The sequence below is a fragment of the Bison bison genome, unplaced genomic scaffold (assembly GCF_000754665.1).
Source record: "Bison bison bison isolate TAMUID 2011002044 unplaced genomic scaffold, Bison_UMD1.0 scf7180017864307, whole genome shotgun sequence".
Classification (NCBI taxonomy): Eukaryota; Metazoa; Chordata; class Mammalia; order Artiodactyla; family Bovidae; genus Bison; species Bison bison.
This window is the reverse complement of record NW_011494879.1, coordinates 3,776,141-3,848,229: the sequence shown is the minus strand read 5'-3', so window position 1 is coordinate 3,848,229 and position 72,089 is coordinate 3,776,141.

Genomic DNA, 72,089 nt, shown 5'->3' with positions numbered 1-72,089 from the left:
AGTATTGCATAAAGACAGCATGAAATGCCATGGGAATTGAGGGACTTATCAAGATGGTGAATGTTAATAAAAATGAGGCAAGAGCAGAGGGTAGACCTCTGGGGGCACCCCAACACAGAAAGAAGAAATGAGTAAAGGAGACAGAATTGGAGAGGAAAAAGAGGAGCAGCGAGAGATAGAGCAAACAGAAGATGCTTCATGAGCAGAGGGAGGCAGGAGACAGGGCTGAGGAGCCACTGAGGCCATTCTAGGGAAAGCTTTGTTTTCAATACCAAGGAGAGGGATTTGGTTGGAGGGAAAACTAACTATGGCCTTTCAAGTACAGTAGAAGCTTCTTCCTTGTCCTCATGGGCTGCAGACACAGTCTGAAAATCCCATTTGACCAGCCTGTTCCTGACCAGGACTGAATTTCCTGATTTCAGGGGGGTTTCACAAGGCATCATGGTCCTGATGGTGACCACTCCAAGGATCTAAAGTGATGTCTGATCATCAACGTATAACTGATGAGTCAAGGCTAGGAATCATAGACTTAATTTGCCCAAAGTTGAGTTTCTGTAGGTCTCCTGGCATTCCTGTAGTCGAGCAGGACGCTATTGCAGATGGTGATCATGCATGTGTGTGTGTGGGGTGGGGGGGTGGAGATATGTGTTCCAGGGATAAACAGGTATTTTGCAGGGATCCAGTTTTCTCTTCTCTCCTCAGAAGTCCTGGCAAGGGACACCTTGAGTTCTCCAGCAGAACAGCTAAGGACTGGGGAAAGAAATGTTCTGCAAAGGACCAGCGATTCAATTTTATTCATTCTGTATCAAATTTCTACATCTCACAGTTTGGGCTCAACAGGAGGTGACACTGTTAACTGTTACTCTTTTCGCTTCCTTTTTTTCCCCTTCACTGAACATAAACATATCATTACACAGTTACACTCCACTATATTTAGAGTTGATTTTTAAGTATCTATTAAATCAAACAGGGAAGCGAGGCTGTTCTACCTGGAGCCAGTGGGGTGGGGTGGGGAGATAGACCCGGAGACGGGAGGACCCCAGCGATACCTGCATGGCCGACCACCACAGACGCCCAAGCACCTCCATCCTGCTCTTCCCTGGAGACATAAGCAGACTGCTGTCACTGGGGCAGGGCCAGCATCCTGCCCACAAACCACCCCTCACACCTCTTGTTCACCAGTGATAGAGGCTTTGGCTGCACTTCACCGTGTAGATGGAAGGAATTTCACGGGCATCTGGAGCATATATTCCAGGTGGCACACTCAGTGAAGCCCAAGATGCCAGGGATGTGACATGTTCAACAAAATGACAAGTTTTTATTGTTCAACAACTATGAAAAGTGCCTCTGTGTCTTCTTCCCTGATGCTTTCAGGGTGTATTGGAGTGAAAGGCAGTGAGGAACTCTTCATAAGAGGAACCTTCCTGAAGTTGCTCATGCCAAGACTTCCCATCCTGGTTTACGAGGAATCTTCTATGATAATGCCTGTCAACATTTATAGAATGAACGATTTTAGCACACACTTTAGAAGACATGACTACCTTTCATATCAATACAGTACTTTACAAACTACCCACCCAGTGTTATCTGTGGCACCTATCACAACACTATATGGGCAAAGCTTGGAATATTTCCTCTGTCTTACAATCGAAGAAGACAAGAAATGGAGGGGTTGAGAGGAATCCAGATCACGATAGATAAAGATGGTGAAGCTCTGAGTAAGAACGTACCTCCTGTGTGTTCTACCCGACCTTACTCCCTTTGCACAAGATGCCAAATGCTGGCAGAACAAACAAGTGAAAGCCTTTTCATGACAGTGAGGGTCAGGGGTTGGAAATGGGCTGACTAGATAGTGACAGCTGACAAGTGGGAACAGGAAAATTGGGGGCATAAAGATTTGGAGGCATGAGGGGCCTGCTACCAAGTCACCAGCTGCCACTGTCTCCATCTTTCAGTCTCCTTTATGCCCTTTGACTGATTTTAGTTAAAACATGATCAATGGCAGTACGGCCACGTGGTTAGCCTGCCCTCCCACTCAGTACCCACACCACTCACCATCAGTTGGTGGTCCAAAGTTGTCTGCCAACTTTGTCATGGGTATCTTGTTGTCTACTCTGTAGAAACATTTATTTTTTGATTTGTCATCTAATATTCTTTCCATCAACTCACACTGCCTTTAAAAGAAATGTTAGAAATCTCAAATGAAAAGTAAGATCTAAGAATGTTTTCAGAAGCAAAACACTCTTACTTACTTGTAAAGTTAAGTTTGTGCACTGGGCTTTTTGCAAAATGTTCCTAGAATGGAACTCTGTAAAGCCGGTGGACTAGGCAGTCATAGGATGCCAGATCCTTCAGGCTTTCTTCACAAAGAGAAAATGCTTCATCTGCTGTGAGTGAAGAGAAAAAAGATAATATTGAGAGTTTCTACAATATGTTAAAGCTCTGGTTTGGGGTGGTGCGAAGATTATTAAATCAAGCCACATCTCCATTTTAACTTGGTAATTTGCATGCCAAAATTTGTATGTTTTTCATAATACTATTGAAGATATCATGATTTCATTATATTACTCTACAAATATTATCTATTTTGTGCCAGGTGCTAAGGATTCAAAAATGAATTGCTTCCTTTATGTTGCTCACAGTCTGTCAAAGGAACTCGTCCTCTTCTCAATATTTAAGAATAATTAAAATACACATGTGTTCCAGTCAGTGAAACTTAACACAAAATAGTGGTCGTGCAAAAATACATGAATCCTAACTTTAACAGACTACAGTTTATCAGTAAACCTAAGCTACAGTCTATTTATTGATATAACGTGACTCTTCCAGATACTTTGTGAAAGTGTTAGTTGCTCAGTCGTGTCCGACTCTTTGTGATCCCATGGACTGTAGCCCTCCAGGCTCCTCTGTTTGTGAATTATCTAGGCAAGAATCCTGGAGTGAGTAGCCATTCCCTTCTCCAGGGGATCTTCCCAACCCAGAATCCATTAATAATGTGGGCCTCAATCTCAAGGTATTTAAATGCACTCTGGAGAAGAGCCATAAATTCATAAAAACAAAATATAGAACCATTTTTTTAAAACCTGAAATTGAATAAAATGGCAATAGACATGAGAAGAGTCACCAAAAGTTAAAATTTCCTGCACAGTGTCCCAGAAAACAAAACATAGGTTTGGTAAGAAAGAGCTTTCTTTGTTTTATTTTAGATGAGAAGTTTTCATACAACAAGAGGTTGTGCAGACTAAATGGCTTGTGATAGGAAGAGAAGAAGTGGGAGAATGGTAGGTATGCCGGGTGGTGCTCATTCACTACCAAGAGCTCCAGTCTGATCCAGATCTCCCTTATCTGCACACTCTACTCACAGGACTGCCATTCCCTTTCCTCCACTTCCAACCAGTTTCTGCTTTTGCATCATCCCTTCTTCCTGGACCATCTTCTGTCTGATGTTTTCATGAGGAACTCTCTCTTGTCAATCATATGTCAGTGATCAGAGGGGCTTTTCTCACCCAACAGTTTGAAATGGCTATTCCTTCAATGGCACTCATACTTAATCCTAACTTCTACTACTGCTTTAATTCTTTTCATAGTTCTTCTCACTGTCTGATAGTTATGCCTTATTTATTGTTTGATTGATACAAAGAAATAGAGGAAAACAATAGAATGGGAAAGACTAGAGATCTCTTCAAGAAAATTAGAGATACCAAGGGAATATTTCATGCAAAGATGGGCTCAATAAAGGACAGAAATGATATGGACCTAACAGAAGCAAAAGATATTAAGAAGAGGTGGAAAGACTACAAAGAAGAACTGTACAAAAAAGATCTTCATGACCCAGATATTCACGATAGTGTCATCACTCACCTAGAGCCAGACATCCTGGAATGAGAAGTCAAGTGGGCCTTAGGAAGAATTACTATGAACAAAGTTAGTGGAGGTGATGGAATTCCAGTTGAGTGATTTCAAATCCTAAAAGACGATGCTATGAAAGTGCTGCACTCAATATGTCAAAAAATTTGGAAAACTCACCAGTGGACACAGGACTGGAAAAGGTCTGTTTTCATTCCAATCCCAAAGAATGGCAATGCCAAAGAATTCTCAAACTACCACACAGTCGTACTCATCTCACAAGCTAGTTAAAAAAATGCTCAAAAATCTCCAAGCCAGGCTTCAGCAATACATAAACTGTGAACTTCCAGATGTTCAAGCTGGATTTAGGAAAGGCAGAGGAACCAGATATCAAATTTCCGACATCCGCTGGATCATCAAAACAGCAAGAGAGTTCGAGAAAAATATCTATTTCTGCTTTATTGACTATGCCAAAGTCTTTGACTGTGTGGATCACAATAAACTGTGGAAAATTCTTCAAGAGATGGGAATACCAGACCACCTGACCTGCCTCTTGAGAAACCTGTATGCAGGTCAGGAAGCAACAGTTAGATCTGGACATGGAACAACAGACTGGTTCCAAATCAGGAAAGGAGTATGTCAAGGCTGTATATTGTCACCCTGCTTATTTAACTTATATACAGATTACATCATGAGAAATGCTGGGCTGGAGGAAGCACAAGCTGGAATCAAGATTGCTGGGAGAAATATCAATAACCTCAGATATGCAGATGACACCACCCTTATGGCAGAAACTGAAGAAGAACTAAAGAGCCTCTTGATGAAAGTGAAAGAAGAGAGTGAAAAAGTTGGCTTAAAGCTCAACATTCAGAAAAAGAAGATCATAACATCGGGTCCCATCACTTCATGGCAAGTAGATGAGGGAAACAGTGGCTGACTTTATTTTTCTTCATTTCAAAATCACTGCAGATGGTGACTGAAGCCATGAAATTAAGATACATTTACCCCTTGGAAGGAAAGTTATGACCAACCTAGAAAGCATATTAAAAAGCAGAGACATTACTTTGCCAACAAAAGTCCGTCTAGTCGAGGCTATGGTTTATCCAGTGGTCATGTATGGATGTGACAGTTGGACTGTGAAGAAAGCTGAGTGCCGAAGAATTGATGCTTTTTAACTGTGGTGTTAGAGAAGACTCTTGAGAGTCCCTTGGACTGCAAGGAGGTCCAACCAGTCCATCCTAAAGGATATCAGTCCTGGGTGTTCATTGGAAGGGCTGATGCTGAAGCTGAAACTCCAATACTTTGGCTACCTGATGTGAAGAGCTGACTCATTTGAAAAGACCCTGATCCTGGAAACGATTGAGGGCAGGAGGAGAAGGGGATGACAGAGAATGAGATGGTTGGATGGCATTACTGACTCAATGGACATGAGTTTGAGTAAACTCCGGGAGTTGGTGATGGACAGGGAGGCCTGGAATTCTGCAGTTCATGGGGTCACAAAGAGTTGGACACAACTGAGCGTCTGAACTGAACTGATTCTTTGATTGAATATCTGTTCCCTCCCTGCAGAACTGGATTTGCCCATACAGTGAACATTAGACAAACCTGACTATTAGAGTTAAATTCAGATTAATTAGAGTGAAAAAGTACAATTTCTGGACCTCAGTCACAATAGCCAGATGTCCTGCACTCAAAAGTCACATGTATTTAGTAGTTGCAATACTACAAAATGGAGATATAAAACACTCTGTCATTGTAGGAACCTCTCTTTTTGAGTGTAAGTTCTATTAATATGTGATCTAGGGACTTTTGGTCACTATACCATCATACCTCCAATACACTAAAGTAAAACTTGAGAATAGACATTTATTGATTGAATAAATGGACTAGTTTTCAAGAGCAAATGGATCACATAGAGTAGATAAAAGAGAGGAGGCTGACTCTATAATTTGATCCAAATGTTGAAACAACTCGCTTAAATAAAGAGTTTATCCCCATAGCTTAAAGGTCAAACAGGAATCACTGAAAGTTTTGAGATAAGGAATGAGGTGATCAAATATAGTTTAAATGATCCTTTCAGCAACAAGAGCAGGATGATTTGGAACAGGAGTGAATGATAGCAGGAAGATGATGATCGCGGTAAAAACAAGATGTAAAGTGACCGGACTTTGAGAAGGAAGAGAGTCAGGGCCCATGTTGGACAGGCGAGGCTATCTCATATGGAAGTCACAACAACTTCAACATCTCAGGGGGTTTATACTAAAAAACATAAACCAGCTTTATTCTTGGAGAAGGAAATAATCCACTCCCGTATTCTGGCCTGGGACATCCCATGGACAGAGGAGCCTAGTGGGCTACAGCCCATGGGGTTGCAAAAGAGTCAGGCACAACTTAGCAACTTAACCACAAAACTTTGTTCTTGGTTTACATGACATTCCCTGTGGACTAGCAGATGGTTCTGCTCCACACAGTCACCCAGATACCCAGATGGTTGGAGGTCTTCCTTAATCATAATCACAGGGGGAGAAGCTGGCCATCACACATGGCTTTGAAGTCCCTCACTGCAGAAATGAGACCTGCTATTTCTATGAAATATTACTAGTCAAAATTAATCACACGGCTCTATCTGCAAACGCTTAGGAAATGTAGATGAGCCAAGAGTTGTATCCATGTATTTATTTTGTGAATCATTCTGTCCACCATATTGATAACAAGATGAGGAAATAACGAGAGTGAGATGAGTCACATACATCTCTGAACTCTATTCATATAGAATTTATAGCTGTACACTTAGGAATTCACAGAGATAGTTGACAATCCAAAGAAAGGCTATCCACAATAATAGTAAGTGGGGCTGAGCAGAGCATCCTAGCAGATGACAGATAATGAAATGATGAATAATATACGGGTAGCGCCAATTATGTGTGAAGCACCAGGAAAACTGCTGTGTGTGAGGCACACGTTATCCCTGCCTCAACAAGCCTTACATTCTAGTATATAAAATGTATAACAACTAATCCCATACTTTGCTACTTATAATTTTTTATGCTACAAACAGAACGTATAGTGTTATACCATAAGAATAGTCTATTATTAGTAGTGCTAGTTAATAATCATTTTTGTCACTTCTGTTTTTGTTCTCTCAATGTTTTCTTAATTCATATTCTCTATGAAATTAAAACATTCATCGATTGAAAGTAATAAGGGAATTAATGATATGGTAGGGACTTCAGTGGACAACTCAAACAATCTACTCGCTTATCAAAAATGATTCAGTAATACCTTACCACTGACTTTGGTTAAATTGCTCAGTTTTTATTCACTTAAGTATCTACCCATTTTGTTGGGATCAATACGTTTCCTTTTATTGATAATGCTTACTGTAATGTTGATATTCCAAAGTAGCTTACAGACTGAGGCTGGATACATCATAAAGGATATGATAAGGAAAGAAATCTAAAGATACCATATGAGCTCAGAATTTACATGCCTACCATCTCATCACCTCGTGGTGCTTTGTAAGTGCCCAGTGCTTTGTTACTGAATGAATGTTGTTGTCTAGAAGTAATTGCCAACTACAAGTTCACTCTAAGAATTTGGCAATGATGCTTCTTCATGATTCTGAAGCAAGTTATTCTTCCATGGTGAGAGTCCTCACTAAAAAGATCCCCTGGGGCATGGTTAATGCTGGAATGATGATGTTTCAATAATTTTTCTGTTATGTTATTTGAGAACTAAGGATACTCGGATGGTATCACCAGTCCAAAAATGTCCCCTCTTTCTGTGACTCAGCATGTTTTCTATTTTCTTCTTTTCCTTTTAAGTGAAGATATTTTCTGATCAGCCCATTTCTGACTGGTGTCGTTGGCTCCCAAGAAGAATCTTACCCCATTCAGCAAGTACATGATGAAGAGGGCTGGTATGCCACTTACTTCCAAAAGAGTAGGAAACTAGATTGTATTCCCAACTCGGTGAATGTTTTCCTAGTAAGATGCAATGTCCTCAGTGACCCCAATCCCTTTCTTCAAGCCCAGGGCCTTCTGCATTCTCCCCTGTGCTGAGCTGGAAAATTCCTCAGCCTTGTGTGACCCAGAGCGATTGGAAGGGCATCATATGTACATTTCTGTCCTGTAACTGCAGAGGGAAATGGCCCCTCACAGCAGCATTGGCATTCCTGTTTCCCATTCAGCATTGTCTCCCTTCCAGAACAGACACATTCAAACTCTGTGCTGGATTCGACTTTCAAACGTTCATAAAAGGGTGCAGTGCAGCCAACACGATGCTGAAGCTGCAACACCAGTTTGATGATGCATAATGCATTACACAGCAGTGGGGCCATGTTTTGCTTTGACGAAAGTGCCAGTGACTCAGAGATGAGTTTCCCCCACCCCTCTATTTTAAAGACATAAAGTATTGTGGATATAACATTTTCTGGCCAGGCTGTAACTGAAGCTTCCCCACCAGCTATTGCCCACATGATAATGGAACTCTGCAATAATATTAGGGGTGTGGGGGAAATCTATGGCCAATTTAGTCACTCAAGCAGTGCTCAGAATCTCTGGGTTAGGGCTGCAGTGGGAGATGACTTGCCATAAGATGAGCTGCCTGGAACTCTGCAAAATGCATGCCTCAGTGCTTCCTGGAACAATCCGGCGCTGTGCGTGCACTCGCAGGGGAGAAGGAAACGGGCATCGCAGATGCCAGGAGCCACAGATTTTTGGTTTTCAGTGTAATGACTGATTTGATGGCTCTTTTACTTATTTTTCAAAGGTAATTTGGATCCTGTGCTCTCAAAATGTCAAAACCAAATACTCCTTTCATATGGTAGAAAGCCGTTCTTGGCTCAGCTGTGTCAAAGAATCCGTGTCTATTTTGCCACAGAGAAGTTAAAATGTAGAATACTGAATCTTTTTTTTTCCAATTGGGGGCTTGACATCTGAGCAGGCACACATCCTCGGCAATAGTACTTTGATTCTCAGGGGTCACCGGGGACAGCCAGTGTGGAGCTGCTGTGTAATGCATGGTTTCTGGCATTAAATTTGCATATGGGGACAACTGGAGTTTGTGTAAATGAACCTGTGTTCCCTGGTCAGCAAGCAAACCGGCCATCCAATTATCAAGGCAAGTCTATACAATACAGCCACTAACCAGCAAAAAACAAAACTCACAGGTTTTTAGTCCTCAAGATCAAACATGTGAATTATCTAAAATCCTCACACAGCATCGATCCTATTGTTTGCTTCATATGACAGAGAGTTGCAGAACTTTAATCTGTGTGATTAAAAACAGCAGCTTGGCTGCCCACACCAGTAGTCTTGCCTGGAGAATCCCATGGACAGAGGAGCCTGGTGGGCTGTGGTCCATAGGGTGGCAAAGGATCAGACACGACTTAAGTGATTAAGCACACACACACACACACACACACACACATATTTGTATACACAGTCAGAGTTCTCAAATCACTCTAAATCGGGGGTCCCCAACCTCTGGGGTCTCACGCCTGATGATCTGAGGTGGGCCTGTTGTAACAATAATAGAAACAAAGTGCACAGTAAATGTGACATGCTGGAATCATCGGGAAGCCGGCCCCCGGCCCCAGTCCATGGAAAAATTGTCTTCCATGAAACTGGTCCCTGCTGCCAAAAAAGACTCAGGACTGCTACAGAGCATTCTTTCCTTCCTTTCTTCCTTCCTTCATTAAAGACACGCAAATCAATACTTTATCTACCTGTAATAGTAAAGGAGACACGTGTGTTCTCCTCTCAGGAAGCATGTGATTTAAGGCAAAAGCCAAAGAAGTCCTGACAATCCGTGTGATGAATGGTGTGTTTGGGGACATATGTGGAGCTCTGGGGTCACATGACCGGCACACTTTACACATCTTGGGGGCAGGGCTGAAATGTGAGCAGAGTCACAGGCAAAGAGTGCTCCCGGAAAAGGGAGCTGAATGGGGCTCCTCATCTCCGCTGCGTCAGGTGCAGATGAGTGTGAGCCGTGGGTAAAGCCAGTGGCTTCTCTCCGGAGCTGCTTTCATAGCCATCCATCCTTCAGGGTCCAGGGGGGAGCAGGAAACCTGGAGGAAATGGCCCCCCAGGGGGCATGCTGAAGCCCACTGGCTCCGGGGTGATCCCTCGCAGCAAAGGAAGGAAGGACTAATCCCCTTCCCCACCACGTGGCAAGCCCACCCCAGGCTGCTCTGAGTCCCCGTGTGAAAATCAGGTGGTGGGAATGCCTGTCCTGCGACTCAGGGAGGAGGACTCTGTCCTCCCTGGCCCTTACCCATCTAGCTGGGTGCTGTCGCGTGTGGACAGGCCCGAGGAAGCCGGGACCCTGGGCTGTGACCATGAATTCTCTCCTGGTGGTGGTCTGTCCTGCGTAGCTGCCCTGTCTGCCACGAGGGAAGACAGCCCACTGATTTTTTGGAGTGGAAGTTAGACTCCATCTTTGGAGATGATTCATTTTTAATATTAGAGGGAGTTTTCCTTCGAGAAAAATGTCCACATCTAATTTAACCATTTTTAGCCAAAGCTTTATGCTGACATTAGGTATTTTATGGAAATGAATTTATCCCGCTTGTATGGTCTAACTATACTTAGAAACTGCTGCTTCCAAATCTCCCCTCAGACTCCCCGGGTTCCTGAACACAATTCCCAGTGCACTCTCGGGGCAGAAGCAGGGCCACCTGCTCTGCAGCAGGTGATGGGCAGGGGTTCGGAGGACTGGGGAGGAAACCTCTACGAAAAGCACCTGCCCCCTACCAGATCCTTCCCACCACAAAGAGCACAGACAAAAAAGCCCAATAGAGCACGGTCCTTGCCAGAATTGGGACTTGGTTCACATGGCTGATGCTAACTGCAGAACAGGAGAGAAGCAAAGACAGTGATGGAGACCACAGCCCGGGGTCCAACCAGGGAGAGCAAATTACGCTGTTTATGGAAAAAAAAAAAAAAAAACAGAAAGGCAGTCAGCACATACTAAGGGCATATAACTGATTTGTGTTTTGGGGTGATCTCTTTTCATCTGAGTTGTATAGATATTTAGGAAGGTTTTTATTCTCATTTTGCAGATGAAAAACTGAGGATGGGGTGGAGGGCAAATGTCCAGCCAAGATCGCAGAACGAAAGAGTGAAAGCCGCAAGGTAAAACCAGGTTTTCTCATCCCCAGGCCCCTGCTGGCATTCCATCAGCTTCACACACTTAAAGTCAAACCAAGGGCATCACTTCCAACTCATAAACCTTTAATAACATATTTTAAAAGTGCTTTATCAAGAGTGCCAGTTCCTCAGCCTATTAATAATGGTTACATCCTATAATAAAATGATACATTTTCCCCCTTTGGTGACAGTGCTGTCTTTTGTTTGTTTGTTTAGGGGGAAATAGGTTAGCTACTTTTCACTCTTTTTCTACATTAAGTAATTTTTTTTTAAATTTTAAAAGTCAGAATAATATACTAGACTACAGAGTATTAGATAAAATCCAAGACTGAGACTTGAATCTTTTTTTCTCTTTTGAAGTTTGATCATAAAAGTAACTCATAGTAAAGAGTTAATAGACATTCCTTTTTGGAGTAACTTTATTTTCTTGAGGAAAAATCAGTTAAATTTAAAATTCGGTGGAGAAAATTCACTTATTATGGAAAGAAGAAATCTGCTGAACCACCCAAAAATAACTCAGGCGGTGAACATTCCCCAGCCTGCCTACACTATTGATACTTTTCGTTTACTACTTTGATTCCATCTGCCAGAGATACCTGGTTTCAGATGGGGTGGTATTTGCTAGCTGAATTAATGAAGACTACAGAATCCTTAGAAAAAAATACCACATGGATGCACTATTTAGTCCAGGTTATCCTATATATCAACGTGTCCTTAATGTTGCTCCCAGTTATAAAATACATAATTAAGTATGTGAATTAAGACAGAGCTTTTAGCACAGATTAATCCCACATTTCCTGACCTGATGTGATGAAACAAGATATGAATTTCTGAGGATTATTTCTTTCACAAGCTAAACAAAATTCTAGGGTGACACACTTGGACTTGATGAACACAGAATAATTTGCTAGTGAATAGGCTAGACATTTATTCTGTTACCTGCAGAAGATGGTTATAAGAAAGAGCCATAGAGAAGGCAATGGCACCCCACTCCAGTACTCTTGCCTGGAAAATCCCATGGATGGACAAGCCTGGTAGGCTTCAGTCCATGGGGTCGCTAAGAGTCAGACACGACTGAGCGACTTCACTTTCACTTTTCACTTTCATGCATTGGAGAAGGAAATGGCAACCCACTCCAGTGTTCTTGCCTGGAGAATCCCAGAGACGGGGGAGCCTGGTGGGCTGCCGTCTATGGGGTCGCACAGAGTCGGACATGACTGAAGCGACTTAGCGGCAGCATACTCTTGAGCTTTTACAGTTTTTACAAGCTTTTCCCCCGCAAAATCTCTGTGAGGCCTTTAGATTGTTGTCTTAATCCTCTCAGGACACACCTGCTTAGAGGATGTCTGCCTGCAATGCAGGAGACTTGGGTTTGATCTCTGGGTCAGGAAGATCCCCTGGAGAAGGGAATGGCAACCTACTCCAGTATTCTTGCCTGGAGAATCCCATGGACAGAGGAGCCTGGCGGGCTACAGTCCGTGGGGTCAGAAACAGACACAACTGAGCAACTGACACTTTCACTTTTATCTTTGGTGGAAGAAGATGAGGACTGAGCTTAGCACTGGGAAACTGAGCTCAAGCCTGAGCTGTTGGAGACCCTGGGTGTGTGATGTGTTCATATACTGTTGTCTGTAAACTGGAGATGACCACACCCACCTCTTAGGGACACAGCCAGAGTTATTTAGCTAAATATATACAACATTCCTGTCATATTTTCCTCTCTCCAAGAGTGACCCATAAAAATGTATTAATACACAGAGTGGGTAGCTGACGCTTTCTGGGCAGCAACCCATTGCGAGAGGGATTGTCTTCAATTTTCCCAAATGTACATACTCTGTTTTTTATTCCATGCGGGTATGGGTGGGGGAGGCCTTGTGACTGGGGGTCCCTGAACCCAAAATTTTACAACATAGTAATAGGACTGTCTTTATACAAATTCACATTTCTTTTGGATATTCCCGCAGCCGCAGATCAGTTAAATTAGTTTAGTGTCACCACTTTGGACATTTTGATGGCAAAAGGATGAAATAAGTTTGAAGCGAGCAGCACTGATTCGTGGAGTTTATGTGGAAGCAAGAGGGGTGGAAGCAACTTGAACTTGATGGGAGAGAACTCTGAGATTGGGAGCATAATGTGAAGGAAGATCACGAAGCAGTTGGTAACCTTAAAAATGTGTAAGATCTCACATGACATGGTTGGTGCCAAGACTGAACTCGAATGCTTCAAAGGCAGGAAAAAGTATCTGCCTTTCCTCCTCGCCCACAGGGTGTAGGAATCAGCGATTATAGCAGGAGGAACTGGGAGTGAAAATCTTATTTACACTGACTGTCACCGAATAACAGTATGAACGCTAATGGCTTTGTGAAAGTGCGTTAGATCACACCAACGGGGAAAGTGGAGACGGACAGAGGAGAGTTGACTCTGAAAGGCCGTCGCCGGGAGGAGAACGGAATGTGATGCTCACATCATCTGTAAACAAAGGGCAGAAGCTGGTCCTTGTGTGCACTTTCGTGTGCAGCACATTCTAATACATTGGGGTACTTAGGAGACACTTGAGTCCCAGCCCAGATCTCGAGCGCTGTAATCTGCCTACCTTGTCAACCTGACAAAGTGGCTAAGGCTGCTGAGAGAATCCATAGTGGGGACAGACGTAAAGCCTTGTGTTAACTGTAATGCTCCTCAAACAGAAGCTAGTACTTTGCCTCTTTGGGTTCAACCAAAATAAACTGAATCAGCAGAAACGACAGGGCGTGGAAATGGAGAACTGCTCCTGGGTTGATTCACGTATCTCTTGCTTTATTCATTTTTCTTCAATAAATATCTCCTGAGTGCATACTTTTTGGTTTGCAAGCTGGGCCCTGGACACAAAGATCAAGGAAAGACTGAAGGAAGGTGGGCGGGTGGCAGGATTAATAAGCCAAGGAGATTATGCACAAGATAATAATGGGGAAGCTGAAAGGTGAGTAGACCTTCTCACCCTCTGCCAGAATCTTAAGTTTATAGAGAGGCCTTAGCTGGGTTCTGGGGCAGAAGTTCTGTCACTTCTGGCACGAGAAGTGGTTTCTCAGGGCTTGGGATGGGTCTCAGTGTGGGAGTGCTGGGTTGATTGCTGGTTGACTCCGGGACGGGCAGGGAGTGAGGAGCTCCCTTGCCAGGGACCAGCTTGTGTGTCACCTAGACGTTCAGCCCTGAGGGTGACCTCCTCCGACAGTCCTAGCTGCCTGTGTTCTTGATGCTGAGACACTCCAGTGAATCAGAGAGACCGTTACTGCCCTCCTGGACTTGTGTCTTAGTGGAGGAGGCAGCCTGTGACCCAGGAGGAGAGTGCATGCTGTCAGCTGGGGACGAGGTTCAGAAGACACTTCCGAGAGACACTGGAGAGGAGACCTAATAGAAGGGAGAACAGGCCATGCAGATTCTCAGGCACAGCATGGTCAAGTCTTGGGGGCAGGACTGCCCTGGGTTTGTTTGAGGGTCAGCAAGTGAGCCCCCAGGACTTCTAGGAGAAATCGTGGGGGCTGAGGTTGGAGTCTGGGGCTCAGCCACAGCAGGGCCTCCCAGTGCTGAAAGCTGGTAGTGCTCTGAACGGTTCAGTGAGGGGTGGACGAGTCTTGGATCTAGTTACATGACATGAGGCTCCATCTGGCTGCTGGGGGACTGTTCATGGAAGGCAGACCAGGACGGCTGGAGCAGAGAGGTCAGCGTGGTGCTCCTGATCACCCTCCATCAGCCTCATGGGACTGGAAGTGGGATGCATCGGGCCCTTCTCTTTCTCTGTCTCTGCCACGTTTCTCCCCCCTCCTCGCCTCTTCCTCCCAATCTGTCCTCGAACATAAAATGGAATAATATCCCTGAACCAGCCATGCAGGGAAGATGAAGTAAATCTATCCCGCAAACACGAAGAGTTGCTGCTCAGAAGAAAGCCTGTATAAATACTGGCTCTAATTATAACATTAATATGGCTGGGATCATGAAGGCAGAGACAACCGACATATGGCAAAAGTTGCAGGCCCCAGAACTGCAGATGAGAGAGGCTTTCTGAAAGAGAGAGCAGGTTGCCTAGGGAAACAAGGCCCCTGCAAAGCCCGCATCCAGCGAGTCCCCTCCTTGTTGCAGGGCGCCGGCTCCCCAAGAATGTGATCCGGACAACTCTCCTAGGGGGACGGTGCAGCCTCGGGGGGACTCTGAGCCCGCCATCCCTGTTCAAGGATGCACCACACCCTTGAAGCCGAATCAGGCCTCTGTACCCCAACAGTGAATTACATCTCAGAGACAGAACTTTGGGTGAAGCAGAAAATAATAGCTGTGTTGCTTTGCCAGGCAAAGGGGGCCACAGTAGTCTCATGCGTTCAAGGCTGCATGTCCAGGGTTTCCCTGTTGGCTCAGTGGTAAAGAATCTGCCTGCCAGTGCAGGAGACATGGGTTCAATCCCTGATCTAGGAGGATCCCACATGCTGTGGAGCAACTAAACTTGTGGACCACAGTACTGAGTTTGTGCTCTAGATCCAGGAGCTGCAGCTACTGAGCTCATGTGCTGCAAGTACTGAAGCCAACACGCCCTAGAGTCCAGGCTCCACGACAAGCGAATCTCGAGCACGGCACCTGGAGAGTAGCCCCTTCTTGCCACAACTAGAGAAAACCCCACACAGCAGCAAAGACCCAGCACAGTCAAAAGTAAATTAAATTGTTTCAAAAAAAAAAAAAAGGTGTGTCCAGTCATGGAGAGGGTAGTGGAGAGTTTTTTGGTAATGGCTCACCGAGGGCATGATCAGCTCATGGACAGTCTCCCGACAAGTTGGTAGTGAGGTAAGTGGCAGTCAGCATCGCTGACATTCTTGTTCCAACTGGTCCGGGATCTCCATGCTCGTGGGCAGCACACAGTGAACTTCTTCCCCCATTATCTGTGTGTGTGTTTAAGTCACTCAGTTCTATCTGACTCTTTGCAACCCCATGGATTGTAGCCCAACCCGACTCCTCTGTCCATGGGATTCTCCAGGCAAGAATACTGGAGTGGGTTGCCATTCCCTTCTCCAGGGAATCTTCCCGACCCGGGGATAGAACCTGTGTCTCTTGCATGGCAGGCAGATTCTTTACCCTCTGAGCCACCAGGGAAGCTTCAAAAACACTGTTAGGTGTATCCCTTGAGGAGGAACCAAGATCTTGCCCCGAGGCTGCACTATTGTTTCTTTTGACTGCATGCCCCTAGTCTCTGCATCCCTTCCCTAATTAACAACTCTTTGAAACTGAACCTGCTCCTTGGAACTCAGAGAAGGTCCTGCAGGGCTGCTCTTGGGAGGGGAGGGGGACCCATCTGGCTCTTCCTTGCCTCTGGCCCCGAGGCTCTGATTGGCACCAATGAGCAGGCTCATTTAGTCCTTCCCTGGGCATTTACGGAAAACGACTGTGTCCAGTCATTTATTGTGCCTGGGCTTTCCTGTCTAAAATCAAGACCTGTTAACAGGGCATGGACCGCGCCCACCTTGATCATTTCCGCCAGGAAATAACAACCCACCTTCATGTTACCTATTCATTTGGCTCACTTTCTCGAAAGCTAGAGCCACCTCTGGGGCAAGTTTCTGGAGGGCTGCTCACACCCCATACACTGTGAGAAGTCTCCCTCAGCTACCTGCCTACCCTCCCCTGCACCCCACCCCGACACACACAAACATACACACACACACACACACACACACACACACACACACACACACATACATGCAGACTCAGAGGCGTCCTGAGCTGAAGGGCTCTCTGGCTAAGCTCCCTCAGCCATCAGCTGCTGTTTATTTCTTTGCCTCCTCATTTGGCTCCTGGGACGATGTTTCAGCAGACTTTTTAGAGAAAGAGAAAAAAATACAATAGCTCATTAAGCTAATGACCCTTCGCCAGGCTGGCTGTGAGCGATTGGAGGCAAGGATCATTGTGAATCTTCCCACTGCATGATTTCCTACACAAGTGTTCTTTTCTCTCTCCTTTATTCCTCTGACTCTGGTACCTGGAGGAGGCTGCTGCTACCTGCCTTCCGGGGAGAAGTTTTAGGCTCAGCTTGTCTCCAGATGAGAAGGGACCACCCTCTGGAAGACAACCTCTGTAAAGAAATTGAAATAATAATGACAGCTCGAACACAGGGATGCTTTTGAGTTGGAAACCATATCTATACCCTGGATGCACTCAGTCCTCCATCATCCTTTGGATGCTGCTGCTGCTGCTTTGTTTGTGCCAGTTGTGTCTGATTCTTTGTGACCCCATGGACTGTAGCCCGCCAGGCTCCTCTGTCCATGGAATTTTCCAGGCAAGAATACTGGAGTGGGTTGCCATTTCCTTCTCTAGGGGATCTTCCCAACCCAGGGACTGAATGTGGCTCTCCAACTCTCCTGTATTGGCAGGTGATTCTTTACCACTGAACCACCTGGGAAGAATAAATGGAGAGATTGGATGAAGGTCTGAGTGCCATTAAGATTTAGTTTAATACCAAGGGCTGAATTTTTACCAAATGCATTCCCCCGACACCTCCTCAATCTAATCCTGGGACTTTCCCACGAGAATTTCCTTACAGTCTATTTTTATGTAAGTTTGTAAACTTGCCTCTAGAGAGATACGATATCATCTCCTCTGCTGTCCACTGGTGTCCCCACTGTCTTGCCCAACTGATCCTTGGTCTCTGGTCACCCTTTTCTCATCCAATCAGAGTTGCTATGGCCCCACAGGAAGATATCGCTTTTAAGCATGAATCAGGTGTTGTGTATCCAAAGGCATTCCTCCGGTGCCTTGGCTGGGATCTCCTTGTTCACTCACAAAGTGAGCAAAAAGTGGTGATTTGGCTACCAAGCCTTCATTTTAGGGCACTTCCAGCACAGATACACACACACACACACACACACTCACACACACATTCTCTGTTTCAATCTTCTTTCTTCAAAATGACTGACATGATCTGATAAGAATTTATAGCAGAAAATGAAAAGTAAAAAAGCTAAGTAAAATGAGCAAAGTCTTAGAAAATGCAAAGTGAAAGGGAAATCTACCACATAAATATTCAGACTGTGAAGCCTGTACAATCGTTTCTATTGGACTGTAAGTTTAGTTCTGAGTTTCCTCTCAGCCAAACCAAAAATAAGAAATATGTCCATTACATGAATCACTTTCTGTGTAATGACTATGGCTATTTACTGAATGCTTGCTCCAAGAGACGTTCTGTTCTGAGCAATTCACTAGTCCTAACTCACTCAATCCTCAACAATACCCGATTTAAAGACACTGTTAGTGATGCTGTTGTACCTGTGAGAACCTGGGGTACAACAGGAGGCAGGAAGCTGTTCTCAGACACACAGCAAGGACCAGCTGGTGGCATCCGAACTCATGCCCTCAGATGCCAAAGATGAACACTTATTTCTGAGCAAAACATTCTAAAGAGAACAAAAAGACCACTTCTTCAGGAAAATGGCACATTTTATGGCATAGGAATTTGGGGGGAAAAATCTAACTTGCTTCTTTATGTAGAGCAAACAAAATTGTACGATGGTCTCTCTGGTCCTGTAGTTTCTTCCTAGCATCCTTGATTGAGAGCTGAGGACATAATTTTACTCTGTGGGCAAAATTTGACATACCCACTCATTTCAAATATTGTTAGATATGAAGGCTAAACTGCAAACTCACCAGGAACAAATAGACTTTAAAAATTTCATCAAATTACACAGTGATCTCATTCCCTAAATTGGAATGCGGTGTCTGAAGTCTTTAGAAATGCAGGTGGAGCAGAAGGGTTTTTGAAGGAAGAAGGACTCCATTTGCCCATGTACTGTCCTTATCGATGGACTGTGCTTACAAGACACTGCTGCTCAGATGTTCATGCCTCACAGAGAAAGCTTTGTATCAAGACTGGATATTACACCTCACCTGTCAAAGTCATAAATGGAACTCACCACACTGTCCTAAAAAGAAATGATCTAGATGAATCAAATTTCTAAACTATTTACCATCTGCTTTGGCCATGGGAAAGTCAAGAATGCCTACTTCTTGGGAGACATGGCACCAACACCGCTATCAGTAAGTACTGAGAGTTGATAGCAACTTTGAACTCTATATAATCCGGATAGCTCCTAGATGGTCCCTCTCAAATATTTCCAATAGGCATTTTCTAATATAGAATATTTTCTGTATTTAGGAACATTTAGAAATGGAGAAGCTGTTTATTTATTTATTTAGAAAGGAGAGTCACTAATATGTTTTATGTGTAGAATTTCCTATGCTCATCTCCTGAACCAACCACTGGAGTCAGCTGTATGTCCATGGCTTTTCATGTGGGACCTTTTCTACAACATAAAGGGGGACACGCCAGCCTTCTCTGGGCACAGCTTAGCTTCCTACATGATCTCTGCTGGTGGCTATCTTCCTGATAGAGCATGTCATTTCTCAGTGGGGACTCAAACCCTGGCCCCAATTCCTCTGCATATTCGCTGAGCCCTGACATTCTGTACTCAGCAGCCCTATCACTGCTTCTTTCTTTGTGCTTAAAAACATTACAGAACAAAAAGACAACCTACCAAATGGAAGAAAATATTTGCAAACTTAAGGGATGGCCTTCCAAATGGGAGAAGATATTTGAAAATCATGTATTTACTTAGCCGTTAATCTCCAAAATATATAAGGAACTCATACAACTCAATAATAACAACAAAAAAGAACAGATAACTTGATTAAAAATGGGTAGAGGATCTGAACAGACATTTTCCGAAAGACATACAGATGGCCAATAGTCACATGAAAATATGTTCAACATAATTCATTATTAGGGAAAAGCAAATTAAAACTACAGAGAAACATCACTTCATGACAGAATGGCTACGATCAAAAAGGCAAGAAATAACAAGTATTGAGGAAGATGTGGAGAAAAGTGAACCCTCATACACTGTTGGTGGGAATGTTAATTGGTACAGTCTTTATGGATAACAGTGTAAGGTATAGTTCAGGCCGAGGCAGAAAGAGGAAAGATGACCTCAACAGAAGTAGGTTACCTTTATTCAGGCAAGGAGGGGCGACAGTCGGCCTAACAACCAGGCTGAGCGTGGAGAGAGATCAGGGAGGCTCCATATTTGTACTGAGTCTTGTGGAAGCAATAGTGAGTGAGTGAAGTGAGCTCGCTCAGTCGTGTCCGACTCTTTGCGACCCATGGACTGTAGCCCAAGAGGCCCTTCCATCCATGGGATTCTCCAGGCAAGAATACTGGAGTGGGTTGCCATTTATAAGGGCAACGTTAATCGGCGTGATGTTTTGGGTATTTTTTAGTTGAGATGGCATTTGTAGTTGGGCAGGGGGTGATAAATCTTCTGGGCAGGTGTAGGGGTTGGAAGGTTTCCAGACATGGGGTGATAAGTCTTCTGGGCAGATGTAGGGGGTAGAAGGTTTCTGGACAGGGGGTGATAAGTCCCAGATGGATGCAACAGGCCTGGAGCATCAGGGAGGGACCTAAAGTTCTGTTTTGTTTTCTCCGAAGTTAGATGATTCAGGAAGGGCCTTTGAGACTGTTGTTTTCTTTTCTAGGTCCAAAAGACTCCTTCAAACAGTATGGTGATTCTTTAAAAAATTAAGAGTAAAACTACCAAATGATCAAGGTATTCTACTTCTGGATATGTAACCAAAGAATGCAAAAGCACCTCTTTGAAAAATTGTATGTATCCCTATGCTCATCAAAAAATTATTTACAACAGCCAAGGCACAAAAACAACTTAAGTGCATACTGATGGATGAAAATGGTGCATGTATGCATATATGTTCACACTAGAATATTAGCCAAAAACAGTAAAATCTTGCCATTTGTGACAATGTAGATAAAACTTGATAATGCTAAGTGAAATAAATTAGATGGAAAAAGGCCAAAGCTAGGTGTACTCAGGCCTCCCTGGTGGATCACACAGTAAAGAATCTACCTGCAATGCAGGAGACCTGAGTTTGACCCTTGGGTTGGTAAGGTCCCATGGAGAAGCTCATGGAAACCCACTCCAGTATTCTTGCCTGGAGAATTTCATGGACAGAGGAGCCTGGCTGGCTACAGTCCACTGGGTTGCAAAGAGTCAGACATGACTGAGTGACTCTCATTCACTAGGTGTACTTGGTTATGTCCAATTCTTTGCGATGCTACGGACTGTAGCCCACCAGGTTCCTCTGTCCACTGAAATTTTCAGGCAAGAATACTGGAGTGGGTTGCCATTTTCTCCTCCAGGGGTTCTTCCTGAGTTAAGGATCGAAACTGCATCTATTATGTCTCCTGCATTGGCAGATTGATTATTTATCACTCTGTTCAGTTCAGTCACTCAGTTGTGTTCCACTCCTTGTGACCCCATGGACTGCAGCACACCAGGCTTCCCTGTCCGTCACTAACTCCCAGAGCGTGCTCAAACTCATGTTCATCAAGTCGGCAATGCCATCCAACCATCTCGTCCTCTGTTGTTCCCGTCTCCTTCCACCTTCAATCGTTCACAGGATCAATTCTTCACATCAGGTGACCAAAATATTGGAGATTCAGCTTCAGCATCAGTCCTTCCAATGAGTATTCAGGACTGATTTCTTTTAGGATTGACTGGTTGGATCTCCTTGCAGTTCAAGGGACTCTCAAGAGTCTTTTCCAACACCACAGTCCAAAAGCATCAGTTCTTCGGGGCTCAACTTTCTTTAAAATCCAATTCTCATATCCATACAGGACTACTGGAAAAACCATAGCTTTGACTAGATGGACCGCTTTTTAATATGCTGTCGAGGTTGTTCATAGCTTTTCTTCCAAGGAGCAAGCATCTTTTAATCTCATGGTTGCAGTCACCATCTGTAGTGATTTGTGAGTCCAAAAAAATAAAATCTCTCACTGTTTCCTTTGTTTCTCCATCTATTTTCCATGAAGTGATGGGACCAGATGCCATGATCTTAGTTTTCCAAATGTTGAGTTTTAAGCCAGCTTTTTCACTCTCCTCTTTCACTTTCATCAAGAGACTCTTTAGTTCTTCTTCACTTTCTGCCATAAGGGTGGTGTCATCTGCATATCTGAGGTTATTGATATTTCTCCTGGCGATTTTGATTCCAGCTTGTGCTTTATCCAGCCCAAGGTTTCGCATGATGTCCTCCGTATATAAGTTAAATAAGTAGGGTGAAAATATACAGCCTTGACATACTTTTCCAATATGGAACCAGTCTGTTGTTCCAGTCCAATTCTAGTGGTTACTTTTTGACTTTCATACAGTTTTCTCAGGAGGCAGGTCGGGTGGTCTAGTATTCCCATCTCTTGAAGAATTTTCCACAGTTTGTTGTGATTCACACAGTCAAAGACTTTGGTGTAGTAAATTAAGCAGAAGTAGATGTTTTTCTGGAATTCATTTGCTTTTTCAATGATCCAAAGGATGTTGGCAATTAGATCTTCGGTTCCTCTGCATTTTCTAAATCCAGCTTGAGCATCTAAAAGTTCACATATTGCTGAAGCCTGGCTTGGAGAATTTTGAGCATTACTTTACTAGCGTGTGAGATGAGTGCAATTGTGCGGTAGTTTGAGCACTCTTTGGCATTGCCTTTCTTTGGGATTGGAATGAAAACTGACCTTTTCCAGTCCTGTGGCCACTGCTGAGTTTTCCAAATTTGCTGGCATATTGAGTGCAGCACTTTCACAGCATCACTTTTAGGATTTGAAGTAGGTCAGCTGGAATTCCATCATGTCCACTAGCTTTGTTCATAGTGATGCTTCCTAAGGCCCACTTGACTTCACATTCCAAGAAGTCTGGCTGTAAGTGAGTGATCACACCATTGTGGTTATCTGAGTCATGAAGATTTTTTTTGTATGGTTCTTCTGTGTATTCTTGCCACCTCTTCTTAATACCTTCTGCTTCTGTTAGCTCCATAACTTTTCTGTCCTTAATGGCCAATCTTTGCATGAAATGTTCCCTTGGTATCTCTAATTTTCTTGAAGAAGTCTCTAATCTTTTCCATTCTATTGTCTCCCTAATTTCCTTGCATTGATCAAAGAGGAAGGCTTTCTTATCTCTCCTTACTATCCTTTGGAACTCTGCATTCAAATGGGTATATCTTTCCTTTTCTCCTTTGCCTTTAGCTTCTCTTTGTTTCTCAGCAATTTGTAAGGCCTCCTCAGAAAACCATTATACCTTTTTGGATTTCTTTTTCTTGGGGATGATCTTGATTACTGCCTCCTATACAATGTCATGAAAGAAAGTGAAGTCGCTCAGTCGTGTCCAACTCTTTGCAACCCCTTCGACTGTGGCCTACCAGACTTCTCCGTACATAGGATTTTCCAGGCAAGAGTACTGGAGTGGGTTGCTATCACCTTCTCCAGGGGACCTTCCCGACCCAGGGATCGAACCCTGGTCTTCTGCATTGTAGGCAGATGCTTTTTCCATGTGAGCCATCAGGGAAGTCCTAAATCTCTGCCCATAGTTCTTCAGGGACTCTCTCTATCCGGTCTAATCCCTTGAATCTATTTGTCATTTCCACTGCATAATCAAGAGATTTGGTTTAGGCATACCTGAATGGTCTAGTGGTTATAGCTACTTTCTTCAATTTAAGTCTGAATTTTGCAATAAGGAGTTCATGATCTGAGCCACAGTCAGCTCCTGGTCTTGTTTTTGCTGAGTATATGGAGCTTCTCCTCCTTTGGCTGCAAAGAATATAATCAACTGATTTCAGTATTGACCATCTGGTAATGTCCATGTGTAGAGTCTTCTCTTGTGTTGTTGAAAAAGGGCATTTGCTATAATCAGTGCATGCTGTTGGCAAAACTCTGTTAGCCTTTGCCCTGCTTCATTTTGTAATCCAAGGCCAAGTTTGCCTGTTACTCCAGGTATTTCTTGACTTCCACTTTTGCATTCCAGTCCCCTGAATAATTAAAAGGACATCTTTTTTTTGGGTATGTGTGTTAATCTAGGTCTTGTAGGTCTTCATAGAACTGTTCAACTTCAGCTTCTTCAGCATTATTGGCCGGGCATAGACTTGGATTACTGTGATATTGAATAGTTTGCACTGGAAACAAAAAGAGATCATTCTGTCATTTTTTAAATTGCACCCAAGTATTGCATTTTGGACTCTTTTGTTGACAATGATGGCTACTCCATTTCTTCTAAGGGATTCTTGCCACAGTATATATATTGGTCATCTGAGTTAAATTCACCCATCCCAGTTCATTTTAGTTCACTGATTACTACAATGTTGATGTTCAGTCTTGCCATCTCCTGTTTGACCACTTTCAATTTACCTTGATTCATGGACCTAACATTTCAGGTTCCAATGCAATATTGTTCTTACAGCATTGAACTTTACTTCTATCACCAGTCATATAAACAACTGGGAATTGTTTTTGCCTTGGCTCTGTCTCTTCATTCTTTGTAGAGTTATTTCTCCACTCTTCTCCAATAGCATTTTGGGTACCTACTGACCTGGAGAGTTCATCTTTCAGTGTCATATATTTTTGCCTTTTCATACTGTTCATGGGATCTCAAGGCAAGAACACTGAAGTGGTTTGCCATTCCGGTCTCCAGTGGACCATGTTTTGATAGAACTCTCCACCATGACCCATCCATCTTGGGTGGCCCTACATGGCATGGCTCACAGTTTCTTTAAGTTAGACCAGGCTGTGATCCATGTGATCAGTTTGGTTAGCTTTCTGTGACTATGGTTTTTATTCTATCTGCCCTCTGATGGATAAGGATAAGAGGCTTATGGAAGCTTCCTGATGGGATAGACTGACTACTGGGGAAACTGGAAAAGTGATCTTTACCACTAGTGCCAAATAAATAAATGAAAGTGAAAGTTGCTCAGTCATATCCAACTCTTTGCAACCCCATGGACTGTACGGTCTATGGAATTCTCCAGGCCAGGACACTGGAATGGGTAGTTATTCCCTTCTCCCTGGGATCTTCCAAAACCAGGGATTAAATCCAAGTCTCCTGCATGGCAGGCAGATTCTTTACTGTCTGAGCCACCAGGTATGGCAAATAAATAAATAAACCAAGTCAAATTAAAATAAAGGAAAACAACACCTGTAGGTTCAGAGAACAGATTCCTGGTTAATAGAGGGAAAGAAGGTGTGTGGAAGGTAAATGGGCAAAGAAAACCAACTGTGTGGTGACAAATAGAAGCTGAACTTTGGGTGGTGAGCAGGCTATAATGTATATAGAAGCCAAAATATATATGTTGCACATGTGAAGATTACGTAATGCTAAAAACAATATTACCTTGCATTTTAAAAAATAATTATGTAAGATACTCCAGTACTCTTGCCTGGAAAATCCCACGGCCTGAGGAGCCTGGTGGGCTGCAGTCCACGGGGTCGCTACGAGTCGGACACGACTGAGCGACGTCACTCTCACTTTTCACTTTCATGCACTGGAGAAGGAAATGGCAACCCACTCCAGTGTTCTTGCCTGGAGAATCCCAGGGACAGGGGAGCCTGGTGGGCTGCCGTCTATGGGGTCACACAGAGTCGGACACGACTGAAGCGACTTAGTAGCAAGATACTATAACAAAGTACTATACACAGAAATAATAGACATTAACTTTTGGTTCAGATTATTTTAATTACCTTGCCAACAAAGGTCCATCTAGTCAAAGCTATGGTTCTTCCAGTAGTCATGTATAGATGTGAGAGTTGGACGGTGAAGAAAGCTGAGCACCGAAGAATTGATGTTTTTGAACTGTTGTGTTGGAGAAGACTCTTGAGAGTCCCTTGGACTGCAAGGAGATCCAACCAGTCCATCCAAAGGGAAATCAGTCCTGAATATTCATTGGAAGGACTGATGTTGAATCTGAAAATCTAATACTTTGGCTACCTAATGTGAATAACTGACTCATTTGAAAAGCCCCTGATGCTGCAAAAGATTGAAGGTGGGAGGAGAAGGGGACGACAGAGGATGAGATGGTTGGATGGCATCACCGATTCAATGGACATGAGAAAAACGTATGAATAAACTCCCAGAGTTGGTGACAGACAGGGAGGCTTGGTGTGCTGCAGTCCATGGGGTCGCAGAGTCAGATATGACTTAATGACTAAACTGAACTGATTTTAATCAAAAATATAATTTTACACGTAAGTTGAAATACTTTTGTAGTTCAAATAAGTCTTCCAGTTACTTACTACCTTCCCTCCCGGAAACAGCTTCTGTTACAGATTTAATGTATCTCTTCACCTCATGTTTCAGACTTGTTCACATCTTTTTTTGTTGTTAAGAGCAATAGTAATAGTAGTAGTAGCAATGGTTTGCCTGTTTTTAGATTTTGCATACATGGATTCATGCCGCATGCATCACTTTGTTATTATAATAAGTATTTCTTCTCTATCAGTTCAGTTCAGTCACTCAGTTGTGTCCAACTCTTTGTGACCCCATTAACCTCAGCACGCCAGGCCTCTCTGTCCACCACCAAATCCCAGAGTTTACCCAAACCCATGTCCATCGAGCCAGCAATACCATCCAACCATCTCATCCTCTGTCGTCCCCTTCTCTTCCTGCCATCAATCTTTCCCAGCATCAGGGTCTTTTCAAATGTGTCAGCTCTTCTCATCAGGTGGCCAAAATTTTGGAGTTTCAGCTTCAAAATCAGTCCTTCCAATGAACACCCAGACTGATCTCCTTTAGGATGGACTGGTTGGACCTCCTTGCAGTCCAAGGGACTCTCAAGAGTCTTCTCCAACACAGCAGTTCAAAAGCATCAATTCTTCAGTGCTCAGCTTTCTTTATACTCCAGCTCTCACATCCATTCATGACCACTGGAGAAACCATAGCCTTGACTAGATGGACCTTTGTTGGCAAAGTAATGTCTCTGCTTTTTAATATGCTGTCTAGGTTGGTCATAACTTTCCTTCCAAGGAGTAAGCATCATTTAATTTCATGGCTGCAATCACTGTCTGCAGTGATTTTGGAGCCCAGAGGAATAAATTCAGCCACTGTTTCCACTGTTTCCCCATCTATTTCCCATGAAGTGATGGACCAGATGCCATGATCTTAGTTCTCTGAATGTTGAGCTTTAGGCCAACTTTTTCACTCTCTTTCACTTTCATCAAGAGACTCTTCAGTTCTTCACTTTCTGCCATAAGGGTGGTGTCATCTGCATATCTGAGGTTATTGGTATTTCTCCCGGCAATCTTGATTCCAGCTTGTGCTTCCACCAGCCCAGCGTTTCTCATGATGTACTCTGCATCTAAATTAAATAAGCAGGGTGCCAATATATAGCTTTGACTTACTCCTTTTCCGATTTGGAACCAGTCTGTTGTTCCATGTCCAGTTCTAACTGTTGCTTCCTGACCTGCATACAGGTTTCTCAAGAGGCAGGTCAGGTGGTCTGGTATTCCCATCTCTTTCAGAATTTTCCCTACTTTACTGTGATCCACACAGTCAAAGGCTTTGGCATAGTCAATAAAGCAGAAATAGATGTTTTTTTGGAACTCTCTTGCTTTTTCAATGATCCAGCAGATGTTGGCAATTTGATCTCTGGTTCCTCTGCCTTTTCTAAAACCAGCTTGAACACCTGCAAGTTCACGGTTCACATGTTGCTGAAGCCTGACTTGGAGAATTTTGAGCATTACTTTACTAGCGTGTGAGATGAGTGCAATTGTGCGGTAGTTTGAGCATTCTTTGCATTGCCTTTCTTTGGGATTGGAATGAAAACTGACCTTTTCCAGTCCTGTGGCCACTGCTGAGTTTTCCAAATTTGCTGTCATATTGAATGCAGCAATTTCACAGCATTCATCTTTCAGGATTTGAAATAGCTCAACTGGAATTCCATCACCTCCACTAGCTTTGTTCATAATGATGCTTTCTAAGGCCCACTTGACTTCACATTCCAGGATGTCTGGCTCTAGGTGAGTGATCACACCATCGTGATTATCTGGGTCTTGAAGATCTTTTTTGTACAGTTCTTCTGTGTATTCTTGCCACCTCTTCTTAATATCTTTTGCTTCTGTTAGGTCCATACCATTTCTATCGTTTATCGTGCCCATATTTGCATGAAACGTTCCCTTGGAATCTCTAATTTTCTTGAGAGATCTTTAATCTTTCCCATTTTATTGTTTTCCTCTATTTTTTTGCATTGATCGCGGAGGAAGGCTTTCTTATCTCTCCTATCTATTCTTTGGAACTCTGCATTCAAATGGGTATATCTTTCCTTTTCTCCTTTGTTTTTCACTTCCGTTTTTTTCACAGCTATTTGTAAGGTCTCCTCAGACAGCCATTTTGCTTTTTCGATTTGTTTTTCTTGGGGATGTTCTTGATTCCTGTCTCCTGTACAGTGTCACGAACCTCCATCCATAGTTCATCAGGCACTCTCTCAGATCTAGTCCCTTAAATCTATTTCTCACTTCCACTGTATAGTCATAAGGATTTGATTTAGATCATACCTAAATCTCTATAATAACTTACAATTAGTTATGAATTGTGAATTAAAACACTGGTTTTAGAAATTGCCTGTATCCTATATTGACTATATCACCCAATATCCTACTGTATTCTATATTTTAGTTGTCATAGTCTGTAAATTTTATTGGACTTCTTATGTAGAAAATAATTTTGTCTGTGGATTAGTATAATTTTTTCTCTTCTAATAGCTCTTTTTGCATTTTCTGGTTTTATTTCATTGGCTATGACTACTGAATTTTAGTGATGAAATCAGAACTTTCTTTTGATCTTGATTTAAATAAGAATGCTTTTAAAATTTTATCAGTATGTGTAAGATTTGACACATATTTTGAGTTGTTATGCTTTATCAGATTAAGGAGATTATCTTCTACTTTTGGGCTTCTATCAATACTTCTTTACATAAATTATGATTTTCCCCAAATGGTTTTACTTCTTCTGTAAGGTGACCGTATTGCCTTTGTCATTTAATCTATAATATTATAAAATATAATAAACCACAATGGTGGTTATTCTTAAGTTGAATGATAATTGTATTTATAGGAAAATTACTTCTTGGTTAAGAAAATCTTTGTGCATGCATGCATGCTAAATCACCTCAGTCATGTCCAACTCTCTGTGACCCCATGTATTGTAGCCCACCAAGCTCCTCTGTCCATGGGGATTCTCCAGATAAGAATTTGGAGTGGGTTGCCACTTCCTCCTCCAGGGGATCTTCCTGACCCAAGGATTGAACCCACATGTCCTGTGTCTCCTGCACTGCAGGCAGATTCTTTACCACTAGCACCACCTGGGAAGTCCAAGAAGATGTTTATGTATACTACTTAATCCGTCCAGGCTGCTGTGATAAAAATATAATAGAATGGGTGATTCAAGCTTCAAAAGTTACTTCTCACAGTTCTGAAGGCTGGAAAGTCCAAGGTCAAAGCATCTGCAAATTTTGTGTTTACATAGGACTCACATTCTGGTTTGCAGATGACCATCTTCTTCTTGCATTTTCACACAGTAGAAAGCAGAGAAATAAAGAGAAAGCAAGAGAGATCCCTTATCTCCTCATTTTTTAATGAGAGAATTAACTTACTCATTAGCTTTATTCTCATAACCTAATACCTCCCAAAGGTTCCAACTCTAAACGTCATCACATTGTTGGTTAGGCTTCAATGCATGAACTTTAGAGGAAAACAAAAATGTAGTCCATAGCACTAACCAATAATACTTCCTAGGACTTTATATAACACTCTCTTTTATTCATTAATTCAATCATTTATCCATCCATTATTCAGCATCCAACTAACTAACCAACACTGTGAATATAGTGGTAGGAAAGATGCCATCCACTGAGTTACATTCTAGTACAAACATAGATATGTGAAAAGAAAAATACAAAATAATGAGAGGTATGCACTGTTAGAGTAATGTATAAAGGGGTATATATACACATATGTATGATCTTTACAATATAAGTTATGTATATATACATATAGAGATAGATAAATGAGAAATTTCACATCTCCCTCCATTCTTTCCAAATATTAAATTTTGGAAAACTCTGGTGCTCTTTCCTAAACTATTTTCCCTTTTGTCTAATAGTTTCTGTCACATTCTTTGCAGATGTCATCTTACATATTTCTTGGGTTTCATGCACCAGATATGGAACTAGTGACATCAATTGATATTTTCTACATTTATACTTATAAAGCTTGGCTTCCCTGGTGGCTCAATTGGTAAAGAATCTGCCTGTAATGCAGAAGACCTGGGTTCAATCCCTGGGTTGGGAAGATCCCCTGGAGAAGGGAAAGGCTAACCACTCCAGTATTCTGGCCTAGAGAATTCCATGGCCTATGTTGTCCATGGGGTCGCGAGGAGTAGGACTTTCACTCTCTCATAGTTATAAAGCCAACTGCCTCCTTGATATTTTATCTTGGGTGTCCTAAAGATATCTCAAACTTTTTCACCATTTAGAGAGTTGCTCAAGATACAAACTTAGGAGTGATTCCCTGAGCCGTCAGAACTGTCCACATGTCCTAGAGAATCGACCTCCAAAATATTTCCTAAATTTGTCCACACTTCTCTGTTTTCTCTGACACTGTTAAAACTGAATAATAGTAAAACACTCCAGTACTCTTGCCTGGAGAATCCCATGGACGGAGGAGCCTGGTGGGCTGCAGTCCATGCGGTCACGAAGAGTCAGACACGACTAAGTGACTTCGCTTTCACTTTTCACTTTCAAGCATTGGAGAAGGAAATGGCAACCCACTCCAGTGTTCTTGCCTGGAGAATCCCAGGGACGGGGGAGCCTGGTGGGCTGCTGTCTATGGGGTCACACAGAGTTGGACACGACTAAAGTGACTTAGCAGTAGCAGCCCATTATAACCAGATGATAGACAAAGTACCCTTTGTTCCCCAAATTATGTTATATCATTGTCAGTTGCTTGTCAAACAACACACATTAAATAGAAATAAGAAATTTTCCCTTTATTATCCAAGAAGCCAAATTATTTCTTGAGGGGGAACTTTCCCATACAAAAAACCTACAGAAGAAACCTAAAACCAACTATTTTAAGTATCATGAAATGTTAAAGTAAATGAAAAATACATACAGAAATCCAGTGTAAATCCTCAAAACTACTTGGAAAACATGATGAAAAATTTTGAAAGTTCATGAGAATGGGTAGGGAGGTGGGAGGGTGGTTCAGGATGGGGGGACACATGTACAGCCATGGTTGATTCATGTGAATGTATGGCAAAAACCACTACAATATTGTAAAGTAATTAGCTTCCAATTAAAATAAATAAATTAATTTACAAACAAAAGATACCTTCATGAGAGTAGCAAAATTTTATAATGTTTCACACATACACAATGTCAATTATATACATGTATCTTGATGCCTTGTATATGGTAGATTTCAGTAAACATATGCTTAATTGAAAGGATAAAGAAATTAATTATTTTATTAGTATAAAATGAACTCAACCTCCATGCTAGTCCAATGGGGACTGTTAAACATTTTTAATGGCTACATACACAGTATTTTACCATACAGATTTGGATGTTTGTGCTCTTTAATTTTTTTTGATCATTTAGTAGCATGACAAAAATTTATGTGCAGTAAGTATTATTTAGTTTTTTGTATTCTATAATTAGGCTGAGTCCTGAGACCCAAATTACTGGCTCAGAAAGGAGGGAAATATTTTAAGGACTGCTGATACAGTCATGGTTCTCCCATCCCATCGCTCATGCAGAACAGGCCAAGCCTTCCGTGTCCCATTTGTGTTCATCTAAGGCTGCTCTGACCATAGTCATCAGCAAATATCTGGACACAGGGAGATCAGCAACAGTGTTGGCCAAAATGACCCCATTTCCTTTTTCTGGACCATTTTAAGCATGGACTATGCTTCAAAAGAACCCTTAATATGGTAAGTTACCAAATGTAAAGAGATGTAGCAGAAATGCACACTCATTGGCAGTCTGTGGACTAGCAGATCGCTGGTGGTTATGTGTATCCATGGACCATCTATTCCATTAAATACTCTTCATCTTTCCTTTGTGGGAAAAAAGTAAATATAATCCCCCTCCTTGCTTTAAAAAAAATGAATTATAAGCCGATTAGTCAAAACATGCCCTTGAATAAGTTATCATTAACCACCTCCACCATTTTCCATTCTGGCAAATTAGAATCGACCCGAGTTGAGTATGCCCACCGCCCACCGTAGACTGTTAGCTGAGCACCAAATGTGTTTGTTCACCAAATGCCTTGCTCATTAAGGATGCCAGCCATTCTGGCTAGCTGGGCTGCCAAGGAAGGCTGCATGGTGGCGGTGTGACTTGACTTCGATCTTGAAAGACATTTAAATTGAACTGGATATGGGAGAGACAATTATACATAACAGGCAAAAAGAATGGCAGGAACAAAAGTAGGTCAGAGAGATAAGAGCAGATGTTGCTCTAGGCGGGAGGGCTGGAAAAGGGATGACTTCAAACTAAGTGAACTGAGAAAAAAATGAGAAAAATCAGTGTGGGGCACGACTTCACTGGAAACGGTGGAGCTTTCAAACTGGTGGCCCATGGCCCCCTTCAGACCTATAAACATGTTTGTTTATCTCTCATGATCATTTTTCATTTGAGGCAACTTCTAAAAATTGGGAGTTTTCACATTAGAAAGTCCAATCCGCCAACACTGGGCCCAGGTTTTCATGTGGCAATGATTGGTTGGCACTTGCTTTAGGTAGACAGGCACTCCCAACCTCCGCCCGACCCACTCGTGACATGCTCAGTGCTGTCACTGGCCTGCTCTTGGAAGCAACTGTGTGACTGGTCACTGTCAGCGCAGCCTCTGCTGGCAGGGATGGCATGATGGACAGGTGTTCCGAGCTGCACTTTCCCACTCAGTGACCTTGGAGAACTTCTCTCCCAGTCTAGTCTCCAGGATGGCTGTGGAAACACTAAGATTCTTTGATTTCAACTGGAGTTGAAATCCCACCTGTAACTTGCATTCATGGTGAATAGGGCTGGTCCCAAAAGGCATGGGCACCAGAGGTCAGTGGGAGAACCATAGAGATAGCGATGCGCCCTTAGACTGCTGGGAAAACTGGACAGACAGCTACATGTAAAAGAATGAAATCAGAACACTTACTAACACCATGCTGCTTCTGCTGCTGCTAAGTCGCTTCAGTTGTATCCGACTCTGTGCAACCCCATAGTCGGCAGCCCACCAGGCGCCCCCATCCCTGGGATTCTCCAGGCAAGAACACTGGAGTGGGTTGCCATTTCCTTCTCCAACGCATGAAAGTGAAAAGTGAAAGTGAAGTCGCTCAGTTGTGTCCGACTCACAGCGACCCCATGGACTGCAGCCTATCAGGCTCCTCCACCCATGGGATTTTCCAGGCAAGAGTACTGGAGTGGAGTGCCACTGCCTTCTCTGTACTAACATCATACACAAAGACAAACTCAAAATGTATTAAAGACTTAAATGTAAGACTAGAAACCATAAAACACCTAGAGGAAAACATAGACAGAACCTTGAAGGACAAATCAAAGTAAGATCCTCTATGACCCACCTCCTAGAGTAGCAGAAATGAAAACAAAAGTAAACAAGTGGGACCTGATTAAACTTAAAAGCTTTTGCCCAGCAAAGGAAACTATAAGCAAGGTGAAAAGACAACCCTAAGAATGGGAGAAAATAATAGCAAATGAAACAACTGACAAAGGATTAATTTCCAAAATATACAAGCAGCTCATACAACTCAATACCAGAAAAACTAACAACCCAATCAAAAAGTGGAGAAAAGACCTAAACAGACATTTCTCCACAGAAGACGTGCAGATGGCTAACAAACACATGAAAACATGCTCAACATCACTCATTATTCAGTTCAGTTCAGTCACTCAGTCGTGTCTGACTCTTTGCAACCCCACAGACTGCCGAACACCAGGCCTCCCTGTCCATCACCAACTCCCAGAACCTACTCAAACTCATGTCCATTGTGTTGGTGATGCCATCCAACCATCTCATCCTCTGTCATCCCCTTGTCCTCCTGCCTTCAGTCTTTCTCAGCATCAGGGTCTTTTGCAATGAGTCAGTTCCTTGCATCATTATTAGAGAAATGCAAATCAAAACTACAATGAGATTATCACCTCACATCAGTCAGAATGGCCATCATCAAAATGTCTACAAACAGTAAATGCTGGAGAGGATGTGGAGAAAAGGGAACCCTCTTGCACTGTCAGTGAGAATGTAAACTGATACAGCCACTATGGAAGACAGTATGGAGATTCCTTAAAAAACTAGTAATAAAACCACCATATGACCCAGGAATCCCACTCCTATGCATATACCCCAAGGAAACCAAAATTGAAAAAGACACACGTATTCCATTGTTCATTGCAGCACTATTTACAACAGCTAGAACACGGAAGCAAACTAGATGTCCATCAACAGATGAATAGACAAAGAATTTGTAAAGATAAAGATATAGAATTTATAAAGATAAAGATATAGAATTTATAAAGATAAAGAATTTACTCAGCCATAAAAAGGAACACTCAGTTCTAATGAGGTGGATGAACCTAGAACCTATTATACAGAGTGAAGAAAGTCAGAAAGAAAGATAAATATCATATTCTAACTCATATGTATGGAATCTAGAAAAATGGTACTGAAGAATTTATTTACAGGGCAACAATGGAGAAACAGACACAGAGAATAGACCTATGGACATGGGGAGAGGGGAGGAGAGGCTGAGATGTATGGAAAGAGTAACATGAAAACTTACATTGCCATATGTAAAATAGATCGCCAATGGGAATTTGCTGTATGTCTCAGGGAACTCAAGCAGGGGCTCTGTATCAACCTAGAGGGATGGGATGGGGAGGGAGATGGGAGAGAGGTTCAAAAGGGAGGGGATATATGTACACCTATGGTTGATTCATGTTGAGGTTTGACAGAGTAGAACAAAAGTCTTTAAAGCAATTATCTTCAGTAAAAAATTAATTAAAAAGGCCGCCTTCGGATCAATGTACAGCTGCATAAAGGCATCCTTTGGTCTCTAACAGGACTGAAAGAGCCACTGATCTCACCCAACTACACCACACAAAGCAACCAGCTTCTAAGGATCCTCTGGAGAAGGATCCAGTTTTCTGGATCTTCTTGCCTGGGAAATCCCATGGAAAGAAGAGTCCATAGGTTGCAAAGAGTTGGGCATGACTTAGAGATGAAACCAAGGATCCTGTAGATGACTTGAAGGGGTGTGACTCTAAAGAGTTTTCATGATCTACATATTCTGAAAAGAACCTGTAAGTCACATGTGCTTGGGAACAACTGTCCCAGACACCCCTCTCTCCTACCCTGTTGTACTGTTTGGTGTGTGAAGAGCTCAGAAGAGCAACAAAAGGGGCTGCTGGCTTCCAGGCATGAATGAGCCCACAGGATTGCAATGGTGTGTGATTTTGTAAAGCAAAGAAGCAGACAAATCATTAGCAAGCATAACTACCAAAAGTTCCCTAAAAATAAAGTCACTGATGAGCACCTACCAAAGTTCTCTGTGGAATCACAAGAAAGACTGAAAAACCCAGCTGACTACTTTACCAGGAAGAAAGCTCAAGTAGAGAAGTGCCACCAGCTCAAAGTAGGTTTAATTATCCTTGCTTCATGCTAGGATCCTCAAACGTGAGGCCCAGAGATTTGCATCTCTAAAAAATTCCCAGGTGTTGTTGATGTTGCTTATCCAAGAATTGCACTTTGAGGACCACTGCCTTGTACGGGGAGAAGACAATGGCACCCCACTCCAGTCCTCTTGCCTGGAAAATCCCATGGACGGAGGAGCCTGGTAGGCTGCAGTCCATGGGGTTGCTAAGAGTCGGACACAACTGAGTGACTTCACTTTCACTTTTCACTTTCATGCATTGGAGAAGGAAATGGCAACCCACTCCAGTGTTCTTGCCTGGAGAATCCCAAGGACAGAGGAGCCTGGTGGGCTGCCATCTATGGGGTTGCACAGAGTCGGACATGACTGAAATGACTTAGCAGCAGCAGCAGCAGCCTTGTACAATGTGAATTAAACCAAACTCTGCACAGCAAGGAATCTGGTGGGTCTAGTCCACAGTGGACCTCAAGCTACCCCCTGAGTCTAGCTTCCCTCATAGCTCAGTTGGTAAAGAATCTGCCTGCAATGCAGGGGACCCCAGTTTGATTCCTGGGTCGGGAAAATCTGCTGGAGAAGGGATAGGCTACCCATTCTTGAAGCTCAGTATTCTTGAGCTTCCCTTGTGGCTCAGTTGGTAAAGAATCTGCCTGCAATGTGGGAGACCTGGGTTTGATCCCTGGGTTGGGAGGATCCTCTGGAGAAGGGAAAGGCTACTCACTCCAGTATTCTGGCCTGGAGAATTCCACGGACTGTATAGTCCATGGGGTTGCAAAGAACTGGACACAACTGAATAACTTTCACTTTCATTTCCCCTGAATCTATTTGGTGCTTCCAGCCATGAGCAGTTAAAAGTCATGAACATGGCCATCTCAAGGGATCTTGAAATTCAGACAAGAAGATATAACAACTATGAGCTTTTGCTTGTATTTTTCTGTTAACCTGCAATTCCAAAATTATCCAGCGTGCATATCTCAAGTAAAATGGTGCTTTGCCAAGGGAAGACTTCCCAAAATGCCACCAGTTTCATAAGAAACTTTCCAATCCTCCAATAGAAAAGAATCTTTCCTTCCCTGGAATTCCTAAGCCTGAACCTGCTTTTCTCAGTGGCCATCTCTTTTTATCTTGGAATCTTGGTACATGTGCACATACATTATATACATTATATTTTTCATCTTATGCACCCTAAAAGATGCTGGGTAATCAAGCCTGAGAGAGTAACCAGCATGTATCTTCTACAAAAACAGAAAACAACCTCTGATTTAAGTGCCTGAAAAAAGAAAAACCTCATTAACCTATGGCTGAGTATTGACATTACACTCTCAAAACCACATATACACAGGCATGTATACACACACACACACACACACACACACACACACACACACATCTAAATGAAAAAATATGCTTTCCCAAAGGACCCCATCCTAAGAGACAATCTGAGAGGGAAAAAAGTAGGTAATTGGAAGCTTAATGTACAAAGCTGTTTTTGGAGGAATGTGGATCTCAAAACAGAGAAAGTCTTTAATTTTCTCCTCTGCTTCTGCATCACAACCTTCTATATAACATCTATGTGTATTTTTGTACCTAGATGAGGCTTGAGGAGTGTGTGTGTGTGTGTGTGTGTGTGTGTATGTTCCTCTCTTTGGCTGTAAATTCTGCTTTGTATTATGTTCATCTGCATTAAGTCTGTTTGGTGTGATTCTTACAGATGGCATGAAAGGGTATTATTGAAATGACGTTTCTAATAGTCTGGACATCTTCCAGCACATAGAATCATAGTACCGAATTCTTTCATCTAATTAAGTTTGAAGATAATTTAGCTGATTGATAGTTAGGGTAGAAAGAACTTCTCTAGACTAGGGAGCCAAAAATGGCACATGCTATAAGTATCTCACCTCCTGCCACTTTTAGAAGTTATCATAAATTAATTCTGCTGATATCGTTCCTGAAATATTCTTGAATTATCTGCAGCAGAAACTTCATTGGAAAATTTATCCCATCACCTCTAGTATGCTTACTATGAATGCAAACCTACATAACCACTGTATTTCTTTTTCTATTTCCATGTCTTTTTGAGTAAACAATTTGCAAATTTCAGGGACAGCGATGAACAATGAAACATTTTTATAAGCAGTTCTGATTTCAAATTTTATTAGTGCCTCAATTAACTAATGCAAAGCCATACAACCCATTTAATAAATAATGATTGATGATTAGACTCACCTGCATACTATTACAAGCAATTCACTGCTTACTCTTTTTTTTTTTACAAACGAGATTGGTGACCACAGGGGAACAATAGGGAACTACATGGATACTGACCAGGTTGATTGCTGAACAAACTACTCAAGTTTTGTACCAAATTGAGATATGTTTGTAATAGCATCTTGATAACATGGAGGAAATGACTCCAGTTACTTCCCACTAATCCAGGAAGCCCTTCCTACTTAGAACTACTTCCCATGCCTCTTGTAACCTCAGTTCTTCCACCTAATATGCACTAAACATGTGTTTATGGGGATGAACGCAAAACCCACACTGATCCTAAACTTCTACTTTAGTATTTATGAAAATAAAAATGATGTAACCTTCTGTGTATTATAATCTCATAGAATTTGAATTTTTACTTTATTTTATTTACTTAACCACTTAGATTTGTGGGTTCTCAAAACATTTGAATAGAGGAAAGCCTAGGAATGTCTGTTACTAGAGAAAAATAAAATCTTTCTTTTCAAACTATGGATATCTTAACATACTCAGATATCTTTGATTATCCAGATAATGCCATATTTGCTAAATGCAAGAGGAAAACTCAAGTAAGACAAGGAATCTCTCTACTCAAAATGTGTTCTTAAGATTCAATTGTATTACAGAATGTACTCCATCCCCAAAATATAGTTGACAGTATTTTTCAGGCAAATCCTTTATTTCTACACCAAAGCCATTCCATTTTTATTATGAAGTATTTTAAAAGCAATTATCTTTTAATATGATTCCAAAATTATTCTTAAAGCTAAAGTTAATGCTGGTTGCTTTAGATATTTGATTTCTGAGTATGATTATTTAACTAATAGCTGTAAAGCCATAAGTTAATAGGAACTGGATAAAAATGGATGAAAAAGCGTTATCAAAGCTATTTTTCCTTAGTTTTAGTTGCTTATACAGGACCATATTAACTGTGTTGATGATCTAAAGACAGAAACACAAAAAATGTTTTACCGAATCTTTGTCTTACAACTTTAACTCCAGGTTTAATGTATTGAACCATTTATTCTACAACTAACACTTCTGTGATGGATGTCATTCAAATGGCAGAAGCTTACTGGGTAGTTAAAAGGATAAAATCAAGTAGTCATTCTACTAATCCCTTTACAAGGAAACAGCTTTCTGCATAAAAAGTGGAACTTATGTGGCCATTAGCAGATGCTACATCAAGCGACCAAAAATATACACATTTAAATTCTTAAGCACAATCTATGAACACTACACAGATGGTCTCCAAGAAACTGTACCTAAATTGATTACGATAAAAATGATCTGCTGCAATTGTTTCTGTCAAAAGGGAGAACAGAATTTGTCCCAGTGTGTCGCTCTGCCCACTCATGCAGAGAACCCAGCTGCTCGGACAGATGTTGCTCTAAGCACTTTATTTTAGGGTCATTAAAATGGTTACAGGGGTTAGTCATTCACTGTTTTATAAATCGTGCTTACTAGCTGAGCTCAACAGATGCTGGAAAACTTCTTTGTAGTTGATCAGAAACAAAGTTTCCCATCAGATCCCGTGTACCCTGTGTTTATAGGCAGAAATTAGGAACAAATGGAAATGAATAGTTAAACAAAGAAGTGCGTACATAGCGTGGTACACGTGATCCAGGAAGATATCTTTACCCAGCTCTGTTCATAAAGCTGAAGCTCGCCTGTAGCCTCCTCTAGCTGGCAGGGAAAAGCTGTTTTCAAGGTATGCATGTGTTTGTTTTATTTAAGAAATCTGGGGTCTTATATTAATATTGTATACTTATATTTTAAAAAAATCAACCCAGGTCTGTGATATTGACCTTAGAAATGTGTCACACAAAATGTGTCCAACAACAATAGATCTTCTTCATCCTTCTGAGAACACTCTTCTTTAGAAGATTGTTTCCAAGTCTGAGAATGTTGTTTTGACTCTCCCCAGGTGCTTCCCTGGTGGTTCAGACAGTAAAGAATCTGCCTGCAATGTAGGAGACACGTCTTCAATCCCTTGGTTGGAAAGATCCCCTGGAGAAGGGAATGGCTACCTACTCCAGTATTCTTGCCTGGAGAATTCCATGGACAGAGGAGCCTGGTGGGCTACAGTCCATGGGGTTTCAAAAAGTTGGACACAGCTGAGCAACTTTCATTTTTCATTAGAGATGCTGGTATTTTCGTTAAGCTCTGATTTTACATCATGATGTATTAAGATGGCACATCTTAATACAGAAAAAGCAGGAATGTCAGCAGAACCCAGGAATATTTAACAAAACCCCAGGAATATTAGCAGAACCCATATGAACCATCAGTGCAGATGGTGATTGCAGCCATGAAATTAAAAGACACTTACTCCTTGTAAGGAACATTATGACCAACCTAGATAGCATATTCAAAAGCAGAGACATTACTTTGCCAACAAAGGTCCATCTAGTCAAGGCTGTGGTTTTTCCTGTGGTCATGTATGGATGTGAGAGTTGGACTGTGAAGAAAGCTGATCGCCGAAGAATTGATGCTTTTGAACTGTGGTGTTGGAGAAGACTCTTGAGAGTCCCTTGGACTGCAAGGAGATCCAACCAGTCCATTCTAAAGGAGATCAGTCCTGGGTATTCTTTGTAAGGAATGATGCTAAAGCTGAAACTCCAGTACTTTGGCTACCTCATGCAAAGAGTTGACTTATTGGAAAAGACTCTGATGCTGGGAGGGATTGGGGGCGGAGGAGAAGGGGACGACAGAGGATGAGATAGCTGGATGGCATCACTGACTTGATGATGGATGTGAGTTTGAGTGAACTCAGGGAGTTGGTGATGGACAGGGAGGCCTGGCGTGCTGCAATTCATGGGGTCGCAAAGAGTCGGACACGACTGAGAGACTGAACTGAACTGAACTGAAGGCTGTGTTTAAGTATCATCAGGATACCAAAAGAGAGAATAACTTAGGTGCAGGATTGATGTTTCATGATCAGTTTTAGAGAAGAGTTTGTCCCTTACTGGGTACCTTGTTCAAACTTTTGATTCTATAGAAAAAAAAAAAAAAAGAGAGAGATCAAATGCAATAGTTTACCACAACTGAAATCTTGAGATAGTACAACTATCTCCACCAAAATAATGCATTTTATTGGAATAAGGTTGCCACAATTCAGGGGCTTTGTCTTAAACTTACACTTGCTTTAAATTAGGACCTACTGCTATCTGTCTTGTCCACATTTCTCAGCAACATATTGAGACCCTGCAGGAAATTCATTACAAATGGTGCATGTTAGAGTTGGTGACACAATGTTGAAATCTTTCTTCTAGGCATCTACTTTCTATTCGCATGAAAGATCTGCATTTCTCTGGTTTACAAACCCTGCAAGGGCTGAAATAGCATTAAATAAGCCTTCTTTTATAAGATGAAAATAACAGCAAAAAAAAAAAAAGAAGCCCAAATATAAAGTATCAATAGTGTCTTTGCCACTCTGACTCTGGGGAAGCTGTTTCCTTATACTGCTTGCTTTTGGTTCCCTTGGCTTTAATTAGTTTTTCTGTGCATTATGATCCCATTGAATCACACAGTAGATTTGGCTCCTCACAGTTTATGCTCCACCTCGGTGTACAGTAAATCACTGTACTTCCACAATGTTTTAAAAATAAATTTGGAGGTGGGAAGAAGCAAAAACTGTTGGTAAATTTGATACGTTAAGGGAAATATTCTTTAACTAGTTTCCTGGTATTCTTTGGTCATACAGGACTGAATTTAAACTCCTTGACTTTGAGTTTCTTTACACAATAAAGAAGCTGGATTCACTAAGGAGCTTGTACTGAGCAGCTATTATTATGGTCTTTTTTAGAAGATGAAACTTTCCTATGATGGATATCTCAAGTAAACTTTTAGATAGGGGACATATGCTGAGCTATTTCTGAAACACTAGTAAAGAAACATGAAAAAAATGTATGGAAATATGTCATTAGTGAGATTAAAATCTGTGATCAATATGATGTCTTAGAGTTACCAGCTCCTGTTCATAGCTACCTTAGAAGTGGTTATTCTTTCTCTGAGCACCAATAGGCATAACATGCATGTGGCACTTAGGTATGCCCCACGTCCTCACTGAATTGTGAATTCCCTAAAGTCAGGGACTTTACTTATCTCTGTGTCTCCTATAGATACAACAGTTTCTCTTACAGAGTAGGTGCTCAATCAACAACAAAGTGTAAACAGAAAAGGTTAGTGCAACTTTTACTTTAGAGGGAACCATGGGGCCATGATGGTCACTGGAAAAAAAAAAAAATAACATACAGAGGTAAAGCTCAGCTTAAGTGAGTGAGTGAGTTAAGTGTTGTTCAGTCGTGTCTGTCTTTTTGTGACCCCATAGACTGTAGCTCACTAGTCTCCCTTGTCCATGGAATTCTCTATTCAAGGATACTGGAGTGGGTAGCCACTCCCTTCTGCAGGAGATCTTCTTGACCCAGGGACTGAACTCGGGTCTCTTGCATTGCAGGCAGTCTGAGCCACCAGGGAAGCCCCGAGTGGAAATTTGGTGGTACAAGGGCAAGCATTTGGACGGTACAACTGAAACTGTGTAAAACAACCTGAGGCATGGGGTGGAGAGGAAGCTGGGAGGGGGCTTCAGGATGTAGGGGACACATGTACATCTATGGCAGATTCATGTTGATGATTGGTAAAAACCATCACAATACTGCAAAGTGATTGTCCTTGGATTTAAAGGAATTAATTAATTAAAAATAAAATTTTTAAATGAGTTAGAAAATTTGAAGGTGAAGAGATGACATTCAGATAAAATTCCCATCATATGCTGTGGGGACAGAATCACCAAGACTGATTATTAAGATGAGTGTCAGTCTCAGTCATCTCAGACTGCTGGTTCACCAGCTGTTTATCTTTGGGAAGGCTTACCTGAAATCTGGAGGTGATTCTGTTGCCCCTAACCTTGTGGTCCTTCAGCTTATTAAGATGGTGGGAAAATGGTTCCTCTGGTCTTCTTTGAAGATGAGGATGATGTCTTTTGGTGCCGAAAAGATTTTTTAACCTCCTGTAGAGTTGATAAGTGAAGTGATTTGGGGGATCCAGCAGTTTTGGAAAAATCAAACTATACAGATGATTGAACAGATTAGAAAATTAAAAAAAAAAAAAAGGATCTGTCTTTATTTCTAGGATAATTTATTTCACTTCAGTTCAGTCGCTCAGTCGTGTCTAACTCTTTGCAACCCCATGAACTGCAGCACGCCAGGCCTTCCTGTCCATCACCAACTCCCAGAGCTTGTGCAAACTCATGTCCACTGAGTCGGTGATGGCATCCAGCCATCTCATCCTCTGTCGTCCCCTTCTCCTCCTGTCTTCAATCTTTCCCAGCATCAGGGTCTTTCAAATGAGTCAGTTCTTTGCATCAGGTGGCCAAAGTATTGAAATTTCCGCTTCAGCATCAGTCCTTCCAATGAATATTCAGGACTAATTTCCTTTAGGATGGACTGGTTGGATCTCCTTGCAGACCAAGGGACTGTCAAGAGTCTTCTCCAACACCACAGTTCAAAAGCATAATGATTTATTGTGTGCCTTATATTTCAGATTGGAGACCAAAAGAATAGGCTATGAATTCATCAGTGCTTGAAGCGTCCTTATCATTGGTTGCACCATGCAACTTCTTTTCTGCTCTATTCTCATCTTTTTTCTTTCCTTTTGTTTCTTCCTTTCTTCCCTACCTTTGCTTTTCTTTCTTTCTCTCTCCTCTTTTTATACCATGAGTTCTCTATGTCTTTCTCTTTTGCTCTTTCTTTTCTTGGAAATCTGTTTAGAGGATTTAGAATTTTCAACGAGAACAGAGGAAAATTTAATTCAAATATGTAGCTTTACTGAGCTTATGAAAATTCTGCTCAGAGGTCATTTTCCTATGATGCAAGAGTGGCGGTGGTGGTGGTGGTTTAGTCGCTAAGTAGTGTTCGACTCTTGCGATCCTGTGGACTGTAGCCTGCCAGGTTCCTCTGTCCATGGGATTCTCCAGGCCGGAATACTGGAGTGGGTTGCCATTTCCTTCTCCAGAGGATCTTCCCAACTCAGGAATTGAACGTGGGTTTTTGCATTGCAGGCAAATTCTTTACCAATGGAACTATGAAGGAAGCCCCACAATAGTAGTAGAAATCAAAACTACTGGGAGAAAATGCTTTAGATTTTTTTTTTATATAAAACAAAACAAAAAATTGAAAAGGGAAAGTAACAAATTCACTGAAATAGGGACAAACATGAAAGATTAGATTTACCTTACAATCAGGTTGAATCACATAGTATTCTAAGTGTATATTTTTGGAGTACTGTCCAATGTTTCTTAGAAAGTCAATTATGCATTTCTTGAAGATAGAAAGTATATTTTTATATTTTCATACAGGACAGGTTATAGAATTATTGTCAATGTTAGTTTTAAATTGCATATTGTAACAACCTATGTGTCATAGTGTCTAAACCACGTGCTTTTTCGTCTCAGCCACAAGCCTCATAACATACAGCAACCCGGCAATGTTCCTGTGCACAGCAGAGAAGAAAATGGTCCCCTTAACATCACTTCATTGTTCATGGATACAAAGTATTCTGAAATACTGGTTGGCAAACCAGCTTCTCTTTTATGGCATATTTACTTTACAGATCTTTTAACACAGTGAAAACAGACCTGCGACAATGTCCCCAACAACGTCAGAAATTTCAATAATACTGTGGATGGTACTAAGCTTGCCCAGAGTCAAGTCATATAATTTTTTAATGATATTTTGAAGTAAAATCATGAAGACAAAGTTTCAAAGTGATAAGTGAATGTACATGTGATAAGTAATAAAATAAATGGGACAGAAATAAAATGAAGAGGACAGAAACTGTACGGTATTCATAGCTTAAAACAGATTTTAATTTTTTCTAAGCAGATAGAGAAAACAATTTACAAAGCCCCTCACCAGAGGCTTGCCATTGTTAATATTACATTGTATTTTTCTCTGCTTTTACAAACCCTGTGTCAGGAGACACATTAGCATAAGACTCAGAACGAAGCAGCCCATTTCTCTGATCCCTAAAGAGTTTAGGGATTGACAACTCGAGACAGATGGCCTGTTGTAAAGGCTCCAATCTGAGACCAGAACCTCTATGTGGGTGAAGACTCTCCTTGCCAAACTTCATCTTGCTTTCCCAAGATGCACCTGGACAGTCTCTCCACTGGAGGAGGTTGGATAGCAGCTCCTGGGGGTTATGGGTGGAGGACAGACATGAGCCTGGCATAGTGACCTTGAGTGAGACCTGGGGACAGACTTGGATAGGACGCTAATATTCCAGTGGGCTGAGTGTTGGCTGCGTCTGGTAGGCATGGCTGGGGGCACTGCAGCTTCTGTTTCTTTGGCACAAACACACGCTAGTCTTGTTCTCTGCTTCAGTGTTTCTTTTCCCATTAATCACAAAAGATCTGAGAAGTCTTATTTGCTTTTTTTTTATTTTCATTTTTTAAATTTGATGGCTAATAACATAAAGAGGGGACCGTGATATGAGATATAAAAATGACTAGCAGAGTCAAGTCAAAAATATGGTCAAATTCAATGATTTATGTAATTCTCTCTTCATAATATAAAGTAAGAATCTCAGAAATTTCTGTATATCTACCTACCTATACATCTATATATCTATCTATATGCTGCTGCTGCTAAGTTGCTTCAGTCGTGTCTGACTCTGTGCAACCCCATAGATGGAAGCCCACCAGGCTCCCCCATCCCTGGGATTCTGCAGGCAAGAGTACTGGCGTGGGTTGCCATTTCCTTCTCCAATGCATAGAAGTGAAAAGTGAAAGTGAAGTCACTCAGTTGTGTCTGACTCTTAGAGACCCCATGGACTACAGCCTACCAGGTTCCTCCATCCATGGGATTTTCCAAGCAAGAGTACTGGAGTGAGGTGCCATTGTCTTCTCTGATATATCTATATAGAGAAATACAAAAAAGCGTCTCATGTCTTTTAAGGAAACTGTAATAAAGACTTGTTGGGAATTGGCATCAGTCTCTAGACTTTCTTAGGGGATGGTTGAGGTAAGTAGATGATTAAGCAATAACCTAGAAATAAGGGTGATTCCTGTGCTTAAACAAGGTGATGTATGTGAATCAGTTACGACAGTGCTCAGCCATTATAAACTCTCAATAACTGGCTGAATAACCACACACTCCACTTCAACATGAAGAAATGACCAGGCAATACTGTGTGTCTGTACATCCGTGTTTGCTGTTTGCTGTGCTCAGAATGTCCCTCTCTTCTACTAGCCACTTAACACCCACACTTATTCAGAGAAAGTCATTCCCGACTCTCCAAGTCCCAGTCTTCAATATACACAAACCTTCACAACTTAAATCTTTCTCTTGATTCTAGTGGTCAAAGCATTGTATTCACTGTGGTTTTTAGTTCTTTTTTAGCCAGTTATACTTAAGTTTGTATTCGGTTCAAGATAGAATTGAATTTTCCCCCCATATTTCCAGCTGTTTCAGCACCATTTGTTAAAATACATTTTATTGTACAAATAATGCATTTATTCTAGCAAAACATGGAAGAAAAAAATGATGTGTGGATATCCATCAGTCTATGTTATTTACTATTTTATTTGGGTTTCTTTTATATTTACAAATATATCTTTCTTATTTTCACGTTTTCTATTTCATAATACTCCAATTTCTTTGATTATAACAAAAGGCAGCTTAACATTTGTGAAATAAGAATGCATCTCAAAATAGTTTTAACTAATTTTAATAATTGTTTTAAATAAATAATCAGCAAAATCTTTTTGAAGTCCACACAGAACAAGCTGTGGTTTATTCTGGCTGGACCACTGGACCACATGAATTTAGCCATGTATAAGGACATTACCAAATATACTACAGAAGGTAAAAAATGATACAGAATTAGTATGAACAATTTATGTCAAATTAACAAATTCAATAAAATGCAAAAAATTCCTTCAAGGAATTTTTTAAAAAGTAACCTAAGTAGAAATAGAAAAACTAAGTAGACTTTTATTAATTGAAGAAATTGTATTCATAATTAAAAATCTGCTGAAAAAGAAAAATGCTTGACCAGATGGCATCTTGGTGAATTCTATCCAAAATTTAAGGAAGAAATTATTGCTGTGCAACAAAAATTCTTTCATTATAAAAAAGGAGGAGGAAACACTTCCCAACTAATTTTAAAGCCAGAATTATCTTGTATAAAAACTAGACTAAGGCACTACAAAAACCAAAAAATTCATTTTGTACAGATACCACAGATTTAATGAAATATTGCCAAATTAAGTATAGAAACTCACAATGTCATGGGTAAATGAGATTTATCAAAGAAATGCAAGGTTGGTTTAACATCAAGAAATCAGTCAGCACTATGCAACATGTTAGTAGAATAAAGAAGAATGTGATCATTTCAATAGATACAAAAATGTGTTTGACACAGTTCAGCACCAAGGGAAACCTACAAACAAATCAGCAATGAAATCAACTCTGTAAGGTGGGTTCTGCAGTAACAAAGGGAGAGGCAGAAATTAGACAACAGAATGGAAAAGTAGGTGAAACATGGAAGGTGAGAGAGTCAGGGACAAGGAAAGGAATGTAGTGAAAGTGAAAGAGAAATCAGAGTTGAGCAAGTGACAAGGAAAAACTAGAGAGATAAAATGTGAGAGTGAGAGAGAAATGAGAGAAAATAATGCTGAAGGAGTATAAGAGGCACACAAGTAATCTGAAGACTCTGAGTAGGATATTCATGTTGTTGCTGTTGTTTAGTTGCTCAGTCGTGTCTGACTCTTTGGGAACCCATGGGCTGCAGCCTGCCAGGCTCCTCTGTCCACGGGAATTCCTAGGCAAGGATACTGGAATGGGCTGCCATTACCTCCTCCAGGGGATCTTCCCTACCCAAGGATCAAACTTGCTTCTCCTGCATTGGCAGATAGTTTTTTTTTTTAACCACTGAGCCAACCAGGGAATCCTATGAATATTCATAGGATTTTTCATTTTCACTTCATAAAAAGTGCATTTCATAGTATGCCATTTATCCATCACTGTAATTGGAAAGTAAGGTGCTGACTGTTTATGTTTTCTGCTATATAATTTCCTAGATGCCACTATCCCGCTAAAACTCCCTGGCTGATACATCCTAGTGCAGTGTTTCTCAAAGTGTGGCCTCCAGACATTTGCAGCAGAATCACTTGGTTGCAGTGGTTACAGGGCCAGGTCTTCATGCCCTACCCCATATATCCTGACTCAGAATCCCTGAGCTGAACCTAGAGATTTAAATTTTAACATGCACCCCATGTGATTCCAATGCACACCATCTAAAGAAGCAATTTAAATGATCTCCTTCAAGGATTTCTGCAGTCTGAACTACTTGTTGTTGTTCGGTTGCTAACTGTGTCCGACTCTTTGCAACCCCATGGACTGTAGCACACCAGGCTTCTCTGTCCTCCACTATCTCCTTCTGTTTGCTCAAATTCATGTCCATTGAGTCAGTGATGCCATCCAACCATCTCATCTTCTGCTGCCCCTTCTGCTTTTGCCTTTAATTCTTTCCAGCATCAGGGTCTTTTCCAATGAGTTGGCTCTTTGCATCAGGCATCCAAAGTATTGGAGCTTCAACTTCAGCAACAGTCCTTCCAATGAATATTCAGGGTTTATTTTCTTTAGGTTTGACTGATTTCATCCCCTTGCAGTCCAAGGGACTGTCAAGAGTTTTCTCCAGCAACACAGTTCAAAAGCATCAATTCATCTATTCTTCAGCACTCAGCCTTCTTGACGGTCCAACTCTCACATCTGTACATGACTACTGGAAAACCCACAGCTTTGACTATAAGTTACTTAACTTGTAAATTACACAAAGATTCCACATGGAAGTTAGACTCCAGGCATTAATCCATGAGCAGGTTGACTGCAGGACTGTCTCTATGCCTGTTTGGATATCCTCCTGTCTTCTAAGGTGCTTCTTCAGCATCATATGCTGCACAAATCCAGTCCAGAAAAGTCATTTCTCCTCTGATCTGTGATATTGTTGCTGCTGAAAATATTGTTATAATATTTTATAAGATTATTATATAATTAAAATTATACTGTGTTGTGCTTAGTCACTCAGGCTTCTCTGTCCTTGGGGATTCTCCAGGGAAGAACACTGGAGTGGGTTGCCATGCCCTCCTCCAGGAGATCTTCCCAACCCAGGGACAGTACCCAGGTCTCCCACTTTGCAGGCATATTTTTTACCATCTGAGCCACTAGGGAAGCCCTATAATTATATTATACATTATATAATATATATATAATATTGTAATATAATGATATTGCTGATGATGATATTATTAGTGTTGCTCTCCAACTCCATTGTAGACATGGGTCAGATCTGCTTACAGTGTTCTTTGTGTTGATTTGCTCTCTCCTAATACACAGAAGAACTGTACAAAAAAGATCTTCAAGACCAAGATAATCACGATGATGTGATCACTCACCTAGAGCCAGACATCTGGAATGTTAAGTCAAGTGGGCCTTAGAAAGCACCACTACGAACAAAGCCAGGTGAGGGAATTCCAGTTGAGCTATTTCAAATCCTGAAAGATGATGCTGTAAAAGTGCTGCACTCAATATACCAGTGAATTTGGAAAACTCAGCAGTGGCTACAGGACTGGAAAAGGTCAGTTTTCATTCCAATCCCAAAGAAAGGCAATGCCAGAGAATGCTCAAACTACCGCACAATTGCATTCATCTCACACGCTAGTAAAGTAATGCTCAAAATTCTCCAAGCCAGGCTTCAGTAATACATGAACTGTGAACTTCCTGATGTTCAAGCTGGTTGTAGAAAAGGCAGAGGAACCAGAGATCAAATTGCCAACATCTGCTGAATCATCGAAAAAGCAAGAGAGTTCCAGAAAAACATCTATTTCTGCTTTATTGACTATGCCAAAGTCTTTGACTGTGGATCACAATAAACTATGGAAAATTCTGAAAGAGACGGGAATACCAGACCACCTGACCTGCCTCTTGAGAAACCTGTATGCAGGTCAGGAAGCAACAGTTAGAACTGGCCATGGAACAACAGACTGGTTCCAAATAGGAAAAAAGTACATCAAGGCTGTATATTGTCACCCTGCTTATTAACTTATATGCAGAGTACATCATGAGAAATGCTGGGCTGGAAGAAGCACAAACTGAAATCAAGATTGCCGGGAGAAATATCAGTAACCTCAGATATGGAGATGACACCACCCTTATGGCAGAAAGTGAAGAGGAACTCAAAAGCCTCTTGATGAAAGTAAAAGAGGAGAGTGAAAAAGTTGGCTTAAAGCTCAACATTCAGGAAACTAAGATCACGGCATCTGGTCCCATCACTTCATGGGAAATAGATGTGGAAACAGAGGAAACAGTGTCAGACTTTATTTTTTTGGGCTCCAAAATCAGTGCAAATGGTGATTGCAGCCATGAAATTAAAAGATGCTTACTGCTTGGAAGAAAAGTTATGACCAACCTAGATAGCATATTAAAAAGCCGAGACATTACTTTGCCAACAAAGGTCTGTCTAGTCAAGGCTATGGTTTTTCCAGTGGTCATGTATAGATGTGAGAGTTGGACTGTGAAGAAAGCTGAGCACCGAAGAATTGATGCTTTTAAACTGTTGTGTTGGAGATGACTCTTGAGAGTCCCTTGGACTGCAAGGAGATCCAACCAGTTCATGCTAAAGGAGATCAGTCCTGGGTGTTCATTGGAAGGACTGATGCTAAAGCCGAAACCCCAATACTTTGGCCACCTCATGCAAAGTGTTGACTCATTGGAAAAGACCCTAATGCTTGGAGGGATCGTGGGCAGGAGGAGAAGGGTGGATGTGAAGGCTGGATGGCATCACCAACTCGATGGACATGAGTTTGGGTAAACTCCAGGAGTTGGTGATGGACAGGCAGGCCTGGCATGCTGCAATTCATGGGGTCGTAAAGAGTCGGACACAACTGAGTGACTGAACCGAACTGAACTGAAGCTCTCTGGAGGATCCTGCAACACAGGAAATTAGCCCTGCTGATCTGTGTGTGCTCACCTCCCTGTAGAACATCAGTAGTTGGAAACAGCTTATTGATGGTGACAAACAGCAGATCATCAGTGGGAGTTGTTAGCTCTTCTGTTTTTAGCATTTTGGTTATACTTGAGTTAGTTCACCAAGGCTCTCCACCCAGACACTTGGCATTGCTTCTTTGCCTTAATCATGTAGATTTTAAATTCTGAAATGTCTTGCAAAGCCATCCTCAACATGTCATCTCCATGCAGTTGCCTCTCTTCAGCCCTCATTATCTCTCATTAGAATTGCAAGATTCTACCTCCTCTCAGCCTCCAATCCCTCTGAGCTCCTTCCAGCTAATTCGATCTGTGCAATAGTCACAAAAGGTATCTTTCAAAAATATTTGTAGGGTGAAGTCCTTCCTCTGTTTAAAGCTCTAGATATACTCCCACCTCTCTCTGTCTTACAGATGACTGGCTCCTGCTTAATACTGAAGATTTTTGTCCTGATTCCACAGTTCCAGTTTACTTACCATACCCTGGCATTATGACATTAGGAGCTCATCTCTGGGATGAAAAGGGAAACTGAGTTCGAGTTGTGCCTCCATTTTTCTTTAGCTATTTGACTTGAATAAGATATTTAGTTCTCAAACCTCAGTTTTATTGCATACAATGTGGGGAAAACAACTCTACTTGTCTCATGGGGTTTTCACAAGGAATATTTGAAATAGTGCCTGTAAAGTGTTCAGCCTGGCACCTGGTGTGTAACTAGTGCTGAATAGATACTAGATACTGGTTATTACTATTATTCTTGCCTTTGTGTCTGAATGAAATTCCTTCTGGGCGTCCCCAGTGACTCTGTGGTAAAGCATCTGCCTGCAATGCAGGAGACACAGGAGATGTAGGTTAGATCCTTGGGTCAGGAAGATCCCCTGAAGAAGGAAACGGCAATATGCTCCAGTATTGTTGCCTGGAAAATTCCATGGATAGAGGAGTCTGGCCGGCCACAGTCTATGGGGTCGCAAAGAATTGGACACAACTGATCACTCACAAGGGCAATTCCTTCTCATTAGAAAAAGCAAGAGATGTCCAGAAAAGCATCTACTTTTGCTTTATTGATTACACCAAAGCCTTTGACTGTTTGAATCACAACAAATTGTGGAAAATTCTTAAGGAGATGGGAATACCAGAGCACCTGACCTGCCTTCTGAGAAATCTGTCTGCAAGAAGCATACAAGCAACAAGAAGCATACAAGCTGTTGTCAAGAAGCAACAGTTAGAACTGGACATGGAACAACAGACTGGTTCCAAACTGGGAAAGGAATATGTCAAGGCTGTATATTGTCACCCTGCTTATTTAACTTATATGCAGAGTACACCATGCAAAATGTTGGGCTGGATGAAGCACAAGCCAGAATCAAGATTGCCAGGGGAAATATCAATAACTTCAGATACGCAGATGACACCACCCTTATGGCAGAAAGTGAAGAACTAAAGAGCCTCTTGATGAAAGTGAAAGGGGAAAGTGACAAAGTTGGCTTAAAACTCAACATTCAGAAAACTAAGATCATGGCATCTCATCCCATCACTTCATGGCAAATAGATGGGAAACAATGGAAACAGTGAGAGACTATTGTTTTGTGCTCCAAAATCAGTGCAGATGGTGACTGTAGCCATGAAATTAAGACACTTGCTTCTTGAAAGAAAAGCTATGAGCAACCTAGACAGCATATTAAAAAGCAGAGACATTACCAACAAAGGTCTGTCTAGTCAAAGCTATGATTTTTCCAGTAGTCATGTATGGATGTGAGAGTTGGGCTATAAAGAAAGCTGAAGAATAGATGCTTTTGAACTCAGTGTTGGAGGGAACTCTTGAGAATCCTTTGGACTGCAAGGAGATCCAACCAGTCCATCCTAAAGGAAATCATTCCTGATTATTCATTGGAAGGACTGAAGTTGAAGCTTAAACTCCAATATTCTGGCCACCTGATGCAAAGAACTGACTCATTGGAAAAGACCCTGATGCTGGGAAATATTAAAGGTGGGAGGAGAAAGCGACGATGGAGGATGAGATGGTTGGATGGCATCACTGATGCAATGGACATGAGTTTGAGTAAGCTCTGGGAGTTGGTGATGGACAGGGAAGCCTGGCATGCTGCAGTCCATGGGGTCGCAAAGAGTCGGACATGACTGAGCGACTGCACTATATAGAATGACCTGTCTATCCTTGTGTAGCCTGAAAACTTCCACTTTTTCTCTGTATTCAGCTTCTACCCACTGGACTCCTACTTTCTCTGGGACACTTATTGCTCAGTCAGTCTAAGCTGCCTGAATCTCAGCTGTTTATCTTTAGTGGTCAATTACCTAACTCAGTATGTATAACTGAGTTAAAATATATGCATCTCCTGATAAACAGCAAGGGAAGGGCCCCACTGTGCTTACTTCTTTATGTACAGAGACTACAGTGTCATGATCTTCCATCATCAGTCAGTTGGTTGAAAAGGTGAATGAATCATCATGGAATTTCACTTTATAGTTATCAAGCATCATTTCTATCTCTTTAAATATATTTACAGTAACTTTAAAACATAGGGGGTTTTCAGAGCAGAGGAAAAGTAATCATTTACTTCTTTCAAAATACAACTTAACTGGAGGGATGGATAAGCAGAGAGACAATAATCAGAGTGAAATTCTGCATATTCTCTAGTCCCTGTAGATTCCAAGCACAACCTCCATTGGGCCCCGAACTGTTGAGTACTATATCCCCAAGTATGTTGTGGTGAAGATATACTTACCCCAAGGATACAAGTGAGAATCATACCACAATTCCAGATCAGAGGGACCTGCTATCCAGCTTGTGAAAGAGGCTCTTCCATAAGGCTCATCTGTGCAATTGGAACACAGAAAACTGTGCTAAGCTTTTCTTATTGTAGGTTTTCTAGTATGTTGGACCATGAAAATTTTTGGAACTGTGTTTACCACCCAGTTTGGGGCAATGTGTTAGGTTAAAAGACCTATTGTTTGTGACTTGGAAGCCTGGGTTTCCCAGGCCTCTGAAAGCAGGCAATCCTCTGAAAACAGCTTTTGTCTACTGCCATACAGTAATCACTTGCCTCATTGTTGAAATTCAGTTTGAGAAGGAAAAAAAAAAAAAGAAAGAAAGAAAGAAAAGGAATTGTCATCTGCAGCTGCAGACTCCAAAACCTTCTGGGGCTCAAGATGCATTGGAGTTGATGAAGCTGTTATAAGAATCTTTGCTCATTGTTATTGGGGTTTTTCACCTTCGGTTCACTTCTTAAGTCTTCTTAGAACCCATGGGCATTATGCACTTTGTGGTCCAAACCACACCACAGGATCCATTATTTGAAGCCACAAAGCAGATTTTAAAAAATAAATCCAGCCCAAGTTTATCAAGTGACTGCTTGCTTCCTTATAAATGGTTTCACATTTTAGCAAATAACTGGATTTCATACGGATTTCGGAAGACTATTCATGGATATCTCAGCAAAATAAGCACCAGCCAAAATACTTTAATTGTACATCAGATCCTTCTCCTCACTGTCACATTAATTGTAGATTTCCCTAATTGAGAATCTGTGGGTGGGTGTCTGCCCCGGAAGCCTCATATGTGTCAAGACATCTGGTTTGCCAACCATCACGCTGCCTTTCAGAGGCAACTAACTGCAAACACCACTTCTCCCTGGGACCTTCCACTCGAAGCAGGGTTGCTTAGATCTGGAGTTGGCTGGCTACGATGTCAGGAAAATGTGCAAAGAAGAGGTGTTAAGCCGAAGGTTCTAATGTTCGTAATACATTTTGGCTGTTGCAGGCCAAATACATGTTACTTATATTATATTATATGTGTTATGCTCTACCACATGCAATCTATGCCAATACGTTTGGTAACTTTTTAAAATAATAATGTCAAAGAATGGAGTGCTTCGTTGTATAGAATATGCCCGTCGAGTTCCAGAAAAACGGGAGTGTTTGGACCTTGTTTAAAGGCACGCCGGGTCTCACCATGTCCTCCATGTTGGGGAGTTGGCCAGGATGCCTGCAAACTTTAGGACACATGAGGACAATATTCAGGGAAGAGAAATTTATTTTTTAAGAGACATTTATTTTATTATTGAGTTAAAAATAAAATTTCAGACACTTAAAGCTGTACTAATTTTCTGTTGCTCCATATGTATGACATTGGGCAAGTTATTTAATATTCTTTCTCCTCATTTCTTTCACCTGAAATGACCACTCTCTGTGAGGATAATCCTAAAAAATAATTTAAAGGGAAATTGCTATGAGATAAACTTCAATAGAGCCACCGGAATTGTGAATGCTCACCAAAAAAGTAGAATTCCCAACGGGTAAGCCCAGTACCCTAAAAGAATGCAGAGCCCCACCAGATAGAGACATTAAAAAAAATGTCAGTGAAAGCACTGAACAAGTAGGCTTTCCTGGTCTCTGTGGGTGTTCTAGGAAACCACTCTGGTACAGCTCTGCAGAGTACAGCTCTGCAGAGAGAAATTTAAACAGTGGATCACAGAGTGAGACGGATGACCTGCGGAATCTGATGCCAAAGCCAGCTAAAGCCTCGGTGTCATGCACACTGTTGCATATAGCTTTTTTCTTCTGGTTCTGTAATTTTGACAATAAGTTCCATGCAGCTGCATTTTTCCTAGCCAATTCTTCTAAAAAAAAAATGAACCTCAAGAAATGAATAAAAAATGTGATCAAATAGTATTCAGCAGTTAAAATTAATAAAGTGCTATATGCATCAGTAGCAATAATCTCTAAGCATGTTGCTTTAACTGTACACACACACACACATATATAGGAAGAAAATGCATATGCCATGTGATATCATCTCTTAAAATTTTTCAAACCTACAAAAATATTTTGAAAATTTGCATGATAGATAGTAACCCTTTAAACACTTGCCTAGAAGCATAAACACCAAATGCATGCTAGTGAACACTTCTAAGGGAGAATCAGGAAAACCTGCAGTGCATAGGCACCTCACTAGCTATGTAATGTTTATGAACACAAACACACATAAATCCTCTGTAGCAAATAAGACAGAGGGTGTTTGTTTAATAAATTTGGAGTGATATATAGGTGCTCACTATTTTATTCCATGTTTGTCAAAATGTTTATAATAATTCATAAAGTTGATTGAGTAGTTTTTTAAGAAATGAAAAAAAATCAAGTTTCACTTTAATTGCTAAAAGAAGTATGAAAAATTATTTTCCGGTCCATACTCTTTGTTACCAGCTGCCCTGTGATTGCAACACCCTGATCCATGGGTGCACTGACTTGAGGCTGCCCCTTGTACCTAGAGAGCATCTTACCCACTCAGAGGAAACTAGGTAAGTGTTTCTGTTGGATTCAAAGCCATAGTTTAGTATGGCAGTCAAGATGCTTTGAGATCTAGTTCAAATCTCTTTGGACACCAAGCCTGTCAATTGTCAACACCTTTGACCTGCTCAGTCTCATGAAACCTGTCTCTGCCATCACAGACTCTCATGGATACCTCTGTGCCTTAGTCTGAAATACCAAGTCTTTTATTTTTGTTTCCTGAGCCACCTATTCAATGGCAGGACCACACTGTGCATTAGCCCTTCAGAAGAGACAAGGAAGGTGAGCTTTTCCACTGTGGTGCCTCCTTACTGTACAAACACATGCAGGGTACTTAGCTCAGTACACTCCAGCTATCTGTTTACTCACGCATCTGCTCATCTACTCTCTCTGCTGTGAGGGTTTCTTCAACAGGGCCCTTATTTATCCATTTGGTCATGGGCTGGCTTTATAATAATAGGTGATTATAAAATGCTGAGCAAAGTAATGTTTACATAAGATACTGATCAAGTTTTGTTACCTATTTAAAAGGTGATGATGCTGGAGATTTACCATTTTATACATCACCAACAGGTTTCCATTGGGAAAAAAAAGTGCATTTGAATGAGTTTAAGTGCCAAGAACAACAGCGGGTACATCACATATGTGGTGATGCGGAAATGCTAGTGCTATTGGTCAGTCAGAGCCATGTTGTAATTTGCACAAATCTGATTTTGCAATGCTTATCTAGAGCCCTGGTAAGCTTTAGAAGTCACTGCTCTTCCTTGCCGCACTTGAGTGTCCTGCTTAGCCATGGTTGTGTGAGAAGCAGGGATTCCAAGAACAAGCTTTGGAGGCAAAACTGGGTGAGGCTGGAAAATTCTGACCCTCCCCCAACTAAGCCTCAACCAGTCCAGCTGTGATGCTAACACTAAACTCCAAGAGTTATTTTGAAGAAGATAGGGAGTATGCAGGCAAAGGTCCTAGAATCAATGTCACACTAAGTAGAGGATAAGGTAGCCAGACCCTGGATCACTGAGTCCACCAGCAGCTGGTGAAGAGAACATTTTGCAGCTGTGGTTACCTCAGGTGTGGACAAGTTGCCGTCAGGTGTGTTACCTCAGCTGTGGACAAGCTGACCTCAGGTGTGCGACCTCAGGTGTGTGACCTCAGGTGTGTGACCTCAGCTGTGGACAAGCTGACCTCAGGTGTGCGACCTCAGGTGTGTTACCTCAGCTATGGACAAGCTGACCTCAGGTGTGCGACCTCAGGTGTGTGACCTCAGGTGTGTTACCTCAGCTGTGGACAAGCTGACCTCAGGGGTGTTACCTCAGCTGTGGACAAGCTGACCTCAGGTGTGTTACCTCAGGTGTGGACAAGCTGACCTCAGGTGTATTAACTCATGTTAACTCAGCTGTGGACAAGCTGACCTCAGGTGTGTTACCACAGGTGTGTTACCTCAGCTGTGAACAAGCTGACCTCAGGTGTGTTACCTCAGCTGTGGAGAAGCTGACCTCAGCCGTGTTACCTCAGCTGTGGACAAGTTGACGTTTCTCCTGATTAGGCAACTATGGCCCCAGGGAACTGTACTGACCTTACACTTAGTGGTCTGGGTTCAAATTTCAGTTCTAACAAAAATGAAGAGCCTTTTGTAGAGTCACTTAAACTCTCTTAGCCCCAGTTTTGTTCATTGTTAAATGAATGTAAGGAGATCTGTTGGTTTGGCTAAAAAAGTTTAAGTTTTTCCATGAGCCTTCTGGAAAAACCTGATCAAAGTGAGTGTGAGGCTTAAAATTAAAAATATATGTAAAGTACTCATATTCTTTTCCCTACTTTCATTTAATTCTTAAAGTAAATTTATAAATAAACATTTCCTCATTTCTATGGTAAGGAGACAGAAATCTGAAAACATTAAGCAAGACACAGACAAGACAACATGTTACAAAGCCTATCAGTGTGCCTTGAGCATTGTAGTTGTCTGTTGCTAAGTCGTGTCAGACTCTTTGCAACCTCATGAACTGTGGCACACTAGGCTCCCTGTTCACTATCTCTCGGAGTTTGCTCAAACTCGTGTCCATTGAGTCAGTGATGCCATCCAGCCAGCTCATCCTCTCTCACTCCCTTCTCCTCCTGCCCTCAGTCTTTCCAGTATCAGGGTCTTTTCCAACGAGTCAGCTCTTCACAGCAGCCTTGACCATAGGTTGACCATAGCTTGACCATAACAGGCACAAAATAAAATAGATGTCAAAATATGTAAAGAGAATTCAGAAACAAATAAGAAAATCTGCCAGAGTTTTGTAAAAAGTAACTATTAAGGGTTTCCCCAAATCTGACACTAGGCATCACTGTCCATTTCACTCATTTATTATTTCTTGGACATGAGAGTACTTTAGTCAGGAAGGTAAAAATTTATTTTCTAAACCTAAATGAGTAAATGCTCGGAATAACACTAAGTAATGGGTTCCTTGTCCAGATTAGTATAAGAGTTGCAAGTCTTTGTTCCAGCACCCAGAGCTCATAAATGTAACCCCTCAGACCTCAAACCAGCTTTTTGTGTACACCCCGGACCTCTCCAGCGCTTGGCTTGCTAAGCCCAGGGGGGTATGCATTTGGCAAATGAAGTCAGGGTTACTCAGCATGCGTAGTGCTTTTGGTCAGTGCTTTGGGGCGGAGGTGGGGGCTCAGAAAGTTCTAGGTTGGGAAGGACACTGCCATTCGGAGGTAGGGGGCAGAGAAAAGTGCAGTCTTGGCGTCTGAGCTGTCAGCTGAGGGAGATCCGTCTGTTACCCTCCCACCATGAGAGGAGAGCTCTGAACTGCTGGTCCTTGCGAGCCCCTTGTCAGCCGGGAGGAGCCGCCAGCCTGCACCTCTCTGGTTGCCCCGCGTTCGGCTGCACCTGGAACTGTGTAGGTGTGTTTTTCTCTTCTTGTTGATTTGGTTACCGAAAAGGGCTTTTGATGGAGACCACATCCTTTTACCGAGTATCAGGAAAGTTTATTAAAAGTGGCTCCGAGAACACAATAAAACCCCCAACTATCTGATTCAAGGCTCGCCTCACTTTCCTTTCTCTGTCACTGAGGTATAAACACACCTTCTGCCATCAGCTGTACTTTCCAGCTTGAAAGCAGATTTCAGAAAGAGAGATAAGATAAACAGGCAATGGCAGACAATAAATCAGAACATATATAGGATCCTTTTTAAAGATATGTTGAATTCTCACTCAAAGTATACGAAAGCATACTCTACTGGCTTATAAATACTGATATGGTTTAACCCATTCAGTGATAACTACCAAGGATATACTCTCGAAGGGGGCAAAGCACTTTCAAAGAGTCCCCTTCGGTTCAGATGCTGCTGTCTGCTGGAGCGGGGGCAGGACTTTCGCTCTCTCTCTTTTCACTTTACCGCCCTCATCTCCCCTCTGAGATGTCAGTTTGGGTGTCCCTTCCTGCTGGAAGGTTTCCTAATGACTCTGTCTGGGGGAGGGACGGCACTCTGGTCCTCAGGGAGCCTCTCTGTCGCCTACCTTTGCCATGACCCCTGTTGCAACTGCCCAGACTCTTGTTTGCAATGCCTGGTGGGTCAGCCCGGTGAAGACAGAGACCAGTTCACTTCTATCAGTGTGTTCCCAACACCAGGCATGTCACATGGCACAAGGCAGGTTCTCAGTGAGTGTTTATTAAATGAACACTGTGCAAATAAAGCTGTTACAGGAAGGGAGACTGCTTCCAGGGCCCCAGAGTGGACTCTTGTCTGACAGTTGGAAACAAATTGTCCAAAAAGACACACGTGCTGACAAAGAAAGAGACTTTATTGGGAAGGGGCGCCTAGGCAGAGAGCAGGAGGGTAAGGGAACCCAGGAGAACTACTCCTCCACGTGGCTCACAGTCTTGGGTTTTATGGGGATGGTTTTAGTACCCAGGTTTTCTCTGATCAATCATTATGACTCAGAGTCCTTCCTGGTGGCTCCTACATTGCTCAGCCAATTCTGAGAGGTGGTAGGACACGTGGCATCTCCTTTTCGATCTTTCTCAAAACTCCTCCAGTTGGTAGTGGCTTGCTAGTTCTGTGTTCCTTAGCTACCTCCTGCCCTAATAGAACTCATGTAAGTGGTCACTATGATGCCTGGCCAGAGTGGGCAGTTTCAGTCAGTGTGCTTCCCTGGACAAACCCATGAAGAAAGTCTCCTCGACCTAGAGAACTTAGCCTTGAGGTGATGTCAACTACAAATTGGCGCCTGCCAAGGGCATTTGCCATCTATCTCTGCAGAGACTGAATCCTGGGTTGCTGCAGCTGTTGACCTTAGACATGACCTGAAGGCAATTCAGTGTGGAAAATGAGGCATTTGGTGATTCAGGAAAATTATCGGAATAGGTCTTTAGATAGTTACATATTTTCAGGAACTAGTTTCATCATCCCAATCTTTGTATCTCCTTGTATCTAGAAAATCACTAAATCCCTTCATGGTGACATTGGCTTCTTGTGCCCAGCATAAAACCTTTTGTACAATGAGTGCTTGACTCCCCCTTCATCAAAATCACATATATTAACCTTCCTTCCCTACCTCTTTGGAGCAGTTTCTCAGAGCTGTCTGAGGTGTTGTCTCCTGGGCTGCAGTCCTTATTTTGCCCCGAATAAGAATTAACTTGCAACACTCAAGTTGTGCATCATTTTTAGTGGATGGTGGTGATGGGGAGAAAAGAGACAGATTCAAATAGTGATTTTGCTGTACAGCAGAAATAAACACAGCACCATAAGTTAACTCTTGCTGTGCTATGCTTAGTCTCTTAGTGGTTCTGACTCTTTGACTCTTTGTGACCCCATGGATTATAGCTCTCCAGTTTCCTTTGTCCATTGGATCTCCAGGTAAGGATACTGGAGTACGTTGCATGCCCTCCTCCAGGGGATCTTCCCAATCCAGGGATTGAACCCAGGTCTCCCACTTTGCAGGGGGATTCTTTATTATCAGAGTCACCAGGGAAGTCCAAGTAAACTCTTAATTTAACTAAAAAAATATTGAAAAAATAAAATTAAAGAGGCCATGGGTTTCTGGAAAAAAAAAAAAAAAACACAAGACAAAAACAGTGATTTTAATACATGAATGCAGAGGAATAAGAGAGCTTGGGGACTCCTCATGGGGCAGTTGGGGAAGGCACAGTGCTGTCTTTACAGGGTGGAGAAGCCAGGTTGGAGAGGCTTGAGGGGCAGGAAAGGGATGATGCCTAGGGCACTGGTGTAGCAAGAGGGTAGAAGAGTGTTCTGAGCAGAGGGTGTAGTACATGTGAGGGCAGGAAGGAGAAGAGTGTGGGAATTCTGTAGCTACAGTCCTGTAATCTCCAAATTTAGCCTTCAACAGCCAACTGGGCTGAAAAGGGATATTTACGCAGTGTGGATTAAGTGGTCAAGTATCAGAACAATTACATGGCATGCCAAGACCACTGGTTAAGTGGAAGGGGCAGAACAGTAATCCACAGTAGTGAGGAACCGAGCAACATATCTTTAAAATGGGCTTGATAGTTCCTACTTCCTAAGACCTGCCTTAAAGATTAAGTTAGGAGAGAAATGTAAGTCTTACGTCATGTAGGAGGTGCTCAATAAATGTCCTTTTTCTTCATATTTCCCTGTTATTTTCCCCCTTTCCTTCTGTAATTCTAGTCATATTACCTCCACTGATCATTCTTGATGTTGTTTTCTCTCTCTCTCTCTCTTTTTTTTTTTTTTGTCCATGCCGCAGGGCATGTGGGATCTTAGTTCCCTGAGCAGGGATCAAACTCGTACCCCATGCAGCAGAGGCATGGAGTTTTAACCACTGGACTGCCAGGGAAGTCCTTCTTCCCTTTTTGTTTTGCTGTAAGGCCCGGCCTGAGCCCATTTGTGGAATAAGTCTGATTGCTCTTTGCCCTGGAGCTGATCTGAGGTCCTGGCCGTGAGCAACCTCTGATCAGCCCCTACCCTGGAGAGCCTGCACTGTTGTGCTGCCGTATGCTGGTCCCAAAGGACACTTCGCCTCCTGAGATGCTACATATGATTCCCCAGCCCCTTCTCTGAATGATATTTTTATTGTCCTTGAGCCTCGCACTTGATAGAGGTTGAATGAATGCTTGATGATGAGAGGCCCGTTTTCTAATCAGAATGACAGACCAGTTTCAGGACGAAGGTTGGCTGCCCCCTCCGTGAGGGTTAATTGTTAATTAAACGACCAGCGGGCACTGTGTGTGTCAATGCACTCAAGTCAGAGGGGGAGACGAGTCCCAGTAGCATCAACATTTCTGCTTTTTTAAAGTTATTTTTTTAAGGGAAAAGACTTTTGGAAAATGTCACTGTTTGGAATGAGCTAAGACATTAAATACACACAGCTGAGTCCTTTTTAAATTAATAAAGAACAGACATAGGCAGGGACACCCACATTTATAAATCATTCACTCGGTGTTCAGTACTCTGCCTTCTATGTGTCATCCATATATTACCTTATTTAATCAATATTCATCAGATGCTCTACAGAAGAGATCTATTTCATCAGTCCAATGATGATTTGTCCTGATGTGATATTGACTGATACAGAATCATTTTTTATGAGGAATTAAATAGCCAACAAAATGAAATGTTCATTGTATTAATGAGGTTTTGTGATAAAATGTTGGAGTAAGAAATAACCCTCAAATCTCAGTGGATGAACCCAGGAAGGTTTATTTTTAGTTTATGTTATATATTGTCTGAGGTCAGCTACTGGTCTGTCCTGTCTTCATTCCAGGACCCTGTTTTAAGGAATGGTTCTAATCTAGGATTTGGCAGTCTCCTGGTAGAGGGGCAATGCCACAGCCATGCCATGCCTAAAAGAAATCAACCTTGAATATTCAATGGAAGGACTGATGCTGAAGCTGAAGCACCAATACTTTGGTCACCTCTGCAAAGAGCCGACTTATTGGGGGAAAAAAACCCCTGATGTTGGGAAAGATTGAAGGCAGGAAGAGAAGGGGATGACAGAGGATGAGATGGTTGGATGGCATCACTGACTCAATGGACATGAGTTTGAGCAAACTCAGGAGATGTTGAAGGACAGGGAAGCCCGGCGTGCTGCAGGCCATGGGGTTGCCAAAAGTCAGACATGACTTAGCAACTGAACAACAATACCTTGCCTTGACTCTCAAGCTTCTCCTGGACAGATCCATGCCACTTCTGCACATGTTTCTTTAGCCGAAGCAAATCCTGTGACTGAGCCCCTGTGAATGGGACAATGAGAACATTCTTCTTATGGTAAGGGAGGAAGAAGTCTGAGCCACAGAGCAGAGAATATGTATTCTCAACCAACGGAAGAAGGGAGTGAAACATTTAGAATGATATTAAATCTTACTACTGAAGCTAGAATCTCCTTCCAGCTGGTAAAAACCACATGCCATTAAGTTCTACAGACTAAGACTTTCTCCACTCCTGTCTCCTTTGCATTCCCTGATGCCCTGATAAGAAGCAGAACAAATTTGCCAGGAGAAAGTTGTGGAGAGCCTGAATTAAAACAATGGCGTGGGAAAGAAGGGGAACGAGTGGATTTGAGAGATATTTAAGATATGTAGTAATCAATATAAACCCCTAGTGGTAAGATTGGTGGTGGTTTAATTGCTAAGTCATGTCCGCCTCTTTGCAACCCCATGAACTATAACCTGCCAGGCTCCTCTGTCCATGGGATTCTCCAGGCAAGAATACTGGAGTGGGTTGCCATTTCCTTCTCCAGGTGATCTTCCTGACCCAGGAATCGAACCTGAGTCTGCTGCATTGCAGGCAGATTCTTTACCAGCTGAGCTATGAGGGAAGATTGGTGGGAGCCCAAGGTTTGGGGCTTCTGTACTAGCCATTTGGATATGAAAGATTTACTCTTTAGGGAAACAAGGTCACCAGTAATTTCTTTCCTGGTTGATTGGGCTTTGGAGTACCTCACTATTTAATTCCCTTTCTTCAGAAATGGACTATTTCAATAAAGGGGCATACAGTGGTCATTTTGCTGTCCATATCCTTATGAAAGTTGTAGTCACTGGCTTTTTTCAGAAGAGAGCGATCACGAGTGGACTGAAGCAGATAGGGAAGCTCCTTGCACTCAGCGTTATACAAACAAACCTGACCATGAACTCCAAGTCCAGGACCATTGGACAGCAGGATAACAGCTGCGCAAAAATGCCCAGTCTCTCCTTTGAGAATGATGGTTCAATCTTCTCAAAGATACTAATATCTCAAGTCAAGACAATGGGCAGAAATTTGGAGTTTTAAATAGTGCAGAAACAGATCTTCTAATTTTACTTCCAATATATGTTAACTTTGAATTAAAAAGTAATAATATCATAAAATGGATTAGAATTGCAATCATGGTGTGTCAAGATGATTCTTTTCCTTTTTGGGGGTTCTGTAATTTTCCCCCTAATTATAATTTGCTAACAGTTCTTATGAGAGTGAAACCAGTTGAGAGCTAAGCATTTGCTCGAGTGAAAGCTGTTTTTTTCTATTAACTTCCCTAGAGAAAAAAAGGTCTACAAATGGGTCATAGTAGCCACAGAAGTTAACAGGTATTTTTAAATTCTAGAGCTGAAAAAATTCTGGGGAAGAAAACGGGGCAATGATTGTGATTCCTCTCAGAATAGCAGGAGAGAGCAACAATCTACCAAAAGGGATAATGAGACACTGATGCACAAAACCCAGAATCAGGACAAAGTCCACTCCAAAATCTATCAGAAATGGATAATTCACTAAAAAGAACTCTGTCAGGATCTCCTGCATGGGACAAGGCTCTGTGTTGGATGCTATGGGGGCTTACAGAGAATTAAGACGGTTCTGCCCTCAAGAGGCAAATTATTTAGTTCACAACGCAAAATATATAAAACAAAGAAACCTTCATATCTGACAGAATTTGGTAAGGCTTAAAGGATATTTTTAGAGAGTTATGCATTAATTCCTGTGTTCATTTCTTTAATATTTTTCACTACCCTTGGGATACAGCATAAAACAGGCAGAGCCCCTGGGTCACATGGAGACGTGCAATCCTAGTTCAACAGGCTGAGGCATAAATGGAATACCAATTATGTGTATAGCATATGTTTTGATAACAGAATAAATAGGATTTTGTTTCTGCCTTCCCAATTACTGTTGTGATAACCGTGAGTTTACATTTCCTGGGATTTATCTTGCTTACAAAATTAAGAATGGTTTGCTTACTACAAAGAGCTAGCCTAAAAATATAATAAGACTGCGTAAGTGAAATTCAGGCATAAGTCAACACACCTAAGAGAAATTGCATATGGCAGCCGTAGTAGTATTGCCATGGGAACCAAAGAAAAGAGCAATCCTACCCCCAGGCCAGATGAAGTCAAAGCATTATGAAAAGAAGGACACATCACAAAAAGGAGAGAAATTTTTCCTTCAACTTCCTTGTAAAGTTTTATTGTATCCTTTAAAACTCACAGAGTTTTCTTCACATGGGAAATATTTCTTCTAAGAAGAGTCGATTGCCTTCTACTTTCTTTTTCTACCATCCATAGGTTTATTATATCATAGATCATATCCTGTTGCTAGGGGGTTAAAATAGTTCTGTCCTGTTAGTCTGTAATATTTATAAAGTAAGGAACCTAGCTTTTGCATCTTTGTGTCTCTAGCTTCTGGTTCAACTTAACATAATACGTTGCTTATTGAAGAAATAACTAAGAAGCTAGACTATAGTGAACTCTTGGCTTCCAGAGGAAAGAAGGGACCACTGGAGGGATAAGCATTTCTCTTCATGCTTTAAGAAGTGCGTGACACTGGCTCTAAAAATTATAGGCACACTCTGCCTGTGAAAAATGTGCATCTCCAAATGATGTATTAAGAGTTAGCTAGTTGATCCTTACCTAGTCAACATGTTAGTCTTATAAATGGTTTTGATCCAGCCATTGTTCTTGAGACCATCTATACAGGATCAAACACAAACTACTTATCACCTCTTTCAAAACGTATGCTGACATATTTTCATTCTCACCACCTTGAAGCCCTCCCCACCTGTCTTCTGCCCTCCTACCTTCCTCGTGGTTCCCAAAATGGCTATGTCCTTGCAAGGGCAACTTTATGTCACAGGCATGAAAAAGCTACTTTGCCTTCTCAGCCTAAGATATTACTATTTGGTCTTCAAAATCCATTTTAAACAAAAAGCCTAAAAAGTCTACAACTTTTTCCCTTGTAGAATTAGCCACACCCTTCCTTCAGTTGCCAAAAATTTTTGCTTGTCATGCATAATGTCGCTTCTTCCAAGGGTAATTATATCAACCATGCTGCCAATTCTTTAAGGCAAAGCGTAGTGTTTTACTCCAGTGCCTAGTGAAATGCATGGCTCCTGTTCAATGCTCTAAAATGTTGGAAGAAAGGAAAAACAGAAAGACCAAAGGATGAAAGACAGGAGGCAGGAATGGAGAAAAAAATGGATGGAAAGCTGGAAGAAAGGGAGGATCATTTGAGGAAACCTGGTGTGAATCTTTGATAATAACTATAACATTGATCTTTCCCCTTCAATCTTTACTATTGAAGGCAGGAGGAGAAGGGGACAACAGAGGATGAGATGGTTGGATGGCATCACCTACTCGATGGGTATGAGTTTGAGCAAGCTCCGGGAGTTGGTGATAGACAGAGAAGCCAGGCATGCTGCAGTCTATGGGGTCACAAAGAGCCAGACACGACTGAGTGACCGAACTGAACTGACAACACTGATACAGTTTTATTGTACTAACTGTTGCATGTTGAATACTCACAGTGTGGCAGGCACTATGCTAGAGATTTTATGTGTCACCTCATTTTCTCCATGTGTCTCTAATTTAATAGATTTATGAGTTTGGAATTTACATCTTCATATACTTTTTATAAAACTTAAGGACCATGCCTAACTAGCAGAGAAGCTTTAAAAATTGAAAAATGAATAAATTGCTCATTGTATGTCATCATTTCTATCAAATCCTGTAGGCAGATCTCCTACATTTTTTAAAGCTTAATAGCCATTTCCAAAGTTTTATTTTATTAATGAACTGTTTGTCTCTTATTTGCCAACTTCTTTGACTCACTGCTTGTTAGGTCTCTTACATTTAGATAAATAAATATTGACTAAATAAATGTAAGGAACACTGTCCTGAGTCTCTGAGTGATTCACAGACATGGTCCCCTCTTTTTTAGGACTCAGAGTATCCATGTCCTCCATTCTAAGATCCTCATATCACCAATGGTGTTAGTATGACTACCATACAGCTGCTTATATGTCTGATTTTGCCCACTCAGCTAATTATTTCTTTGGAGTACATTTCTGGAAGTAAAGTTGCTGTCTTACAGGTGTGGATGTCTTTAATGCTTATATGTATATATTGAAGTCAGCTTCCATAAAAATTTTAGCCACAGTGAGTACAGAGAGTCTGCTCACATTCACAAATCACTCAGCAGTTTTAATTACTACTAATAATGATTTATTTATATTTAATTTAATATTATTCTTTCCTAATCAGATAGATAATGATTATATCTTGTATTTTTTCACTCTTATAAGACGAACAACATATATATCTGTTGATCATCTGTATTTCTCAATGTGAATTACTTTTATATACTTTGTCTCTATATAATTTTACTTCAGTTTCATATGTATATATATACACATACAGAATGGATTTTTTTGATGTGTACTTTGCAATTTTTTTCACATCTCTCTATTTAGCTTTGCTTATGGTAGTCTTGACATATAGATGGCTTTAAAAAACATAATCAGATCTATCACTCCGCATTTGGTGTTATGCTTACAAATGGTAAATCAATTTAATTTTAGATCTAGTGATATGAAAAGCTACACCAGGGAAGAATTATGAAATGCTTCTTTTTGAGATGAAATCTTTAGCTATTTACACATGTCAGACTGTGACAAGGTATGGTGATTGGAAAGTGCTTAGGGGACGTGAGCTGTGGAGCTGCGATGGAAGCCATGCTGAGCAGAAGGTGTATCCAAGGTCACACTCAACAGGAGACCCAACAGCACTGAAGCCAGCGACTCTGACTTCTGCCACAGAAATCCACTGACCCTTAACCACACTGGGGCACCTTGCCTTTTGTCTGGAAAGCCAGCAGATGAAACATTAGACTTTAACATATTAAAATGGATTTTTTTCAAAGAATACAATTCATTTAAATAAAATGCATTCTGCCAAGAGAAGAAGAGAGAGTATGGAACTAGAACTTCAGAAATCTGGCAGTAGTTTTTATTTTGCTTGACTTTGGGCCTCAGATTATTTTATTTCTCAACAAAGAAATAAAACCTAACCATCCCTAGAATCCTTTTCTCCCCTTTTTAATGCCTCTGTTTAAAAGAAGGATAGTTACAATGTTGTATTGTTTTCCGCTGCGCAATGTGAATCTGCTATAAGTATACATATATCCCCTTCCTCTGGAGCCTCCTTCTCACTCACCCCATCCGACCCCTCTGGGTTATCACCGAGCGCCAGGTCGGGCTCCCGTGCTATACCACAGCTTCCCACTAGCTATCTGCTTTGCACGTGGTAGTGAATATATGTCAATGCTATTCTCTCAATTTGTCCCACCCTCTCCTTTCTGCCCTGTGTCAATGAGTCTGTTTTCTATGTCTGTGTCTCTAATCTGTCCCTGCAAATAGATTCACATACATCTTTTTTTTTCCTACATACCATACACACAATGGCACCCCACTCCAGTACTCTTGCCTGGAAAATCCCATGGACGGAGGAGCCTGGTAGGCTGCGGTCCATGGGGTTGCTGGGAGTTGGATACGACTGAGCGACTTCACTTTCACTTTTCACTTTCATGCATTGGAGAAGGAAATGGCAACCCACTCCAGTGTTCTTGCCTGGAGAATCCCAGGGATGGGGGAGCCTGGTGGGCTGCCGTCTATGGGGTCGCACAGAGTCAGACACGACTGAAGTGACTTAGCAGCAGCAGCAGCAGCATATACATGTGTTAATACATGATACTTGCTTTTCTCTTTCTAACTTACTTCACTCTGTGTGACAGACTCTAGGTTCATCCATATCAGTTCAACTGACTCAAATTTGTTCCTTTTTATGGCCGAGAAACATTAATCTATAAACTTTCCAAAGCTCATGCTTTCACTAATCCTAAATGCACACAGTGTAACCACCACTTTTTGTGACCTCAGAGAATGAAGGACATTCGCCTGGGTTATTCCTCTGAAGGTCTCTGATTCTCCTGAAAGGTGTTGCTCTGTGCAGAAGGCATGGATGTGGATGGAAGATGGTGGGCTTTGGAGCTGGGACTATTTGAATGTTCTTTGCTTCTTGTGACTTTGGGAAGTGGCCTAGACTTTTCTTTGAAGTTCTCTTTTATCTGAGGCAAGGGTGTTATTATGACAAGAAAAGTCAGATGCTTGGCAAGTGGTAAAACCTAAGTAATGTACCTTGAGGTGCAACCTAGATGAAATGGAGAGAGCCTGGAAAGATGTGGCATTTACCACTCACCCTATTCTATTGGCCTCAGGCTTCAAACCTATACATTTGAGCAAAATAGTGTCCCTCTTGTAGAAATGTTATGATGAGCGAAGACAATTATGTTCATTTCTCATAAACCCCAAATGCGTTCTAAGGCCTACAATACTACCCTACAGAATTTTCCTAGTTAATGTCCTTCCTCACTCACCAAGATAACAATTTCTTACTTCTACTTTTTTTTTTCAAAAGATGGATGGATGAGGAAACTTTATTGATAAGGACTTCTGTTTCAATCACATTTATAGTACATAGACTATCAATACTTTCTAGTTGAGAAAACAAACTCTGGCCATTGTATTGATGTTGACTTGCTGCTGCTGCTGCTAGGTCACTTCAGTTGTGCCCGACTTAAGAGAGATTATAGGGCAAGAGTCCAAATATAAAGATTCAATATGAGATATATGCAAAAAAATTCAACAAATTACATATAGGTGAAAAGTGAAAGTGAAAGTGAAAAGCGAAAGTAAGTCGCTCAGTCGTGTCTGACTCTTTGCGACCCTATGGACTGTGACCTACCATGCTCCTCTGTCCACGGGATTTCCCAGTCAAGAGTACTGGAGTGGGTTGCCATTTCCTTCTTGAGAGGATCTTCCTGACCCAGGGATTGAACCTGGGTCTCCCGCATTGAAGGCAGACGTTTTACTGTCTGAGCCACCAGGAAAGTAGTCAAAAGAAGACAGCTTTTTTTGGTAGGCTGAAATGCATATTTTATTTAACAAACATAATCTACAAAGACTAAAAGAATGGCTTATTCCCAGGAGAAGTAAGAGTGTGGATACTTAGATTAGCACCTATGAAGTACAGAAAAGAAAAGAAAAAAGGAGAAAGCTCTCTACAAAGAAAAGAAAAGAAAAGAAAAAAGAAGAAAATTCTCTACAAAGACCATCTGGGCCCAGGTTTCTATGAGCAGACTCTCCAGACACTTGATGGTAACTCATTATATTCCAAGTTAGCTTGGCAATCAGCTGACTCAGTTAACTGCTTCAGGTCTTCAGCGCTTTAGGACAATAGATATACCAATACGTCTACTCTTTAAGCTTCACCAATAAGCTGTCTTCTTCTCCACTCCCAAATAATAGCCTCACTTATTTCACTAATGAAGCAGAAAACCTTCACAAGAATGATATCAGCTTTCTGAAATTCAAACTACTGACCTATAGTGCTGGCCCCCATACTTCTTCTTCATATTTTACCCTGGATTTCACCATATTTGATCATTCATCCTCACTATTCTAGGACAACTCCTCCAAATGTTCACTCAAACGTATTCCCAATTGCCTAATGAGAGATATTGCTTCTTTATTCATCTCCCTCTTTTCTGAAGCATCAGGATTTATCATTTAAGTGATACTCCCATCAACATTCTGCCCCATAGTGTAGTGCTCAGATAGTTCTCTTCACAGACACACACACACACACACACACACACACACACATTCCTTCACTCTGTATCACACTAGCTAAAATGCTGCTACAATTCTCTGCTTGCCTTTACCATGAAGCACCTAGAATGGGCCATCTATAGCCTCTGTCTGCATTTTCTGTCTGGACAAGGCTACTGGAGACATACTAGCCCAGGGTATCTTGTATCTGGGCTGGAAATGAAACATGCATTCCTTCCTATCAGGTCTCCATGCTTTCATGTAAGCCAACATGAAAGCCTTGCAATCTCTGCCAAAACAAACAAACAAAACCCAGAAAATAATCCTTTATTTTTTCAGTTTTAAAAAAGTTTCTAATTATGGTAAAAGACATGAGACATGAAATTTATCATCTTGACCATTTGCAAGTCTATAGTGCAGTAAGGCTAACTTCCTTCGGATTGTTGAGCAGCCATCTTCATGATCTATTTTCAGAACTTTTGCCATCCCAGACTGAAATCCTATACCTATGGAACAGCTCTTCATTTACCCTTCCCCCAAGCCCCTGCCTACTTTCTGTCTCTATAAATCTGACTACTCTAAGTAACTCATAAATGGAAACATAGTGTTCCCACTTATATGGATAATAAGTGGAAAATTACTCTCCACTGAATAAACCACTGGCTTATTTCACTCAGCACTGTGTCCTCGAGGTTCATCTGTTACAGTATGTGTCAGCTTGAATAACATCCCATTATATATATCAACCACATTTAGTTTATGTACCAGTTGAGGGACACTTGGATTATTTCCACCATTCAGTTCAATTCAATTCAGTCGCTCAGTTGTGTCCGACTCTTTGCAACCCCATGAATCACAGCACGCCAGGCCTGCCTGTCCATCACCAACTCCCGGAGTCCACCCAAACCCATGTTTATTGAGTCAGTGATGCCATCCAACCATCTCATCCTCTGTTATCCCCTTATCCTCCTGCCCTCAATCTTTCCCAGCATCAGGGTCTTTTTAAATGAGTCAGCTCTTTGCATCAGGTAGCCAAAGTATTGGAGTTTCAGCTTCAACATCAGTCCTTCCAATGAACACCCACGAC